The sequence below is a fragment of the Pinus tabuliformis genome, chromosome 1_1 (assembly GCF_031772625.1).
Source record: "Pinus tabuliformis cultivar Carrire ecotype Pingquan chromosome 1_1, CPIR1, whole genome shotgun sequence".
Lineage (NCBI taxonomy): Eukaryota > Viridiplantae > Streptophyta > Pinopsida > Pinales > Pinaceae > Pinus > Pinus tabuliformis.
Window position 1 is genome coordinate 230421784 of NC_142297.1, and position 72089 is coordinate 230493872.

Here is a 72089-nt window from a genome sequence, read left to right on the forward strand (position 1 = left end):
TAGCAGTTGTTCAGTCAAAATATAAATCATAGGGTTGCAATCCGAAATAACTGTAGTTTTACGGAGAAGAATGTAGTGACAAAAACGCTGGACAGCTTGAACGACTGCCAGGGCCAATTTCTCCACATGCGAATATTTTAGCTTAGTGGGGTTTAATGTCCTACTAAGATAATATATCACATGTTCCGTTCCGAATTCATCTTCTTGGACTAACACCATTCCAATAGTGGAATGCGAAGCTGCGAGGTATAAGAAGTAGTCCTGGTTGTAGTTGGGAGGATGCAACAGTGGTGCATGGGTCAACGCGTGCTTAAGTGCATCAAAAGATTGTTGGGCAATCTCGTCCCAAAAGAATTGAGCGTTCTGTTTCAACAACCGTGTAAAACCTTTAGTGACCTCGGCGTAGTTTGGAATGAATCGGCGTAAAAAGTTTGCTTTCCCTTGCAAACTTTGGAGTTGGCGCAAACTCGAAGGAGGAGGAAATTTGATGATAGCTTCGACCTTCGAGGGATCGACGCGAATGCTGGCTTTTGAAACAACAAATCCCAGCAATCGACCCGTTTCTATACAGAATAAACACTTGTGGGGATTCAACCGAATACGATAATGCCTACACCTCATAAAGATTGCTCGTAAGTGGACAAGGTGATCAGCTCGATGTAAAGAATGAGCAGGCAAATCATCGAGGTACGGTTGCACAATGTGCTTGATGTCATGAAATGCGTAAGACATCGCTCGTTGAAAAGTGGCTCCGACATTCTTAAGCCCAAAAGGTAATTTGCAGTAAGAAAATGTCCCCCATGGACAAATGAATGTCGTTTTTGGTTGATCAGCAGGTAGAATATTGATTTGATTATAGCCCGAAAAACCATCCATAAAGGAAAACATTTCACTTCCGGCACAATCATCAATTATTTGATCGATATAGGGCGTAGGATAGTTGTCTTTTGGACAAGCTCGGTTTATATCCCTATAGTCGATACAGATTCTTATTGTTCCTTGTTTCTTGTTAACCGGAACAATATTCGATACCCAATCCGTTAACGGGATTGGATAAATGAAACCTGCTTTCAACAGCTTCTCGACTTCTACTTTAATCGCAGCCACTTTTCTAGGGTGAATCTGACGCAACCGTTGCCGGATGGGTTTAGCGTCCAGGTAGGTCTTTATTTCATGAACAACAATGGCAGGATCGATTCTTGGCATTTCCTCGTAAGACCAGGTGAACACATCGCGGAATTCTTGGAATAGGGCCTTGTAAGTTTGAATTTCATCTTCTGTACATGAGGCACCTATATGAATGTTTTCCTCAATTCCGGACTTCACTGAAATGTCAATGGGGATAGTGCGAGAAATATTCCCTAAATTCAACTCTGAATCAGGATGTTTGGTTGGATTCTGAGCGTCTTTGACATATTCAGTGGTAAAAATAGATGAAAAATCGTTTTCAAAAGCATCATCCTCAGGTAAAAACGAAGATCTATGATGGAGATCTTCCCATGGTAGATCGTCTACACTTAGGATTTCGCGAAGTTGTTCGTCAGATGACACGACTTCAGGAAATGTTATCTGTTCTGAGGTTGATGTGAAAAGTGATTCCTCACTGACCACATTCATTTGGTCGATTTGGGTTGAACGCGAGTCGGTAAAAAACATGACGGCTTCATAAGCAATTTCATATGGACTCAAAGGCATAGCATCACCGAATGAGTCTATCTCAGATTCAGGTGGGACAATACAAGGATTGTCGTAAATAATGGTGTCTGATGTAATCATATGAATTGATGCAAATGAAGGGTCTGCGTTGATTGGAGGGAAAGGAAAAGTTCCCAGTAAACCGGAATCTTTAACTAAACCTACGCCAACGTCCCTGTAAGGGATTGTCGTCTTATCGACATGCTGGATACTCTCTGAAGAGGCTGGGTCGGATGAAAAGTATGTCAGCTGATCAATTGTCACGATCTTGCCGTTATGTGGAAACTTTATTACTCTGAAGACCGATGAAACAAGCGTTGTCATAGCATATGACCAACTTCGACCCAAAAGAAGGTTGTAGTCTAGAGGGGCATCAACCACCTCCACATCCAGACTAACGGTTTTCCCTTCTACCCCTATAGGCAATTCCTGTAGAATACCAAACGGACGGAACCCACGGCCATCAAAGGCCTTAAGGATGGTCGGAGATTGGTTCAGCGAAGGAGAACCAAGCGATCTCCAACACTGAATCGACATAATACACGTGGAAGCTCCCTCATCAATTACAGTCCGATGAATAGGCCTGTTTTTTACTATCACTGGAATCTGGAAAGCCATTTGACGGGGAAGGCGCGGTGTACTATTTTCTAGATCGAAGATTATCAGATTCGCGTCCTCAACATCAACAGCTTCGATAGCCGACAAAAGTAATTTTCATTGTGCTGGGCATGATTGCAGCACTTCTAAAGCCGACATTGCTGAGGGTGAAACAGCTAAGTCCTCAACAATGTTGTAATTCTAGGCCGCTCTCGCATGTGGATTGAAAGCAGACCTTCGAAGAACACCCTTGGCGGGCGGTTTGATTACTAAGTCCGGGTTAGGTTTTTCGATCTGTAGTGGATCGGAACCAGGAGCTGAGGTTGATGGATTAGAATGAGAAGATTTTGCTTCCTTACCATCAACAGGATTCTTACTACCATAATCTTGCGATCGAGTCGCAATCCTCACATGAGACATCATCAAAATGGGTTCTTCACTGGCAGTCGAGGAAGAACCTATCATCTTACTCTCCTGCTTTGGAAATGGATCTTTCAACACAGTAGGAGTGGGAGAACCTTTGACTATTTTCACAACCTCGGCCCGATGAGGGCAATCTCTTGTAAAATGATCCTCTTCACAAATAAGACAAGGATATCGAGGTTTGCGCTTTTCGTCATTGGTTTCCGACTTTTCTGTTTTCTCCTTCGGAGCCTTGTCTGCTTTAGCCTTCTTCTTTCCTTTCTTCTTTCCCCCGTTTTTTGATTTGGTTGTAGATGACTCTACAGCGTGAATATCGGCGGAAAGTTTAGGAGAAGACTCTCCTGTCGGGGAATCAGGCAAGGTGATTATAGGAGTAGTAGAATTCTTGGAAGATTTCTTCTTGCTCTTTGTGTTCACCGTACCAATCATACCATCAGCGGCATGAGATCCCGAAGGAGCAGCAACGATTTGATTCGATTTTGGAAGATTTGGGATCTTCTCGTGTAACGTACCCGACTGAGTATAAACTAAGTCAAGGTACTGCGCCTGAGCAATGACTTACTCCTCAGTAACTACTCCGGCCTTAGCTACATCTTCAGTAATCTTCGGTAATAATGATTTAATAAACCATTCAGCTAAGATTTGGTCCGGAATAAAAACTTTCACTAACCTTCTTCGACGCCTCCACTCATGAATGTGGTCAGAAATATACGTGGACGTCGATTGTTTTAGTGAAGTTAATAACTTCGTGCCGTTATCGTATCTAACCGGCAACTGAAAGTGAGTTAATAACGAGGTAGCTAACTGGCTAAAATTGTAAAAAGAGGCCCGTGGTAACTCAATGTACCACTTGGCCGCGAGACCAATGAGTGTACGCTGGAAAAGACGTAAGCGGATCGAATCATCCGAGATAGAATTTGAAGCACACCAGAGGTGGTAAGTCATCACGTGATTGGACGGATCCTCTCCAGACTTACCTTCGAACTTGGGTATATCACTGGGCAACTTATTTGGCATTGGCGGCCAGAACGGAAGATATTGAATTGGATCGTTCGTTAAGCGCGTCAAGTCTGGTAAATCCAAAGTTGCGATAAACGGTAATTGCCGGTTAGGATCTCTAAAACTCTGGGTCACAAGACCAGTCCCAGGAGGAGGATATCCAGGATAACTAGGAATAGGAATCGCATTAGGGATATTATATCCTCCTGGAAAACCAGGATTAACCAGACCGTACTGGGGTTGTTGAGGTTGTTGATAAGTGTACCTAGGATACGGTTGATACTGGTAAACCGGCTGCTGGACAGCTTGCCCATATTGGTACTGTCCCTGGTACGGTTGATGAACAAATTGTGGTTGAGTAGTGACAACCGTACTTATACCAGGCTGACCTACAGGCATCTGAACCATAGTTTGAATCGTAGATCCAGATAAGGGTAAATATGTCTGAGGAGTAGTTACAGAGACAGTAGAAATAGGAGCTGTCGATACTCCAAAAGTAAGTGCGGCGGATGTTGCGGTAGTTGCAGCAGCCGTTTGAGATGGAGTACTAGGTGCAATTGGCGGCTGAGTAACTACCGAAGTTACAGAAGTTTGAACATTTGACTGGACAGGTTGCGGTTGCTGGGGTGGACCATAAACTACGGATTTTCCAGCTTGAGGTACCAACTGCATACTTGGCTGCAACACCTGTTGACCTTGTGATGGATCCCACACTATCATTCCAGGGTATTGACCCGTAACAGGTTGAGGATACTGAGATCCATAACCGGATTGAGGATAGGATTGATAACTGAAAGGTACAGTTCCCATACCTTGAACATATGACTGACCTTGAGGTGGTTGATAACCTTGACTCGAGTATTGATCTTGGGGTTGATAACCTTGGGGTAAATACTGATACTGGGGTTGACCTTGACCTTGAGGTTGATACCCTTGAGGCTGATACCCTTGGGATTGATACCCTTGAGGTAAATATTGATACTGAGGTTGACCTTGGGGTACATATTGAGGCTGGGGTTGACTTTGAGGCATGTATTGTACCATAGGTACATACTGACCTTGAGGCTGCCCCCCAGACACAATTTGTGTACCGTGAGGTTGCCCCCCAGGCGTTAACTGAGGCTGCCCCCCAGGCGGTAATTGACCACCTTGAGGTTGAGAAACGGGAACTGAACCAACATCATGTAAATGTCTCCTACACCCAACGGTTTATTACCATTGTTTCCAGCTAATAACCCATGATCAATGGGTTGAGGAGATGCCCCCGCAAAAATACCAGAAAGTGACTGATACCCGGTGGGAACAGAAGGACCGCCGTGTAAGAAAGATTCAGGAGATTGAGTGAACACGGACGACTGACCAGACATATTTACCAGAGTATAAATACCTCCAGGTGGAAAAGGAGTACGAGGTGGAGAAAAACCTACCCCTGAGTTGTCTAAATAATTTGTTAACAAAAGGTACCAAGTAGTACTTCTAGGAGGACTGTAAAAGATAGATTCACGCTCCCTGATCTCAATAGTAGGTTGATCTTCAAGGGTAGATACGCCTAATTCTTCCTCTGGAGCAAGTTCTTCAATAACTGTCAAACCAGTAGGAAGATTTTCGGTGATGACTCTTTCTACCTTGGCAAAATGGCGACCATACTGGGGATCGAACCCAGCGGAGTCGCCATTTTGTCAGGCAGAAAGAGTCGATAGTGCAGACACAACCAACCTCCCTAGGAGCCTAAGACTCTCTAGTGACAAACAAGACAAACAAGAGCAATCCTTCTCTAAACATGCATTTACCATACAAGAAATCAAGTGTTTAGATCCTACCTGTAGTCCAACGCTGTTGTAGTAGTCCAGCCTCGCTGGTCCGGATGAGCTCCTCCTTCACTTCGAAACCTGCATTCACTAACAATCAAACGATTAAATAGCACTTGATAATCTCATAAAATAAAACATATTTAACATATAGACCAAGGAGTACATGAAACAACTCATAAATAACAAGTTATTGAGAAGAATGGACTCATTTGCATTAATAGGAAACAAAAGGAACAATTACAACCTGAGCCTTGGTGTTGTGCAAGTCCCTCCCAGGGTCCATCAAGAGTTCTCCTTTACTTTGAAAAAGCTCACCCACTTCCAAATAGAACAAGCAAAGATGGTAATCTCTCCTCACAAGCTTCTAAATGGGAGTCCTAATTCCAGCAGCATCTACCCTTAGAAATGTTTAGCTTTCAACCTCTCCTCCTTCTGGCCCAATGCCTGTATTTATAGTGCTCTAGAGGAAGTTATTCAGGTCCACCATCAATGGGATAAGTCCCTCTTTGGATGGGATAGCTCCCTTATTGATGGGATAAGTTCCTCTTTGGTAGGGATACATGAACTATCTGGAGGCGCTTCATACACATCAAACATACTTCTAGAAGCCTCTAGAAATGACCACAAGTAACTTTTTGAAGTGAAACTTGCGCCTTTTGACCTTTACAGGGGTACGCACCTGCCCCTTTACATACAGAGCATACAAGTACGCAGTTTTTGTGAACATTAGGTGCGTATATGCAGGTAAGGTCGAGAGAATCTGCGTACCCAGAGATAAACACATTTACAAAGACTTTCTCTCTTTTTTGGAGTTTGACATGGAGAGTAGAGGCATAAGACTTGCCCAGGAGGATAGCATGACTGTTGATAGAGCCATACTAACTGTAAATAGCCATGGTGACATTTTTTAGTGTAACATAGCCCCACACGCATTAGTATATAATCATAATTCTTTTCCTTTATGCTAATGATATTGTTCTTTTGGAAAGGAAACATTGTGATCTTGACAAACAACTAAGAATCCTCCATTATTATGTTCCAATAAGGGTGTGACTATTAATATTGACAAAACAAAAGTCATGATAATAAAATCCATAAAGATCACATATAATACGGCAAAAGAAAATGTGGTATATTTTCATATAAATATCTTGGAATCGATATCCATCACAAGCTCAACTAGAATTATAGAATTCAGAAAAGGATAAATGGAGGATGGAAAGTTTATATGAAATTGAAAACTATTGTGAGTCAACAAATTTTGAGATATGTGATAAAGAGAAACTCTTCTTTGAGACTCTTGTCACTCTTGTCATATTATATGGATGTGAGCTTTGGGGATATAGTAAATCCAGTGAGTTGTGGAGGAAGATAGAACAAATTCAAAAGTAGTTTATAACCAACAAGATAAAGATTAAAACAAATACACCCTATCCTATTCTTTCGATCAAAGCAAGAATTTCCCATATTTAAAGCACAACTATGATCTAGGTATCTTATGTATAAGAAGAGGTTAAAGAACATGGAAGACAAGAAGTTTCCTAAAATTGCTTCTAACTCTAGCCAAAAACACCACCTTTGCCTCAAGTGGGGATGGAATAAGGATTCACTAGCTAGAAAATTTCGGGATAAAGGAGGAAATCATTTTACAGAATAAGGATACAATTAAAAATAATATACAACAAATTTTAAGGAGAAATTGTGGGGTGATAAAGAGTTATATGGAAAAATAAAACTAAGATATTATAATGATGTGATCAACCCAAATCTTGAAAATCTAAAATATCTCTATGTCTTGGCTAGTGAAAGGGTTTGTCACTTTGTGACACTAGGAGTGTTGAAGATGGAAATAATTTCTCTTAGATTTTTCAACTTATACTCACATTAGTTCAAAATTCCAAAATATTTGTCACACCACCAACCTTCTTGACCTTCTAACTCAACAAAACCTATGGTGATGTTGGAACACTTTTTGTAATGTTTTTAGAGCATTGAAATAAAATTCTAAAGGATTTTAAGTAATATCTTACTTTCTAGGTCCAATAGACAATTTCGTCTTAGTGGGCATTATTAATCATATATATATATATATATATATATGGAAACAAGGGCTTATTAACGCAATGATTAATTCAAAAAAGGGTGCGATTGTATCTCTCATGTGAGAATTAAAGTTGATATAATAAAATTAATTTACATAGTAATATAATATTATGAATTAGATCCCAACATGTAATTGAATATCTAACCTAGTCCATTACTAACCTTAAATCTAGTTTTTCCTAGTCATTTCCTCTCAAGCCCTTCCAATCATTGATCTAGATTCAAGAGTGGGCAATTCCCCCCAACCCCTCTTCTTAATGTCAACAAAGTTTCTTTCCAAACTTACTTGATTTCCTTGTGGAAATCCACTCATAAGCCACAACCTTTTATACTTCAAATCAATAAAATCCTTTAAGTAAAGCTTCCCACTACTTCTTCTCATCGTACGACATTGTCTTCGATTGACAAAAGTCTCATTCAATGGTTCACTAGTCTTTTACTCTCCCTAAGAATAATGGATAACAAAATTTCAAGAAAAAATGATGCCCATGATCAAAAGAAATCTGACATATTACTTATGTGGACAACAATTCTATGCCTTTTTTATTGAAAAGGTAGAATATTGAGATCTCATATTTCAAAATGTATTGTCTTTTATGGGAACAGGGGTAACAGACATACTACAAAATTTGACCCAAAATTGTATGTGCCCTCAATTATTTTAGTATCGTTTAAATTGTATTGTTTTCCTTTACACTTCTAAAATAAAGATCCATTGTGTGTCATTGGAAATTATTTAGGGAAATATATAAATAAATCTAAGCCAAAAGCTAGTATGTTTGCATGTGTAAGAATTTATTTTTGGAAAATAGAGTATTGTTGTAGCAGTTGTAACACCCTCCAAAATTTTGGCCTACACTAAAATTTTGGATCCTACTTTGGATCATGTGATCGATATTTCCTTATTCACTTATTGGTAAGCTGATCATTTCAAGCTCTCTTCTTCACTATCAAGAGTCATTCCTGCTTTTATCTTTATATAGCAAGTGCCATCTTCGGGCATGGGAGTTATCGCTTGTCATGCAAAGGGAAGTTTTGGTTTGCATAAAGGGGAAATATTTGTGAAAATGAGTTTTTCCCATCATGTAGACATGTTTCACACTCATTTCCAAAGTTTCATACAATATTACACAAGTTTCATCATTATCCTCACAAAGCCTATCGTCGGAGCCGCACTTGTCATAAGATGCCACAAAGGTTGTTGCATTAAGAGAAGTATGTTTTCATATTTTCTGGATGGTCTATGTTATATCACTAAGTGTCCAAGTGTGTTGTCACATTCATGTTCTATCACTGTTCACATCAGTTCCATTGATCCCACACTTAGCCAAATTCTGAAGAATTCCTAGCAATCTAGCCTCATTGAACCTTCCTAAACTACGCACTTCACACATACAACCCTCAAGCTTTTTCCTTGCCTACTGAACTGCGAAATGTGCAGAAAGCCCATCATCCTTTTGCATCCAAAACTGCGTGGAGGCTACCTCTAGTGACCTTCCCTCAGCCGGATCTCACCACCCTCAAGAACTGCACAGATTTTTCCCCCAAGCCTCTCTACTGCTCAATCCCCCTTTGCCTCTGAAAACTACACAGATTTGTCCTCGAGGACCTCATCCAGCAGAAGCCACTGCTTGCTTGAACTGCGCAATTTTTTCCTTCAGTGGGCACTGAGCAGTCTTATCCCTCAGTCCAGCCCAATCACTAATCATTCTCCCCCCTGACCTTATACCAGTTCCAGCCCAGTCAGTGTATTATCATGCAACATCTTCGACTAGGGGTTTATCAGACTTATGTCGTCTTGTCACGAGTGGATTACAGATACATGAATTCTACTAGCCTATGGAAATATGGTTAAGAAGGATATGAAGAAGGAGAACATGCTAGATGATACTTAAGGAGCTGAGGAGAAAAGATAATTATTAGATAAGAATACCAAGGAACCCAGGGTATGATAGAAGAACTAGACCGAATGACAAATCCTTCTGATTCACAACCTTTTGGAGGGTAGATATGAAAAACAAAGCACATCTTTCATGAAGTTAAAATACACCTCTTAGCATAGGATGAATGGCAACATATCATTGTCATATCATTATGTCTTCAATGACATGCATGGTTGCAAACACTCAAATTCATTCCATGTGTTTCCTCAAAGTGTTTTGGTCCCTTTCGCTTGTTAGATCAATTGTCATCTTTGGAATGTTTGACTGTTATGTCATGTTTGCGAGTCTTTTTTGGAGGTTTGAAATGTCAATCTCTGTGTATATGATTTGTCCTAATCATGTAAACTTTCATCACACTCATGCACAAAGTCTTGAACACTATCGCACAAGTGTCATCACGGCCATCCTAAAGTCTATCTCAACTATTTCACTTTTCGCTTCTTGTTATGAGATAGTCACATATAGGGAAATGCTTTCTTTTTGCTCCAGTGGTCTATGTTGTCGTGTCGTCAAATTATGCTAAGTGTGTAATCACAAGTTCAAGTTCATCACAAGTCTATCTTCCTCCCATGCTTAGCCACTTTTTTGAAAGTCTTCCTGACCAAGAAACTCAGCTGCACTGGACCCTGAATGAATTGCGCAATCTCATCCCTCATTGTTATGACCTTTCTTCCTGAAACTACGTAGTGCATTGCCACTGTCCTCTAGGGTAGTTGCACTACGCAATTCCAGAGCTCAAAAACCTTCCTTGATCCTCAGAATCTTGTAACAGTTCCTCCGAGTTTGACTTGAACTGCACACTTTGCTCTGCTAGTCCTCAAGCTTCTCCCCTTTCCTACTGGAACCCCGTAATGTGAAAAGAAACCAGCCTCCCTTAGCCTCCATAACTGCGAAAAGGTGTCTCATAGTGTCGTGCCTCAGCTGGAGTTCATTGACCTCAAGACCTGCACATATTTGTCCTCTAGACCTCTCTGCTGCCCAATCCTCCTTTCCTTTGAAAATTATGTATAACTGACCCCTAATGGCCTCATCCTACATCAACCACTACTGGCTTGAACTACGCAATTCTGACTCCTAGTGGGCATTGCGCAATTTTTCTCCCCAGTGGGGACTGTGCTGAAAAGTTCCTCAAGCAAGCCTAAGTTGCGCTCTACGCAGTCTCAATGATCAAGCCCTCTCCCTATCACCTGGAGCTATGCAATGCGCAGTTACTGGGCCCTCTCTCCCAACCTGTCACTTGTCTCAGACTCAGTTCATGGATAATACTACATCATCTTAGACTAGGGAGTTTTCAGATTGATGTCATCCCGTCATGAGTGAATTACAGGAACATGTACACTATCAAGGCATGACAAGATGATGAAGAAGGAGAAGAAGGAGGGAGGCATTCCTAGAGACCAACTTGTAAGCAAACTGACAAGAGAACCTACCAAGAGCAAGCGAAGGAACACAAGTGTAATCACTTGCCAAGACTGAAGATCATTGAAGACCCCACATTATCAAGCTATGTAGAGGACAAAATAAAGCATATTTAAAACACATCTATCACTCAACAACAACAATGTCTTGAAATTTCCACATCATCAAGCCAGTCCATGTCAGCAGTGTCATGTGAAGTCGTGTCATGAGTTTTCATATGACACATCACTTCTTTGGGCGATGTATATTTTGGATCAAATGTGTTGTAAAGTGAAAGTCCAATGGACACACGAGAATATGAAGAGTCATGTAAGTTGAAAAGTCATAGGAAGTCGAACAATCCTGAGGGTAGTAAAAAATTCACAAGGGGAAGCATCACCCTTGGTTATATATACCCCCTCATTGTATGACCAAGGGAATTTCATTGTGGCTCCTCCCACAAAGAATTACAGAGACCAGCTAGTTCTTTGAGGAGCAAGGAGTAGCTCTAATGACCCACTAATGGGGCTAGTGATTTAAAATGTAAATATGTGTCTTAGAACTTTTGCTTAATAACAGAATCCTTTTAAGGCCAACATATTCTTCATGCATGAATTATGAATGTTTGTAAGACTATTCTGTGGACATTTGTATTTTGCGTTTTCTTTCACATGTACTAAGATAGTTGAACTATTTCGGTTATTTTAGTTCTTATCTTGTTGAGAATGTGCTATATTGGTTTTTTATTTGTCCCATCCCTATGGACTATTCCACGGGATACTAGACAAACCTTTCCTCACTTATTCATTATAATGATCGTCACGTCCATTGTCGACTATTCCGTTGGATGTTAGATAGTTCCTTTTGGTTCATGTGTGTCTCTTCTTGGGAGGTGCTATTACCTCTCATTTAGAGGCTCACTTTTCTCCCCCCCTTTGCAGTAAGAGAACCTAGACATAGTTGCACTGCACACTCACCAGGCACACTTACCTTGCTTTTCGAAGATACCATTGCATCACTCTCCTATGCTGACAACTAGAGCTAAGACAAATCTTTGAGGATTTGGAATTCAGTCCTTTATACCGGATGGGACTCCTACACCAAATAATGTGAGGTATGATTGGGACTTCATATCGGGGAGATCCCCTTGGTTGACAAATTTCCAACACAGTCAACAAAATAGTGTTAGAAGGAGGGCCATATGTCAACCTATGCCCATTGAGTCTGGTTTGAATCTCTTATTTAAAATGGCTCTTCCCCAAATCATAATCCCGAGATGTTTTTCTAAAGAGCTTAATTTTACCATCCCTGCAGAAGTTATTCATAACTTGTCCGAGTTTAAGTTCGATGGTGAGGGTTAATCAACTTTTTCGAACATTTGTTTCAAGTTGTCCATCTTTGTATTTCTCATAGAATATGTTTCGAAAAGGTCATGGCTAGATTACTCACCCTCACATTCGAAGGTCGTGTTAGTCAATGGTGTCATACATTACCCATTGCTTCTATCCATTCATTCAACCATCTTGCTAGGAAGCTTCACAAACCCTTCGATAAGTATAACTGCTAAGATGTTTGTGGAAGAATCAATCATTTAAGAATGGAGCCTGTTGAATCAGTTGAGGATTTTTCTTATTGGTTCCTTCACCTCTGTTGTGAAATTCCTGAAAATATTTGAAATGTTATTTCTTGAAACAAGAGTTTGCACACTTGGTTCATGTCTCTTCATATGTTGAGCCTGAACCTCCTGATTTTCCTTCTTCTCTAACTCTTGTGAATCACGAGGCACCTAAAATTTCATAGGAGGATGCGAATCAAATCTCCAGTACATATTCTCATTCTTCTTCCACTTCAATGGAGGAAATTACATAATGGCTCATGAAGTCTATATTGAAGACTCACTCCTCCATTCTGCAATATGTTGTCACCATTCACAACTCTAGTCACAAAGCTAATCCAGATTTTTGCTGCCCTCTATCATCTACATATTTTGACTCTGTGTAACATGAACCGCTTGACCAATCTGCTCCATCAATTGGTTCTTCACATTCTTTTGATTCTCAAGCTGCTGGCTCAAATTGCAATCATGTACAAGGAAGTCATAGTACACGGGTAGAGGAGAAGGAAGGTGAAGATGATTATAATCTTTCCTCTCTGTTTTAGAATCTCCCATGTCAAAATAACGAGTCCCCATTCTTGAATGATTCTCAATTTGCTAATCTCGACAAAATATACAATATGATTATTTCTTTCAATCAACCCCCAACCTTAGGCAGTGATCATTCCAATGATGATAAATATATTTCCTTATGTCGTGATGAATGCCCAAGCACACCATATGATCTTTTGGTTTCTCATGAAGATTTTAATTTATATCTAGAATCTGGTTCGGTCAAAGAAGATGTTCATATATAAACTTGCTCTTCACCTCACTATCCCTTGTTTCTTATCTTTCAAAATGCATCTACTTGTGACAAAGATACTCCACGCTCTCTAGTTTCTTCATCCAATGAGTTATCCCCTTGATTAATGCAAGGTAGTGAGGCTTTCCATGATGAAATTGCAAACAATCAAATCATAGAGTGCCCTTCCCATTCCCTGTCATCTCTTATCCTGCACGAAGAAAACTCTTCAAATCATCTTGCTCATGAGATCTCACCAATTCATTTATCTTTGAATTTGCAATTAGAAGAGCCTCTCCAGTTGAACAATCTAGTTGTTGAAATTGAAAAATATGGTAAAATCTATGACAAAGATGGCTTCTGTTAGGCCCCTATACTACTAGTGTAACCCCTTATTGTTATTAGTATAACCCACATATTATATTGATGTATCCATGTAGTGCCCATATTGTTACTATTGTGCCCCATAGAAGCCCACTATTGTTATTATTGTGCCCTTACATTATTATTTTTATGTCGGCTCTGATTATGTTATGACCCCTTAGAATCCTATATATAGAAAGGAGGTCTTTTCATTTGTATCATCCAAGAATTGTTCATTTATGTAATGTCAAGGAGGTTTCCCCCTCGAAGAGGCTAAATTCTAAGGCGTTGATCTATCTTTTCTATCTTTTCTTGAGCTGGTTTCATAACATTTGGTATCAGAGCTTTGGATTCTAGGGTTTCGCTGCTCCAAACAGGTCATCGTGGCATTTTCACGATAACTTTTTTTCGGCAATGTTTCAGAAGTCGCAAACAAAACCCATTTGAGAAGAAAGCATGCTGAACCTCGGATCCGAATTTTAGAGCTGTTCGCACTATATTTACGGAGATATGATCTGAGGAAGTTGGTATTTTTGTAGACTCCTAAATTACATTCCAAACAGGTGACCTGGGGAAAAGTGTCATAACTTTCTCTCTGAGGATCGGATTGAAATTTCATAAGAAGGTACAGAAATAGGACGAACTGTAGTTTCGTGTATGCATTTTTCAGATCCAAAGAGTGAAACAGTGACACGTGGCACTTCATACAATTTCGCTCTTCTGGAAAGGTCTATAATCAGGTCATCTTGGGAGATTGTGCATAATTCTTTCTTAGAGAATCCAATTTGGATCAGACTAGTGGCATTGGAAAGAGTACACAGAGGGATACTATAGTTCACAATTTCAGAACTTAAAGATATGAAAGTATAAAGTTACAGTCATTTCAAGGTCCAGCTCCTAAAATCAAGAAAAACCAAGATGAGGAAGTTTGATGGCAAGGATCCGGTAAATTGGATACTTCAGATGGAGCAATATTTTGATCTACATGGTGTACAACTGTTAGAAAAGGTATGTATTGCATCTTCATATTTAGAACCATATCAATTTTTATGGTACGAAGGGCTTTGTTCTCGTAAACAACTTGTTACATGGTCAATTTTCACGGAGGAAATGATAGCACATTATGAGGATACAAAGAGCAACACCTTCTTTAGAGCAACACCACAACAATTGGAAAGAGTAAAAGGGCTTTGTGACATAGTGGAAAGAAAAATTATGGAAACCAGGAAACGTACCCCTCACAACTATAAAGATGGAAGTGTTGTTTCTCCTAGCCTTCCACAACATACAAGGGTTACACCACAGCAATTGGAAGAAAAAAGTGAAAAAGGGCTTTGTTACAATTGTGATAGAAAATTCACTAAAGGTCATAAGTGTGCTGAGAAGAAATTATTTTACATAGAATATGAAGAGGAGGAAGAAAAGGATCAAGAAACATCAAAAGAAGAAGATATACGCCAGGACCCCACCCCAGAGAAAGAAGAAATGAATCAGACCATATCTTGTAAAGCATTGGCAAGAATTACCACTCCTCAAACTCTCAAGATAGAAGGACATATCAAGAAGAAAAAGGTGCAAGAAGTGAAAGATCACATCGAGAAAGAAGAAATGAATCCAACCATATCTTGTAATTCATTGTTCGAAATTACCACTCCTCAAACTATCAAGATAGAAGGACATATAAAGAAGAAAAATGTTCAAGAAGTGAAAGATCACATCGAGCATCAAGAAATGAATCCGACCATATCTTGTAAAGGATTGGAAGAAATTACCACTCCTCAAACTCTAGAGATAGAAGGACATATCAAGAAAAAAAAGGTTCAAGCAGTGGAAGATCACATCGAGCATCAACAACAAGTTCTCCAACTTTTAAAGGATAACGCCACTTCGGTGCAAAATCAAACGAAACAACAGGTAGATCAACATCGTAGTGAAAAATGTTTTGATGTAGGTGATTGGGTATTTTTACTGCTACATCTCAAGCAAACTATTTATGAGAAGGAAATGCTGGCAATACTACATGCACTTAAAAAATGGTGACCTTACCGAATGGGAATCTCTTCAAGGATGAGGATGTGGAAGCATTGTTTTGTGCTATTTATATTATCCAACCAGATTGGATAAACGAAGCAAGGGATGAATGGAAGAAGGATGAAGAAGTATGGCCACTTATTCAAAAGTTGCAAAAGATCCCCATTCAAACAATATTGCCAGAAATTGAAGAGGAAGGAAAAATCATATTGGAACCTGGAGTAGTCATAGAAACAAGAACCCGAAAGCTACAAAATTGATCAATTTCAGAGTATCTCATCAAGTGGAAGAACTTACCCGCTGAATATTCCACTTGGGAGGACAAGAATTTTATACAGAAGCATCAAGAACTACTCAAGCGTTGAGGACAACGCTTTTTGAAGGAGAGGGGCATGTTAGGCCCCTATACTACTAGTGTAACCCCTTATTGTTATTAGTATAACCCACATATTATATTGATGTACCCATGTAGTGCCCATATTGTTACTATTGTGCCCCATAGAAGCCCAGTATTGTTATTATTGTGCCCTTACATTATTATTGTTATGTCGGCTCTAATTATGTTATGACCCCTTAGACTCCTATATATAGAAATGAGGTCTTTTCATTTGTATCATCCAAGAATTGTTCATTTATGTAATGTAAAGGAGGTTGCCCCCTCGAAGAGGCTAAATTATAAGGCGTTGATCTATCTTTTCTATCTTTTCTTGAGCTGGTTTCATAACAACTTCTATCCAATGAGAAATGGTCTTACTGAAACCAATAATAACAACTATCATCAAGCCATGCATGATCTGGTTCAAGCTTCAAAATATGGTTCTACAATCTTGGGAAGTTCCGGGACTTGCCAAGGAGTTGAGGCACTTCAATTTCCATTGATGGTTATGTTAGGATCTCGCAACTATGGTAAGCCCCCCGAACTAAATCAAATCTGGTTTCTCTCACACAATTTGTCAATCTGGATGGTTTCACTCAATATGAATTCCCATGCGAAAAAGGTTTGGTATTCGAGGTGTGATCTTTCAAATTTTCAAGATTTTACTTATGATTGAATTCAAGAATCTATTGTAGTTCATTCGTCTTCATGCAAATCTATCACATCAAACTTAGGTTGGGAATGTGCATCTCTCATAGAGTCATGGATTTGTGAAGTTTATTATCTCAAGGACTATCTTTGCCCGAAGGAATCATACTTATCTAATTTATCGCTTAATGGTCAGTGTTAGGTCCCTATAATACTATTGATTCCCCCATTACTATTGTCATTGTAGCCCTTATTGTTATTATTGTGCCCCATAGAAGCCCACTATTGTTATTGTTGTTCCCTTATATTATTATTGTTATGTCGACTTTGATTATATTGTGACAACTTAGACTCCTATATATAGGAAGGAGGTTTTGTCATTTGTATCATCCAAGAATTGTTCATTCGTGTAATGTAAAGGAGGTTTCCCCCTCGAAGAGGTTGATTTTGAGGTCGTTGATCTATCTTTTCTATCTTTTTGTGAGCTAGTTTCATAACATTTGGTATCAGAGGTTTGGATTCTAGGGTTTCGCTGCTCCAAAATAGGTTATCATGGCATTTTCGCTATAATTTTTTTCTGCGAAATTTCAGAAGCTAAAAAAAACCATTTAAGCTTAAATCTCGATGATCCTCGGGTCCAAATTTAAGATCTTGTCTCGCTATATTTTTGGAGATACGATCCAAGGAAGTTAGGGATTTTGCAGGCTCCCGAATTACATCCCAAACAAGTGAGCTTGGGAAAATCTTCATAACTTTCTCTCTGAGTATCCGATTCAAATTTCATAAGAAGTTATAGAAAGAGGATGGACTGTAGTTTTCTGTGCATTATTTTCATGTCTGAAGGTTGAAACAATGACACGTGGTACTGCATACAAGTTCGCTTTACTGAAAAAGTGTATAATCAGGTCATCTTGGGAGATTGGGCATAACGCTTTCATAGAGAATCCAATTTTGATCAGACTGGGAGGGATACCACATTTCATAATTTAAGACCTTGGAGATCCGAAATTTCATAGATAAATCATATTCAATATCGAGCTCCTACAGAGCGAAAAAAGGTGTGTAGTTTTTTTAAAATTTTGCATAAGTTTGGTCTTAAAAATTAGTTTGTAGGAATTCAAAGGGCATAGTGAAGAATAATTATCATTAATTGATGCCCCGAAGAAATAAAATGGAAACACATAGTAAGCAAACTGAAAGCTCTTGCATGGATCATGAAGAAGAGGAAGAAATGAAGCATGATATATCAAAATTACGAGACCAAGTGCAACAAATTTCACTCTCACAAAAAATAACAGAAGGTAAGATGGATGGTTTAAAGAAAGGCGTGGAAGATAAGATGGACGGTTTAAATAAAGGCATGGAAGATAAGATGGATGGTTTAAAAAAAGGCGTGGAAGCTAAGATGGATGGTATGAAAGACAACATTGAATATTGGAAGAAGGACATGGAAGGTTGGAAGGAAGGTTTGACAAATTTGCTACAAGAAAGACTTCCTAATGGAAAAAGGTAGTAGAGAAAACTCAAAATGAGAAAAAAATAAATGTTAATCATGAGTCAAAGAATGAAAACATTGAAGATTTTAAGAAAGATGTGGAAGGTTTGAAGGAAGGTTTGACAAATTTTTATCCAAAATGGATCCTAAAAAACCCTTTAAGTCTTCTAAGATAAAAAACTATCGCAAAGGATGAGCTTTGAGAAATGGCAGATTACTCTATCGGGCCTGAAAAACATGAAGAAATAATGAAATAATAGAGCTATCGGAAACTTGAACAACGATGCATAGGAGTCGTCGGATCTGGCCGATCAATGGTCCAGATCCAATCGGCATATCACAATCAAAGATAGCAAGCGGAGGCTATCGAAGGCTACTATTAACACTCCAGGAAACTCTCCTAGGTTGCAGCTCGGAGATGCCTGGTAACATATAATCTTCAATATTGTTCTCAGAACTATTGGAATGGATGATGGTTTGGATCAAGTTGGATGACCATTTCAGCTCTGTTTTCACTCAATGCATGCATGAACGCTCTCACCAATACAAGGCTTTAGACCACTATTGCTCAATAAGTTATAAATTCAATGGATATATGGAGAATACTGACTATACTAGCGGATTGCATACATAAACATACATCAATGGCTAGCTACAAGTAGCAACAGAGAATATTGACTGTACTGGTAGATGCCATATATGACCACATATGGATGGCTAGCTACAGGCATCAAGGAAGCTTGCAAATCTAATATATCAAAGCAAAGATAAGATGACAGTTATCTGGCCTTAGACACAAAGAAAACATGAACAAATTATTCAAGTGAAAGCCTAGAACAGCAAAGAGAATGGACATGGAACATATAATGGCAAAAGAAGCTTATATTGATAGAATGAATATGAGAAGCTTGAATGAACAGAGGAGGAATAATCTCCAAAAGTTGAACTGATCATCCTCAAAGCTCCAGCTCATGAGATAAGAGGCCTTGACAAGTCTCCTTCTCCTTTCAATTTTCAATCAGAAATTCAGAAGCTAAGAATACCTATGCCTCTGATTGAACTAGTGAAGAATGAGTCCTTCAAGAAATCTCTCCTTGAGGCTCTTGAGCCTAATGCCATCCAAGCCTCCATTAACTATGTAAATCTGCAAAATGACCAACCAACTATTATTCTCAGCCCAATGATTGAAAATTATGAAGACAACTCCCCATCATTCTATATTTCTCTGTCTATTCATGATGAAATCCTTCATAATTTCCCTCTGGACACTGGAGCCAACCATAATTCAATGCCCAAGGCTATCATGGATAAGCTCGGTCTTGACATTAGCAAGCCTTATCAGTTGGCCTCTATGCAGCTTAAAAAAGCAGTTTGCCAGATCACAGAGGAAGGAGGTCCACATATTTGGGACATGTTCTCTGATGGGACTTGCTCTAAGGAAGCTACAGGAACAGGTGAAGTCCTTGTGTCCCCCACACAAGAATGCATTGATTCATCTTTTATATTAACTTTTTAGGTCACAAATGACACAACAGAGTATAAAGCAGACATTTTTATTCATTAAGTGTACAAAACCTTCCAAGCAAAACATCCAAGGCTGAATGCATACAGAGATGAGGTGAAATATAGATCATCTTTGCCTGATAATATCAAGTGCTATAAATTTTTTGAAGTAGGTGATCAAATCAATAGGCTTTTGCAAGTCTTTGATGAATTGGATGATATACACATTGACCAAGAGAAAGAATCCTTTCATAGAAAGGTAAAAAGGGTCAAGTTTCAGTTTGGTGACTATTTTCTCAAAAGGAATGCATCAAAGGAAGGAGGAGATTTTTTTGATGGCCCATTCAATGGGCTGTTCTTCGAACTTTATTTCATTTAAGGCTTTCAAGCCTTGGTATTGTAAATATGTTGTTTTCAAGTTTTTATTTCATGCTAAATAGACTCCATGCCCAATGCAACACTAGAAAGAAGATTTAATTTTTGTTTTACAGGAAAGGCATTGATCTGAGATCCTTGAAACCTCACAGAGAGGATTTCATACCCAGAAGGAGCCAATGTTAGCTTTGCTGACAAAAGGCCCAAAAATGGATCCATGCAGGCTCCTAGAGTCTCAAAAGTTGCTTAAAATCATGCCAATGGATCCATTAGTGCTCTTGAAATCTTCAATTTTCGTTCAAATATCATGCAATGATCAAAATCAGCACAAGAGGAAAGCCCTTGAAAGGGTGGAACTACACTATTGGAAGGAAAAAATGCTTGGAAAACCATGAAAAACCCATTATCGCAGGCTTAAAATGGGAATGCATAGCTGCCGTTAGATCTAGATGATCAACAACCCAGATCTAAGTGGAAAATCACAGTCGGCAGTTGTAATCGGTGGTTGCGGCCATTGGAAATCGGCGTTGGACACCACCGATCAGTGATCGCCAATGATTGCTATCGGTGGGTCACATCAACGGAAGTATTGGCGGAGGTATTGTGGAATGAGTGGTAGCGATTTTCGATTCAATGTGGGCCATCGACCGCGCACGCAGATCGATGGCCCATATCACATCGATGGATCTCTATCGGTGGAAGCCAAAGGGGCGGGGCCTTTTCATATACATAGGTGTGACCCGATGGCCAGACCTGATGGAATTATCTGCGACAGTTGATAAATTTTGAAGTCTACGTGAAGGTCTACTTTTAATGTATTTAAATATATTTCGCATATTTTTGTATTTCAAAGAAATACAAAGGGAACCAAGGAGCAGCGTCGATGCGATAAGGCCCGGACCCGAAAGGGTTCGGGAAGGGAAATATATAAAGTTTGAAGTCCGGAGGGAGCCATTTTTTAATATATTTCCCGTGTTTTTTACGTATTTCCAAATACAAAGGAAACACGGGACCAAGCCACTTTCGACTTACAACAGCGACCCTAAGGGTGGACCCGAAAGATAATTAAACCATTTTTTAGGACTTTTAAAGTCTAAAATACAAGGAGATGGCGAGATTTATCAATGATTGCAGTGTTTTCTTTGTAAAAACAAAAAACAGTCATTGGGGCTGTTTAAAGGAACTATAAAGGCCCGAAGACCCATTCCACCATATAACAGAGCCCGTGAGAGAGTTTGCCAGGATACAGGGGTCAGAAAGGGAAAGAGAGGGGTCACAACATGCTGCTCGCCCAAAATAGAAACATCATGGGCATCAACAACACAGCTCAGCCAAAGACAACAGAGATCATGGAGCAGACAGCGCAACTGTCCAAAACAAATAGAAATATCAAAGGCCACAATGCAGCTCATCAAAACAAGCATCATGGGGCGATTCTGACACGAGAGAGCTCCCAAACAGCATAGAAAATCACCCAAAATATCTGGAAGCGGTTACTCTGCTGTCAGAAGTAGAAAAATCCGATCCCATGCTTACCTAGAGGGCATCAAATAATTTAACAATGCAGATCAGATAGATTAAGATTCAGAGCCTTTTAGAGCTTAGGAGCATTGTAAACATGCTATAAATAGCTATTAGTAAGATGTAATAGAGGTTCAACTTTTGGAGATTATTCCTCCTTTGTTCATTCAAGTTTCTCATATTCATTCTAGCAATATAAGCTTCTTTCGTCATTATATGTTTAATGTCCATTCTCTTTGTTGTTCTAGGCTTGCACTTAAACAGTTTGTTCATGTTTTCTTTGTGTCAAAGGCCAGATAACTGTCATCTTATCTCTGCTTTGATATATTAGATTTGCAAGCTTCCTTGCTGCCTGTAGCTAGCCATCCATATGTGGTCATATATGCTTCTGCCAGTACAGTCAGTATTCTCTTTTGCTACATGTAGCTAGCCATTGAGAGGTGTACTTCAAAACATGTTCTTTACTTACCATACTTACCCTCAAGATGTCCATGCATCCGACGGAGTTTGCATGCAGTCCTGATCTTTCCCATTACTCGGTTCCTTTGTCCTTCTCCTCAACTCCTTGGGAGAGATTTCAGCATGTCACATTTTCCTGTAGTCACTGAGAGGTTGACTTGCATAATTTCAGCAGACAATGGCTGCTGCCGGAATGAGGCCCTGGGAGGCCCGTCTGTGCAGTTTCTGCATGCAAGACAGAAAAGACAACTTGGACAACATTGAGCAGTTTTTAGGCTCAGGGCACTGCTACAAGACAGGGGTCATAGGAAGACACCTCTATGCAATTTTTGAGTGCAGTACAGTTGGACTTCTCTACACATTTCTAGAGAGCAGTGTTGGTTGGGGTCTCTACAGGCTACAGGGTTTCAGTTGGCAAAGAAGGTTGGTGTCTCTGTGCACTGCGGAGTTTCAACAGGCAAAGGAGGAAGCTTGATGGTTGCAGAAGCAAAGCACACATTTTCGGGGAGCTGGATGAGGCTCGTTTGCTTGGAAAAATGGCTAAGTGTGAGATCAGTGAAACATATGTAAACATTGAGAGGACTTGATTGTGATCATAGACGAACACTTAGTGACACAACATAGACCATCCACAATGCATAAGACATACTTTTCTTGATGCAAAAACCTTCGTGACAAAAGTGCATGAGGTGAGTGTCAAACATGTCTATGTGATGACAACCACTCATACACACATAATTCCCTTGAAGCAAGACAACATTCCCTTTGCACGAAAAACAACAACCCCTATGCCCAAAGATGACACATGCTGCATAAAGATGAGAACGCAGACAACCCTTAAGATCAAGGAGGGGAGCTTGAAATCATCATCTTACCAACAAGTGACCAAGGGTGATCAATCACTGGATCCAAGGTAGGCTCCAAAATTTTCATGTGAGCCAAAATTTTGGAGGGTGTTGTAGCCGCTACAACACTTGGCGACACACTGGTAGGATTCCAACTCTCTGAATGGACCTTGTTTCATGAAAAGCAAGTCTAACCCTTCCAAAAGTGTTGTTCAATTCTTTGATCATCGTGGTTTCCACACTAGCTTGATTGAAAGATGTAGCACCTGTCATGCTCTTGATCGGTCAACACACATTCCAAACCACGTCAACTTAGTTGTTTCAATTGGGGATGAGGGGTATATTGGTGCACAAGTAATATAATTGTCATAGTTTAAGTTTCATCTCTGGTGTTGTTCCACTGCCAGTAAGCCTGGATAGTACCCTGATGGAGTCACGCAGGAACACAAGCATCGCTCCACTACCAATGAGCCTAGTCAGTACCCTAGCGGAGTTACTTTCATCACCTCTCTATGAAGGAATCCTTTCTCTTCTTTCGCCTTAGTCATTTTTCATTTTTTTTTTTTGAACTATGCATAGGCACTTATTTATTTTAGAGGTCGATGAGGTATCCCGACTTATTGAGAGCCAAAGAGGTTGTGCCTTCATAGAAGTATGTTATGTATACCTCTGACATACTTGTTAAGGTTTTCCCCCTCACTTTACTCTACTTGACTGAGCTGACAAGGGTTAACCCAAAACATCCAACTAGAGTAGGTGGTGATAGTTAGAGTGCAAGCGTTGTGGTTTCATTAAGACTCACTCTGAACAGAACGTATTTTACATCAAGGCATCATCGACTGAAGATAACAAGCTCTTCATAAAAAGAGATGACACCAGATAACCAAGTGTTGAGAGTTGTACAGGTCCTCATAGATTTTCCCAGTTTGTCGCGAGAGCCAAACACAGTTTCATGTGAGGCTAACCTATGGGTACAAGCAAGCAAAGAAAGAGAAAATAAAAAAGTAGAAGCAAAGAGAAAGAAAAACAGCTAAGAGAATCAAGCAAGTAAGCAAACCAAACCGAGTAAGCAAGCAAAAAAACATGTGAACAAAAAAAGAAAAGCAAAGCAAGAAATAAAGACTACTCCTACTCCTACACTAACCAGTGCACGGGCCTACTCCCGTGAAGTGATATTTCCAATGCAGCCACTGGCACATTGGATGCCCCATGTTGGTGAAGGCATGGTTCGCGAGAAGCACAATCAAGCGAACCAACAAGCATAAAAGATACAACAATGAAGACCAACACACTCCGAGTTTTAAAACATCCACAGAAAAGAAAAGAGTGAATACACAAGACAAACATTCTGCGGACTTAACATGGTGTTGTGACACACTACGTGTAGATGATAAACATGAACACTCTTTGTGCTGTGACATACGAGCGAACATGAGAAAGACCAACAACTTATGCTTTGCAAGCACGCTCGTTTTGTAAGATTCCTCTAAAGCTTGAGCGATGGGATCATGTGATTCGAGTGGAGGAAGCAAAATCTTGGTTTGGTTGATCTTCAATACGAAGCAAAGAGTGATGAGGAACCTTGGGTGTTTCAAAAATTTTCTGATCGGAAGTGGAACTAACCTTCGGACAGAGAGGGCCTAACATAACCATCAGCCTAGGCTGAAGTGCCTCAATAGCTTGCAGCGTTTCCACTCCTTCAATAGGTATATCATCGGAGACTAGTGTCCTAGACATATTAACAACGAGTGAATCAACATCGTGATCGAATGAAGAAGTACAAAGATCACGACAACCACGATTAGAAAATTTGGGATGTTCATCGGCATCCTCATGATTTGATAAATCTTGCAGAGGGGTAGATGAGAAGCAAGGATGTTCATCCTCTGTGTTTTCAGAGGTGATAGATGACATATGGGACGGATTTTCAGAGGAATATGTGTCCTCTCCGCAATGTAATGACAGACTGACATTCAGTGTGTCCTGTGAATGATCTAAAGTAGAAACATACAGAAATGAGTTTTCACGTGGGAAATCAACAGTGGAAGAATCACAAGGTATGCTAGGATAGAGAAGATGAGGCACAGATGGAAGGGAGTCATCCTTCACTACGGATTCTTCTTTAGATTCCCACACACACTCCTCATGAATGATAGGGCAAGTTAGCTGCACAACACCAACTCCTTCAACAACTTGATCCTCGTTCACAACAAGTGTGGAGTCTGAACGGAAGAACACAAAACAGTACAGTCCAGAGGATCAGCAAAACGCTTGGACAAAGGTTAAGGTAACAAGTCCACAAGACAACCAATAGGATTGCAAGCCAAATTTGCGTAGATATCAAGAGCAAGAGGGGTAGGAGGATGTGACAGTTCAATTGATGTGTGTGGATGTTCTCCCGCATTTGCAGTGGTGGAGTTGTTTGATGAGGGGAAGGCAGACAATCACTTGTGACAACAATTGTGTCCAATTGTGATTGCGCAACTCCATCGTCGAAGTATACTGAGCGGGGTTAGAAATATTCTGAGAATTGCGGATTTTCAGATATGTAAAGAAGATACTTAAATATTCCATCAAGAAATGCCAGATCAATTTCATCTTCAGGAAATCTCCATGTGAGATTACAAAAGTGTGTGTGAAACTATTCAATGGATTCATTAGGTGCTTTCCGTAATTTCATAATTTCTTTGTTGAGTGCTTAATGGTTAAAATGATTTAAAGCACGGTCTATCTCTGCGACCAGATGAGTGAGAGATTGAATAGACTTTTTGGGCAGAGTGGCACACCAATGCAATGGGTGCCCTCGAAGCGTGTATGCAAACAGTGCGTAAGTTATGCAAGCTTCAAAGATTTGATGCCTTTCACACAAGCCTACAATGCCAACCGCATGTCTAACTAAGGCTACTCGGCCTCGACCATCGTATGTGTTACTTGACAAGTTATTCTAGAACTCTTCCGATATTTCAAAGTCGTTTCCATAAGACATACACTCCAGAAGGGAAATTATGTGTTTAGTCATGATAAGTATGCAGAGATTCAAAACAGATTGTGAGGACTCAGCTTGTCATCTGGCCCTCCTTCTTGTTGGGTGTGGAGCATGATTATTTAGAGGTCTTTGTTTCAGCCAGATGTATACCCCAGGAATTTTGTACACCCCTCCTCGGGGGGGGGGGTGCGGGGGGGATTTGTCCCCCCCGCGAGGGTTCGAGGGGGCCAATCCCCCTCGGTTGGGGGGTTCGGGGCCAGCGGTCCCCCAACGAGGGTTTCAGGGGTAGCGCCCCCGAAGCTAAAAACAGATGTAAAATTGCCTTGTAAAAGTATAGTAATTTCTAGTCAATCTGGGCCATTCATTAGGCGGATGATCTGACAGTAGAACTTATGTTTAGTTTAGGGTTTTTTGCCCTAGAAGGAAACCCCTCTCTTTGTATGAGGGCATTGTATTGAGGATGTGTAACAGATGTGTCTTCTCCGTGCGAGAAACAGAGAGGCGAGACTGTGAGAGAAAACAGAGGATATTACAGCGGATCTGCTGTAGGTTGTGTCTCTTCATTTTGATGGATAATCAAAAGGAAGGACTGGCTGTTTCGGGTGGACGTAGCCCAAACTGGGTGAACCACGTATATTTGTGTCTCTCTGGCTTTATGTGTTTGTGTTTTTTCTCATATTATATGTCTTGCATTTATATGTCATATATAATATTTTTCTAACACTTCTAGCACCAGAAATGTTGAGGGTGCTAGACTCGCTAACATTCAGGGGATCTCCGCGGTATGAAGTCCTAACTAGACGTCACACCATTTAGTGTAGGAGTCCCATTCGGTACAATGTTCCGGTTGCCATTATCTTAAGGATATTCCTTAGCTCTTGCTTGTAAGCACGCGAGAGTGGTCTAGTTTGTCTTCAAACAACGAGGTTCGCGTGCCTGGTGAGTGCTAGTGTTACTTGTGTTAAGGTTCTTTCACTGCAGAGGGAGAGGGTGGAAGTGAGTCTCTAGTAGAAAGGGAAGAGTTCCAACTCTATCAGAGACACACAAAACAACAAGACATGCGTAGCTTCTGGCGGAGTAGTCGACACGGATGCAACGGTCACAAACACACAATGAATCGATAACACGTACAACACCCAACATAATAGTCCACGTGAGTGCGACAGTCGTTATAACAAGTTTATGGGAATGGTTTAGTGTTTGGCGAGGTAGCCCACACGGGCAAGACAATGACAACTTATACAACGCATTTTCATAAGCATATGTATTATAACAACTGAAATAGTTCAATTGTATTAACACAGGTTAAAGAAACATGCATTACAAGTGTTCAAAGAATAGTCTTACAAACAATTATAATACATGTGTGAAAATGTGTTGGCCTGTTAACATGCTTCTGAATTAAGAGAAAGTTGCAAGACACATCGGTACACCATACATCACTAACCCTGTAAGCTGGGCGTTGGAGCCACTACTCACTCCCAAAAGAAAATATTACAGACTCTCAAGGCTATGTGGGAGGAGCCAAGGTGAAAAGTATTTTGCATGTACAAATGAGGGGTATTTATAGCAAAGGGTAAAATTGGCCCTTGTGACTGCTCAACTTCCTTCATGACTATTTGACTTACATGACTCTTCAAATTTACATGTGGGTCTCTTGGACTTCCATGTTACATTACATTGATTACAATAGTAAGGCCCACAATAGTGATGTGGCTGAGATGACTCATGACATGACTCGACATGACAGATTTGGTATTTTCATGCTTGTGGTGGTGTCCATGTCGAGCTGCAGTGTTGCTGAGTGATGAATGTGCTATTGGTGTATCATAGCTTCATCTCCACGTGGAAAGGTGTGTGAAGTCTTTGATGGTCATGGTGTTCGCTTGATGTTTGCGTGTGCATGTTCCTCCTTCGCTTGTACTTTGACATGCTTCATTTGTTCGTCCGTTCACGAAAAAATCTCCTTGCATGGATTCCTCGTTCATTCGTTTGCAAAACAATCTCCTTGCATGCATTCCTTGTTCGTTTGTTCACGAACAAATATCCTTGCATGTGCTCTCCTTGTTCATCTTGTTCATCATCACATCATGTCTCATCCATGTACATGTATCTAAAATCATTCATGAAGAGACGACATCAAATCCAGAAATTTCCTAGTCTACCATGATGAATTATCCTTCACTTTTGTATGTATGTGATCGGAAGAGAGGACAAGGCTCTTAAAACTACACAAGGCAAATTTCAAACCGGGATGCGGGCTCCCGGTACTGCCGATGAAAATTGCGCAGATTTCACAGGGATACTGAGATGGGCAATCCGGATGACTGTGCGCGGGATCTAGCTCGGCTAGCGGGCAGATATGTGCAATATTTTGAAGGAAGTAGTGCAGGAAACAGAGGGGTTGGTAGCAAAAAATGTTGAATTTCTTCGGGGAGCTAGCAACGGGATGTAGGAGTCTTGCTTGGAAAAATTGTGCAATTTTTCTAGGGAGCTGGCAGCGGACTGCAAGAGTCTGCTAGAAAAAAAACTGTGCAATTGCTTGGAGGCTGGCCTGCTGAACATCCTTGTGTAGTTTCTAAGCTGAGTGGGATGCTAGGAAGCTGGGTGACTGCTCATGAAAACTCTACAGTTTTCTGGGTGAGCAGCAGGCCGACTGACTGGAAAAACTAAGCATTTTTTTGAGGGAGATAGTGACGGACACAGTGTGTCTGTTCGGCATATCTACGTAGATTCTTCAGTTAGTGGAGCGGAAAATCTTTGCAACTTTTGCAAAAAAATTTAGGTGAGTTAGTCCTGGGGTCACTGCCCGGTCAAACTCTTCAGTTGACTAGCTAGAGGCTTGGTTGATGTGCTTGTGGGAAGCGCAGATTGAAATGGCTTGCTAAGAAACTTCTACGTTGTTCTGGGTGACAGTCAGTTCTGTTGATTCCAGGATTGCACAATGCATGCTGCCTGGGAGACAAACTCAAGATCTGCGCAGTTATGGGCAGCAGTACATGATCACTAAGGGCCGAAACTACGCAATGCAGCTCAGCAAAGGTCCGACTGTTGGAGGGTGATCTGATCGTCAGAATTTCACCAAAATGACTAAGTGTGTGGGCGAGTGAACTTGTTCATACACGACCTTGTGAACACACACTCCACGTGACTCGACGACAAGACACCTCAAACAATCAAGCCAACATATAATTAGTGTGACTGACCGACGTGTGAGTGACAAGCATGACAATTGTGATAGATCGTTGAACGACCGCGACAACGCTTGTGCGACAGTGCATACAACATTGTGTGTGAGTGCGATAGATGTGTACATTGCGAACACAACTCAAACACAACCTTCAACATCACCAGAATGAGATCGCAAACATGACATAACAATCACCATGCGGAAGATGACAGTTGGTCGAACAAGTGAAAAAGATGTAAGACATGTAGAAGAAACACATAAGATGACTTTTCACGTTTGTGCACATGCATGTTACCGAGGACATGGTGATATGACAATGACAAGCAGTCCTGTAAACTCAACTAAGAGGTGTAGTTCGAAAGATGTTCTTTACTTACCATACTTACCCTCAAGATGATCATGCATCCGATGGAGTTTTCATGTGGTCCTGATCTTTTTAATTACTCAGTTCCTTGGTCCTTCTCCTCAACTCCTTGGGAGCGATTTCAACATGTCACCTTTTCCTATAGTCACTGAGAGATAGATTTACACAATTTCAGTGGACAGTAACTGCTACTAGAATGAAGCCCTGGAAGGCCCATTTGCGTAGTTTCTAAATGCAAAACAAACAGGACAACTTGGACAACACTGTGCAGTTTTGATGCTTAGGGCACTGTTGCGGGACATGTTTCCTGGGAGGACACCTTTGCGTAATTTCTGAGTGCAGTGCAGCTGGACTGCTCTTCGCATTTCTGGAGAATAGTGTTGGCTGGGGCCTCTGCAGGCTGCGGGGTTTAAGTAGGCAAGCGAGGTTGGTGTCTCTGCGCACTGCGGGGTTTCAGGAGGAAAGGGAGGAAGCTTGATGGTTGCAAAAGAAAAGCGCACATTTTCAGGAAGCTGGATGAGGCTAGGTTGCTTGGAAAAATGGCTAAGTGTGAGATCAGTGAAACATATGTAAACATTGATAGGAATTGATTGTGATCACACATGGACACTTAGTAACACAACGTAGACCATCCAGAATGCATAAGACATAATGTTCTTGATGCAAAAACCTTCGTGAAAAAAGTGCGTGAGGTGAGTGTGAAACATGTCTATGTGATGACAACCACTCATACACACATAATTCCCTTGAAGGAAGACAACATTCCCTTTGCACGACAAACAACAACCCCTATGCCCAAAGATGACACATGTTGCATAAAGATGAGAACGCAGACAACCCTTAAGATCAAGGAGGGGAGCTTGAAATCATCATCTTACCAACAAGTGACCAATGGTGATCAATCGCAGGATCCAAGGTAGGCTCCAAAATTTTCATGTGAGCCAAAATTTTGGAGGGTGTTGTAACCGCTACAACACTTGGCGACACACTGGTAGAACTCCAACTCTCTGAATGGACCTTGTTTCATGAAAAACAAGTCTAACCCTTCCGAAAGTATTGTTCGATTCTTTGATCATCGTGGTTTCCACACTAGCTTGATTGAAAGATGTAGTACCTATCATGCTCTTGATCGGTCAACACACATTCCAAGCCAAGTCAACTCAGTTGTTTCGATTGGGGATGAGGGGTATATTGGTGCACAAGTAATATAACTGTCATAGTTTAAGTTTCACCTCTGGTGTTGTTTTGTTGCCAGCAGTCCTGGACAGTACCCTGATGGAGTCACGTAGGAACACAAGCATCGCTCCACTGCCAACGAGCCTGGTCAGTACCCCAGCGGAATTACTTGCATCACCTCTCTATGCAGGAATCCTTTCTCTTCTTCCGCCTTATTCATTTTTCGTTTTATTTTTTTCAAGAATTGTGCATAGGCACTTATTTATTCCAGAGGTGGATGAGGTATCCCAACTTATTGAGAGTAGAAGAGGTTGTTCCTTCATAGAAGTATGTTATGTATACCTTTGACATACTTGTTAAGTTTTTCCCCCTCACTTTACTCTACTTGACTGAGCTGACAAGGGTTAACTCAAAACAACCGACTAGAGTAGGCGGTGATAGTTAGAGTGCAAGCATTGTGTTTTCATTAAGACTCACTCTGAACAGAACGTATTTTCCATCAAGGCATCATCGATTGAAGATAACAAGCTCTTCATAAAAAGAGATGACACCAGATAACCAAGTGTTGAGAGTTGTACAGGTCCTCTTAGATTTTCCCAGCTTGTCACGAGAGCCAAACACAGTTTCATGTGAGGCTAACCTATGGGTACAAGCAAGCAAAGAAGCAAACCAAACCGAGTAAGAAAGCAAATAAACATGCGAACAAAAAAAGAAAAGCAAAGCAAGAAACAAAGACTACTCCTACTCCTATGCTAACCAGTGCATGGGCCCACACACGTGAAGTGATATTTCTAATGCAGCCATTGGCGCATTGGATGCCCCATGTTGGTGAAGGCATGGTTCGCGAGAAGCAAAATCAAGCGAACCAGTAAACATAAAAGATACAACAATGAAGACCAACATGCTCCGAGTTTTAAAACATCCACATAAAAGAAAAGAGTGAATACACAAGACAGACATTCTGTGGACTTAACATGGTGTTGTGACACACTGCGTGTAGATGATAAACATGCACACTCTTTGTACTATGACATACAAGTGAACATGAGAAAGACCAAAAACTTATGCTTTGCAAGCGCGCTCGTTTTGTAAGATTCCTCCAAAGCTTGAGTGATGGGATCATGTGATTCGAGTGGAGGAAGTGAAATCTGGGTTTGGTTGATCTTCAATGCGAAGCAGAGAGTGATGAGGAGCCTTGGGTGTTTTGAAAATTTTCTAATCGGAAGTGGAACTAACCTCAGGATAGTGAGGGCTTGACATAACCATTAGCCCAGGCTGAAGTGCCTTAATAGCTTGCAGGGTTTCCACTCTGTCAATAGGTAGATCATCGGAGACCAGTGTCCTAGACATATTAACAATGAGTGAATCAACATCGTGATCAAATGAAGAAGTACAAAGATCACGACAGCCATGATTAGAAAATTTGGGATGTTCATTGGCATCCTCATGATTTGAAAAATCTTGCAGAGGGGTAGATGAGAAGCAAGGATGTTCACCCTCTCTGTCTTCAGAAGTGATAGATGACAGATGGGACAGATTTTCAGAGGAATATGTGTCCTCTCCGCAATGTAATGATAGACTGACATTCGGTGTGTCCTGTGAACGATCTAAAGTAGAAACATACAGAAATGAGTTTTCACATGGGAAATCAACAGTGGAAGAATCGCAAGGGATGCTAGGATAGAGAAGATGAGGCACGGATGGAAGGGATTCATCCTTCACTGCGGATTCTTCTTTAGATTCCCGCACACACTCATCATGAATGATAGGGCAGGTTGGCTACACAACACCAACTTTTTCAACAACTTGATCCTCGTTCATAGCAAGTGTGGAGTTTGAATAGAAGAACCCAAGACAACACAGTCCAGAGGATCAGCAAAACGTGGGGACAAAGGTTAAGGTAACAAGTCCACAAGACAACCAACAGGATTGCAAGCCAAATCTACGTAGATATCAAGAGAAAGAGGGGTAGGAAGATGTGACAGTTCAATTGATGTGTGTGCATGTTCTCCCGCATCACTTTGCAGTGGTGGAGTTGTTTGATGAGGGGAAGGCAAACAAACACTTGTGACAAAAAATGTGTCCAATTGTGATTGCGCATCTCCATCACCAAGTATACTGAGTGGGGTTCGAATGATTCTGAGAATTGCAGATTTTCAGATATGTAAAGAAGATACTTAAATATTCCATCGAGAAATTCCAAATCAATTTCATCTTCAGGAAATCTCCATGAGAGATTACAAAAGTGTGTGTGAAAATATTCAATGGATTCATTAGGTGCTTTCCCTAATTTCAGAATTTCTTTGTTGAGTGCTTTATGGTTAAAATTATTGAAAGCACGGTTTATCTCTGTGACCAGATGAGGGAGATATTGAATAGACTTTTTAGGCAGAGTGGCACACCAATTGTGCCCTCGAAGCGTGTATGCAAATAATGTGCAAGTTATGCAACCTTCAAATGTTTGATTCCTTTCACATGATCCTACAACGCCAACCGCGTGTCTATCTAAGGCTACCTGGCCTCCACCATTGTATGTTTTACTTGACAAGTTATTCTAGAACTCTTCCGATATTTCAAAGTCGTTTCTATAAGACATACACTCTGGAAGAGAAATTATGTGTTTAGTCATGATAAGTATGCAGAGATTCAAAATAGATTGTGAGGAAACATCTTGTCATCTGGCCCTCCTTCTAGCGCCAGAAATGTTGAGGGTGCTAGACCCGCTAACATTCAGGGGATCTCCATGGTATGAAGTCCCAACTAGATGTCACACCATTTGGCATAGGAGTCCCATCCGGTACAATGTTCTGGTTGCCATTATCTTAAGGATATTCCTTAGCTCTTGCTTATAAACACATGAGAGTGGTCTGGTTTGTCTTTAAACAACGAGGTTCGCATGCCCGGTGAGTGCTAGTGTTACTTGTGTTAAGGGTCTTTCACCGCAGAGGGAGAGGGTGGAAGTGAGTCTCTAGTCGAAAGGGAAGAGTCCCAACTCTATCAGAGACACACAAAATGGCAGGACATGCGCAGCTTCTGGCGGAGTAGTGGACACGGATGCGGCAGTCACAAACACACAATGAATCGATAACACGTACAACACCGAACATAATAGTCCACGTGAGTGCGACGGTCATTATAACAAGTTTATGGGAATGGTTCTGTCTAGTGTCCAGCAAGGTAGCCCACACGGGCAAGACAATGTTAAAAAATTATACAACACATTTTCATAAGCATATGTATTATAACAACCGAAATAGTTCAATTTAATTAACACAGGTTAAAGCAACATGCATTACAAGTGTTCAAAGAATAGTCTTACAAACAATTACAATACATGTGTGAAAATATGTTGGCCTGTTAACATGCTTCTGAATTAAGAGAAAGTTCTAGGACACAGCGGTACACCATACATCACTAACCCGATAAGCTTGACCTTTGGAGCCACTTCTTGCTCCCAAAAGAAAATATTACAGACTCTCAAGGCTATGTGGGAGGAGCCAAGGTGAAAAGTATTTTGCATGTGCAAATGAGGGGTATTTATAGCAAAGGGTAAAATTGGCCCTTGTGACTGCTCGACTTCCTTCATGACTGTTTGACTTACATAACTCTTCAACTTTACATGACTCTTCAGATTTACATCTGGGTCTCTTGGACTTCCACGTTACATTACATTGATTACAATAGTATGGCCCACAATAGTGATGTGGCCGAGATGACTCATGACATGACTCGACACGACAGAGCTGGTATGTTCATGCTTATGGTGGTGTTCATGTCGAGCTATAGTGCTGCTGAGTGATGAATGTGCTCTTGGTGTATCATAGGTTCATCTCCACATGGCAAGGTGTGTGAAGTCTTCGATGGTCATGGTGTTCGCTTGATGTTTGCATGTGCATGTTCCTCCTTCGCTTGTACTTTGACATGTTTCATGTGTTCGTCCGTTCGCGAAAAAATCTTCTTGCATGGATTCCTCGTTCATCCGTTCGCGAAACAATCTCCTTGCATGCATTCCTTGTTCATCTGTTCGTGAACAAATATCCTCACATTTGCTCTCCTTGTTCATCTTGTTCGTCATCACATCATGTATCATCCATGTACATGTATCTAAAATCACTCATGAGGAGACGACATCAAATCCAGAAATTTCCTAGTCTACCATGATGAATTATCCTTCGCTTTCGGATGTAGCTGACTGAAAGAGAGGACAAGGATCTTAAAACTGTACAAGGTAGATTTCAAGCCAGGGTGTGGGCTCCAGGTACTGCCGGTGAAAATTGCGCAGATTTCACTGGGAGACTGAGATGGGCAATCCAGATGACTGTGCGCGGGATCTAGCTTGGCTAGAGGGCAGATCTGCGCAATATTTTGAGGGAAGTAGTGCAGGAAACAGAGGGGTTGGTAGCAAAAACTGTCGAATTTCTTCGGGGAGCTGGCAACGGGATGTAGGAGGCTTGCTTGGAAAAATTGTGCAATTTTTTTAGGGAGCTGGCAGCGGGTTGTGGGAGTCAGCTGGAAAAAAAACTGTGCAATTACTTGGAGGCTGGCCTGATGAACATCCTTGTGTAGTTTCTGAGCTGAGTGGGATGTTAGGAAGCTGGGTGATTGCTCATGAAAACTCTGCAGTTTTCTGGGTGAGTAGCAGGCCGACTGACTGGGTGACTGGTTGGAAAAACTGAGCAATGTTTTGAGGGAGACAGTGACAGACACAATGTGTCTGTCCGTCATATCTGCGCAGATTCTTCAGTCAGTGGAGTGGGAAATATTTGCAACTTTTGCACAATTTTTTGGGTGAGTGAGTCTTGGGGTCACTGCCTAGTAAAACTCTTCAGTTGACTAGCTAGAGGCTTGGTTGATGTGCTTGCGGGCAACACTGATTGAAATGGCTTGCTGAGAAACTTATGCGTTGTTCTGGGTGACAGTCAATTCGGTCGATTCCATGATTGCGCAATACAGGTTGCCTAGGAGACAACCTCACAATTTTCGCAATTCTGGGTAGCAGTACATGATCATTGAGGGCCGAAACTGCACAATGCAGCTCAACGAAGGTCTGACTGTTGGAGGGTGATCTGGTCGTCAGAATTTCAGTAAAATGACTAAGTGTGTGGGCGAGTGAACTTGTGCATGCACGACCTTGTGAACACACACTCAACATGACTCGACGACAAGACACCTCAAACCGTCACGCCAACATATACTTAGTGTGACTAACCGACGGTGTGAGCGACAAGCGCGACACTTGTGATAGATCGTTGAATGACCGTGACGACGCTTGTGCGATAGTGTAGACAACATCGTGTGTGAGTGCAATATATGTGTACATGTCGAACACAACTAAAACACAACCTTCAACATCACCAGAATGAGATCGCAAACATGACATAGCAATCAACATGCGAAAGATGACCGTTGGTTGAACAAGTGAAAAATAACTAAGACATGTAGAAGAAACACTTAAGATGGTTTTTCACGTTTGCGCACATGCATGTTACTGAGGACAGGGTGATATGACAATGACAGGGTGATAGATTCCTAGTCTAACATGGAAGACTCGTAGAGTTTTAGATTTTTCACACACTACTGAGTGGGAGAACCTTACCCATGATGCCTTAGGTCCTAACCTTATTGAGCTATCCATAAGACCAAGATACGATTTTATTCCCTCAATCGAGCTAGCTCAAAAGAAACTTAAAATATAATTACAATATATGGAGGTACATAGAATGTGTAACCATTATCACCTACCTTCTCCAACACTTAAACACGACCATAACGTAGAACCTTAATATTTCACAAGGACCCAGTAGTTTTTCTTTATTTAGATGTAACCAATCCATGTCTCCTACAGGGAAAATTTCAAGAATGGAAATTCATCTTAAAGTTTATTATCCTTGACGAATCTCACTAGTCCATGATATGAAATTTGTAAAATGTTTGGTGATATTTATGTAAAAATATTCAAATTTCTAATAATTTAATTTAGTCTCTACATAAAATTTTGACAAATTTTAAGGTAAACTAATTTTATATTATAAAATTTGGGCTAAACAATTTTAGAAAAAATGGAAATTAACAAATATTTTTTACAAAAAAACATGGAAAATTAGCCCACCTGCGAATATTAACCACTAAAATTTTCCATGGTCTCCAACTTCAAATGTCTTCTCAAAGTTTTAGTGGCTATGTTATGCCTTATCTTTTTCTTGTGACTTTCTTGATGTCTCGTGGACTTTCAAATGGATTTGTTCAATCTTATCAATGAATTTTTCATCCTAGGTCTTCCCCAATCCTCCATATTGTCCATATAGTATCTTGCTGTGAAAGGGAGAGGATTCATTAATAAAAATATTGACTACTTCATTAAAAATAAATTAAATTTTCATCATAAATAAATTCTTAAATGCTTTTGATTATAATCTCTAAAAAATTCAACCAATATCTTATTCAACGGTTAATTTTAAACATTTATTTAAATAAATGAAAAGCTTTGTGTAAATTAAAAATTATAAATATATTCAACTAAAAAAATTCTTAAATTTCTATTTAAAACAATATCTCAAGTATCATTAAATGCATAAAAACTCTTTTAATGTAATTATTAATTAATTAAATACACATAAATGCGTGTACAAACATTCCCTTTCAACAACTCGACAAAGTATTTAATCTCAATCACTAACTTGCTAAAATTCTATAAATTCTTTAATTAACATTGGTTTTTTTCATATAAATCCGACATGATATTGAATTTGTATTAGTTTATTATATATATATTTTTTGTTATTGTATAATAAATGAGTTCTTTTTAGTGAGATTTTTAAAAGTTTTTTTGGTGGGTTTTTTCAGTTTAATTTTTCTAAAATTAGGTAGGAATTTATTGATATCATAAGTTTGATGAGTAACCTTTGCACAATCAAAGTGTCCCAAAGATTTTTCAGAGTGCTAAATCTATATAGTCAAAAAACCAATTTGAATATCACAATCAAAATTTCACTTCAAATTTTTCCACCAAATTCTAGTACCCAAAAATCTAAAAATTTACACTAAAAATAACTCTCAGTATAAATATGAACTTATAAATTGATATTTAAAACCATCCCATCTATATTCTACTTGTGTCAACCCTTTCCATGTACTTTCGGTAAGCATTATATTTAGAAGCTTGAGTCAGCCTGAAAAGTTAGTCAATCCCAATGTTCCATTAAAAAAAATAATTTAATTATCCCAAAAATAACTCTCATAAATGGACCATCATCCGCGTCCTGAGATATGTAGCAGTAAACCCTATGCGCACTTAGGGCAATCAACCCTTTCAGTCAGTCATGTTTGGAAACCGACCAATAAAATAAAACAATTTCCTGTTGCTCTCAGTGATGTCTGAACCATATATCTCTTGGCGCGCAGAGCCGGACCATCAACCGCGTCTGTGTGGTGAGATATTCTCTCGGATCACAAAGGCGAACCATCAATCGCGTCCGCGTACGGAGACATGTACCATTAAACCCTATTTGCACTGTATTTCTCAATAAAATAAACTCACCCTTTTGACTCTGGATTCATCTTTGTTGAAATTCCACAAAAAATAAATAAAATTTAAATGCCATGCGCTAAATTAATAATTAATTTATTAGTTTTTCATCGTGCCCATTAATAAAAATAAAATTATATCCATCAAACAAATTATAAAATTATAATGAGCCAATGATAGAGACAAAAGGAACCAAAGGGAATTTTAACCGACCTGATAGCTCCATCCAAATCTGATATGAAATAGGCTTTAAGAAATAAATGAAGATTGTCTTCCACCTCCTCCCTGCACAAAACAAATATACTAGGTCCCTACTAATTCATCTTTTGTAAATTGTCCCAAGTTAAATTTTTGTTTTTCCAAATGAGCCAGACAAATAATATGATTTTGATTGGAATCTTAATTTTCCAAAACTTTATGAACCAGCATACTTCATTTCTATTGTGATAGCAGTCACATATGGCTTTGTAGGTGTTAGTAACCAATATATCCCCTCGCTTCATCTCCCCATTCCATCCCATTTGATCTCCATCCTCCCCCCTATATATACTAGACAGGCGCATGTCTCTTCTGATTTGTTCCCATTCCAATGTTTCAGTACCCCTAAGGCCCATCTCCCCCGCCTCCTTCCTGATTGGGATATTCCTATTCCAAGTTCTACTGGCCCGGATCCAAAAAACGTATCCCGAGTTATTTATACAATGAATGAGCCTGTCCGAAATGTGAAATTCCAGTATCACTCCCAATATGCGATTCGAACCAATGAGTATCTCATTTCCAAGTTCAAAAGACCAGCATGACCCTCGCAGGAATGAGTGTTTTATTTTGTTCACGCTGAGCCAAATGGCCGATCCCATTTGAACACCAACTAGCTCCCTGCGCATCCAATGTTAAATTTTTTTTCCCTAGAGATATTTTGTTCTAATAATGTCTGCCCAAATACCATTTCTGAAAATTTCGTGCCATAATGTTTTTGATCAACAGAGCCCATCCGAAATGTCGCAAATCCAGAATGCCCTATCCCCCCATGCATTTAGGAAAAGTGATAGAATCTAGTCTAGTTAAATGATATTTTTTCCCAACCCCCGTTCCAGACCATATGAAATTGGTCATGATTCTGCTTAGCTTCATGATGATAATGCTTGACAGACAATAGAGATGCGCCTAGTAAACCACCAACTAGATGATGATAGACTATGTGAGAGTGTTGCTACCACCCAAAGATAGACATCTATGCTCCCACCCCGTGATCTTGTTATAGAAACGATCCACCAGCCACATCCAATCATTAACCCTGTAATTGTTGGGTTTGATATGAAAACCCTTATATTTCATTCCCTCCTTAATTCTTTTTTATTCCACTCCAAATCAAGATTTAATGTTTAGAATGTCCTCCTCGTCACCCTGGCCATAAATAAAAATATATTTCTGTTGGTTCATATGAAGTCCCGTAGCATTCCCAAACTTGAAGAAAATATTGTAAAAAACGAGCCACACGCACCTTGTAATCATGCCCATGATTAGAACATGGTCCACGAAAAAACTGTGTGATATCTTAATTCCCCTCTCCAGATTGAGGGCCAGAAATTCTCTCATCCCAACAATTTGTTTAATGTGTAGACTGAGACCATCCATGGCCAAGATAAATAACAGAGATAGAGAACACCCTTGTCTCAAACCTTGGCCCACCCCAAAATACCGAGTGGGATAACGATTAATGATAACAAAAAATCTTGCATTGGAAACACAAAACATGTTCCATTCTGTGTTCCTGGGATGGAGCGAAATTTTATGCAAGACCATCCGCAGGTAGCCCCAGTCGAGACAGTCATATGCCTTCTTCAAGGCAAGTCAACCTTCATGAATGCTGCCTCTAATTTTTTGGAATGGATGTGTAGAATTTCCTGCAAATTCTCTACAAATCTACCTCTGAGATCTATGTAGAAAATTTGATTGTAGATTAACTCGATAATACAATATACCAAAGCAAAATACCATAATCTACTTCTACTATCAAACTTGTGGAAGCTTAATAGATTTTAGTAAGATCAATCAGAACACATAACAGAGAAGAAGAATCAATACACATGAAACACAGAAGAATACTCAGGGGAAAGCCTCAGCTAAAAACCCCACTATCTGTATTATCATACAGGGTGGAAATACATCAAGATTACACAAAGCATTAGCTCCCACAGCTACCTAGCTCTCAGTACAATCCTCTTGGATGCTCACAGGCAAACAAGGCTTCTCACAAACCTTCTCCTCTGCCCTCCAAGCCTCCTATTTCCTTGCGTTGTTTCTCCTGGGTGATCAACTGTTACCAAGTGTAACACTAATCACTCACAGTGATCTCACACCCTGTAAAACTGCGCAATCCTCAAGGAAACTTGTTCCTTCTGCATGGATGAGTTTCCTTTATAGGAAAATTCCTCCAACTAATAGTACAGTGTCCCTGTCTTTAATCTCAACTAGGTCTTTGTCTGAACTGACATGCATGAGCTATTTATGAGAGAATCTTTAGTTATCTGGAGTACACTAGTTTCATGCATGCATGCATTAACTGATTGAACTCACAATTAGTTCCTCAAACTGTTTGGAACTAATTTAACTGGACTTAACTCAGTTAACTGAGCTAACTAATTACAACTCAAATACAACTCATCCTTATCTCCTTAATTAAGGGATAATCTCCTTAATTTAAGGGATAACTGTTGCATGGCTTCACAAAGACTTCTAGCTTGAATTTCTCCAACTAATTCATCCAAGATGAATTAATTAATTATTTTTCAAGAAACTGGTGAGATTAAATTCGAATTTTAATTCTCAATTTTCATTCAAGGACAAATTAAAATTGGAATATTCTGAATGCTATTTTTAGCATTTCTTGTTGCTATTTTCAACACTTCCTCTCAACAAGAAAGGAATTCAACTCGATCCCGATCCTAAACCTTTGGAATGTTCTGCATGCAACACTTCTTTCTAGTGTTGTTGCTCCAGCAACTCCAAAAAAAAGAAAAAAACATCTAACCTGAATCAGAATGATGCCTCTGTCATCAAAGTCTTTGACTGCTATTGCCTCTGTTGACTGAAAACTTTGTGCTTCTATTGAGTCTGCCTTTCTGAATTGTTGTCAATCCTTCTTTGCGCTCTTTAGTATCTGACTGCTCTAGCCTCTGTCCCTTTGATCTCTGACTACATCAATCCCTTTGATTCCTCCTGCTACATCTGTGCTGCTTCTGGTCCTTTCTCATAGAACTGCATCCGCACTGCACCTCCTCTCATCATGTTGCATCGTGCTGCCCACTTTTGCACTACAACTCAGTTACTGAGAAGTAAGTAACTGATCTCCAAACTGACCTCCTTGTTGGGCTAGAAACACCCTCTGATGCTGAAGCTCCCTCTGCCGCTTCATCCACATCTGTCTCTACCCACTCAGCCAGTCCTACTACTCCTCGTCGGGGCTCCCGTAGTAAGGTCTAATCAAAGAGGCTGGGTACCTCAAGGATCTTGCCCCTATTTCAGCCTTCATGGGACTATCATTTCACATCGCCCCACATCACACTTGGAGGTGTGGCTGCATTTTCTCCCTCTGCCCACTTGGCTCGAAATTTCCCCCTACTGGAGGTCTCTGCATTGGTGAATGCCTCCACTTGGTCTCCTATCAGCATCTCCAATTGTGGCTCCTCCACAATTGTCTGAGACTTCTTCTGGGATGACATGTTGAGAGGTAATTTACTCTCCCTCTCAACCACCAAGTATCTAACCTTTGCCTTGCTCCTCAAGGCTTTACATGCATCTTGAACCTCAAGAGCATATAGATTTTGTACCCGTGAACCGATCTGTTTCACCTTTCCCTTACAAAAGACAACATCGTAGCATTTTTCCTCCAACATCGCAATCGATACCAAGTTCTTCTTTAATCTAGGCACATACTTCACATCTGTCAAGGTGATAGGAGCTCCATGCTCCCTCTGAAAAGCAACTGTGACCACTCCTAAAACACTAAACCTTTCGTCGTCACCCATCTCTATGTGCATCTTGAGGTTTTTCTCCTCCAAGGTATTGAATAAAATTTTATCGCCGGTCATGTGGAATGAGGCTCCACAGTCAAGATACCAACCACAACCCATAATAGATGACACCATGCATGCGATGAGGGTGAAGTCCATTTCGAACTGAGAGGCTAATGCCTCACCTTCCGATCCTTCCGAGGATCCCTTCTTGGACTTCTTCGATAGGCAATTAGTCGCATAATGTCCCATCTCAATATATATATATATTTTTAAATTATGATATGAATTCGATTTGCACCTGCAACCCCGAACTTCAAGCTTCGAATTCTCTTCTCCGTATACTGTTCACAGCTCTGATACCATTTGCTCTGATACCATGTAGAATTTCTTGCAAATTCTCTACAAATCTACCTCTGAGATCTATGTAGAAAATTTGACTGTAGATTAACTCGATAATGCAATATACCAAAGCAAAATACTATAATATACTTCTACTATCAAACTTGCGAAAGCTTAATAGATTTGAGCAAGATCAAGTGGAACACATATAACAGAGAAGAAGAATCAATACATATGAAACATAGAAGAATACTCAGGGGAAAGCCTCGGCTAAAAACCCCACTATCTGTATTATCATACAAGGTGGAAATACATCAAGATTACACAAAGCATTAGCTCCCACAGCTACCCAGCTCTCAGTACAATCCTCCTGGATGCTCACAAGCAAACAAGGGTTCTCACAAACTTTCTCCTTTGCCATCCAAGCTTCCTATTTCCTTGCGCTGTTTCTCCTGGGTGATCCTACTGTTACCAAGTGTAACACTGATCACTCACACTGATCTCACACCTTGTAAAACTGTGCAATCCTCAAGGAACCTTGTTCCTTCTGCATGTATGAGTTTCCTTTATAGGAAAATTCCTCCAACTGATAATATAATGTCCTTGTCTTTAATCTCAACTGGGTCTTTGTCTAAACTGACGTGCATGAGTTATTTATGAGAGAATCTTCAGTTATCTGGAGTACACTAGTTTCATACATGCATGCATTAACTGGCTGAACTCACAATTAGTTCCTCAAACTGTTTGGAACTAATTTAACTGGACTTAACTCAGTTATCTGATCTAACTAATTACAACTCCAACTAATTAATCCAAGATGAATTAATTAATTATTTTTCAAGTAGCTAGTGAGACTAAATTCAAATTTTACTTCTCAATTTTAATTCAAGGACAAACCAAAATTGGAATATTCTGAATGCTATTTTTAACATTTCTATTTTTAGCATTTCTTGTTGCTATTTTCAACAGGATGGAGTGGAGGCACTCTTGTGCAGTAGCCACTGCATCATGTATTTGCCTATCCCGTCGAAAAGCAAATTTCTCGAGTGATATATACTTTGAAAAAATATTATTGACCTGGAGAGCAATGATGTTGGAAATTAACTTATATATTAGATTGCACAATGATATGGGCCTATAGTCAAGAAAATACCTAGTGAGCTTCCGCTTAGGAATGAGAGAGATATAGGTGGAATTGATGTGGGGGTGTATGAATCCATTGAATCGAGATTCATCAACCATCTTCAACAAATCACCATACATGACATCCTAGAATTGTATAAATAGCTCCACATTCCACCCATCCAGGCCTAGGCATTTGTCCCTTTTAAATGATTTTAGTACCTCTTGTATTTCCTCCTTAGTGACACACTTGTATAGTGCATCATTTGAGGCCTCATCAAACATAGTAGGATATAACTCAACCCCCAGATCTGATCCTCTATGAAATATACCTCCCTGCTCTTGTATGCCTTTTCAAAGAATGAGACTGCCTCCTGTTGAATGTCTGGGAGAGTCTGAACCAGGTTTCCACTTGAGTCCTTCATTTCCCAAATGGTGTTAATCTTCCTTCTATGGCTTGCATATTAATGCAAAAATTTTGTGTTCTTGCCCCCCTCCTGAATCCACAACGCCCTGCTTTTTAAGAGCCATGTGACCTCTTGGATGTTCAACAATTTTTGTTTTTTTTCTTCCAGCATCCTGATGGAAGACAGCGGGTCCCGAGTTGGGTTCCCCTTTTGTAGTTGTAAACCCAATTTGTCCAATTCATCTGAGATATCCTTGAGGTCTTTGTGAATTAAGTTTTTCTTCTTTCTCTCCCATCTTTTCACCATTGATTTTAGAACATGAAGCTTCTTAATGGTCGCCCCAATGGGAGATGCCTCCTTGGCCAAATATTGTGACCAAAAATACTTGACAAGTGTGTTAAATTTTAGGTCCTCTAGCCACACCTAATTGAATTTAAATGACATGCACATTCTGAGGTCATCCATATTCCATTTTAAGTAAATGGGTTGGTGGTCAGATATAAAAGAATTGATGATCTCCGAGTGAATCAAACCCAACCTGTCAATTAAATTCTTATGTAATAGAAATATATCCAGTCTCTTTGCAACATGTTGGTCTCCCGACCTACTATTATGCCAGGTAGGTGCCAGTTTGGGAGGGAGGATATCTACAAGATTATAGTTACTGATGATATCTTTCAGCCGATCTGCTATAGGATCCAGCCTACAAGTCTGCCCCCAAATTTCATCCAGCCCAATAGTGAAGTTCAGATCCCCTACCATCAAGAGAGAGTCGAGGCCAAAAATTCCCGTATCCACTAATTTATCCCAGAAACAAGACTTGTCTTGATATGGTGCATAAATGTTGAGAATTTGGATATGCCCCGGGAGTCGTCTAATCTTTCCTACTAATAAAATACTAGCAAAACAAGAGTAAGCCTTAAAATTCACCCATCTTGGATTCCATAGTGCAGCTAAACCCCTAGATAGGCCACTGGAGTCCGTAGCCGTAATGCGCCATTTGGGAAAAATTTTCCTAAAGTATGCCACCACCTGCTGAGCAGGATGCATAGATTCTTGAAGAAGAATAGTATAAGGTTTTAACAAAAAGAAGATCTCTTTGAGGGAACGAAATTTGTGTGTGGCTCCCAATCCTCGAATATTCAGAGATAGGACAAGATTCATGATGCCCCCAGAAAGAGCTCATTTTCTCTAAGTGCCCTCGGTTTGGAAGAAGACGCAATCGGAATGTCAATAAGTGAATCGGAGTCGGAAGGGGAGAAAGGGAGAGTTCTAGGTCTACCTCGGAAGTGCTTGCTATCTTGATCATGTGTTCGACGAACCGTGATATTACCAGCCAAGGTAGGACTGATATGGGGTGACAAAAATGGACAAGGTTTGTGAATAATAAGGGTATGGAGATCCAAAGTCTTTTTATGGAGCAAGTAGTCAATATCGCTATCAACAGAGTTTCTAGGAGAGGAGACAGGTGAATTCGATGATTGTAAGGGAGCACCCGTAGCAGGAGATGCATAGGGATGTAGTGAGGGGGGAGGGGGTGGATGATATGTAGTATTAACATGAGTATTATCATCAAATTGCGTCAGTGTCGAGAACAGGGTCGACCCAGAATGGAGAGGGTCATTGCATGGAGAAAGATTGCCCATATTAGAGGATGTGAGGGTCATATCACCATCAATTGGAGAAACATCCTCATTGGATGTCAATGGGGAAGAAAGAACCTCAACAAAGGAATTAATAATCAGATTGTCATGGTTATTATCAAAAGAAAGGTAAGTGAAATGAAAAGAAGGAATACTTGTAGTATTATTCTTCACACCTACTTCCAAACCAACTGCCTTTTCGTAGCCGACCAAATCATCATGTCCCGCCACAATACCCATCGACCAATGAAGTGCCTTCCCATGTGAGTGTCTATGCCGCCCCAGTCTGCGCGGACACTGGGCCATGAGATGGTTAGGGTGATGACAAATAAGGTATCTGAAAGGAATTCCCCAAAAATCCAATCTCTATAGTAAATGCGTAGTATCCCAGTTCCATTCAATGTGGTCCGGGAAACCCCCCATATACTCTTTCTCGATCAGAATCCAGGCTATTCTCTTATCCCTCAGTGCCAAACATTGAGGATCAACATAGACAAATTTACCAACAACATTCCCATTATCAATAAAGACTTGCCTCGTCCATAATTCAATCAGTAGTCCATGAATATTAACCTAGAACAGTCTACTTCAGGGCATTTCCTTTAGCGGGTTGAAGCCGATATACCATGTGTGTAAAGGCAGAAAACCCTGACCCCGAATCCATGGTAAGCACCTGATCTTTTCCAAATCTTCCTAACACAGGAAATGAAAGCTATACCAAGTGTTCATCAGTCTGACCACTGTGGGCATGTATCCCAGAAGAGCTTTCCACTTAGTTTCTACCCAGGAACGCATCTCATCCTCCTTAAGTTCAACAAAGCACCATCTATCAACTAGAGCCCATTTCTGTGAACTATTAACATGGTCAATTAGAACATCGTGACCAAAACTTAGAAATGGCATCTGGGTGGTGATATCAACTGATTGTCTACTATGCTCATGTCTTGAGCCTCTGGGAATACCACGTTGAGCATCAAGTGATCGAGGTATTGCATGTGTGCCACATGGAAGAATGATAGTCAAGCCAATCATGTTCTTTGTGTCCCACCTGGATGGCCCACCGCTAATACCATCCACTCGTCCACCAGAGTGATTCTATTCAGCCTCCATCATGGCTCTGATATATGCTTCACGGGTCGACATTTCTGATACAAAGGGGTCCAAGTAGGCCATGATAAGGTAGGTGATAGAGGTAGTAATATTTATAGCTTGGTCCACATACCAATCCATGGTAGGAAGGTAGTGTGATCCTCCAATAATTACAGCTAATAAATATAGTAGGTCTGCAGCTAGAGTAGAAGTCTCGGTCCGTGCGATTCAGCCAAATGGATGTTTTGGTTTTATCTTCCTTGTACCTGTCAATAATTACGTTTTGCTCAATAATTTAAATTTCAAAGTTTTTTTTGTTAATGTATTTAATTTTTTAAAATTTAAGAAAAGTTATTTAAATTGTTCTATATTTGTGTTTTTTTTGGTATATTTATAAAATAATTTTGTTTAAATTAGGGAACATTTTAGGGGTTAACCTTCATAAGTGCACTAATTTTCCATGTTTTTTCCATAAAAAAAGATTAGCAAACTTCCATTTTTTCTAAAAATGATTTTCCCAAATTTTATGGTTTAAAATTATTTTATCTTGAAAATCCCCAAAATTTTATAGAACCTATATAAAACCATTATAAATTTGAATATTCTTACAAGAATATCGTCAAACATTTTATAGGTTGCATATTAGGGACTATTAAGATTCACCAAGGTTTATAAACTTTTAGAGAACTTTCCATCCCTAAAATTTTCCCTGGTTCAAATTTTTGCAAAGATTTGTTGGAATTGCAAGTTTGAGCTATATAGTGTATACACTTTAACTACTCCAACAACTTTCCAAAGCTTTAAATCCATTTATACATTCCAACATTAAATCCATTTATACATTCAAAACTACAAATTAAACATTAAAAAATTAAAGGGGCATTGAATCCATTTATGCATTCAAAAACATAATTTAAACAACAAAAAATTACAATGTCATAAAAAACTTATTGTATGCAAGTTAGAAAGACAAAAACATAGAACAATTAGACTAAATATTATAAATGGTTTCCATATCATGGATTATGCCCTTCATAATAACTAAAATGAAGACGATTACATTCGTACATAATAGATAAGGCTCATAACTAAAATGAAAATGACTACATACATACATGGCACATATAGTTTGACAAAGGGCATAGCTGAAATGAAGATGACCACATTGTACCTCTTTAAAAGTGGGGATAAACACATCCCCTCTAATTATAAGACCATATTATTAACCCATTTTAGCCAAGGGGTTATTTCAGAAAAGAGGATTAGGCTATGGCTAGAAAGTCATGATAAAAGTGGTAAAGGCCAAGATGGATTTAGGAGATATCAATCAACTACGAATCACCTTGTTACTCTTGACATCATTGTGGAGGAGTGTTGATATAATACAATTGATCACTTATGTTGTTTCATTGACTTTAGAAAATATCTTGACACTATTCCCATGACAAACCTATGAAAGAGGCTCAAAGAGATAATGGTTCTTCTTGAGTTGAGGGGTTATATGAGAACATTATTGCTAATCTCAGGACCATTGGGGGTTCATTAAAAGAAATTAATTGTAATATCAGAGTCGAGCAAGGGTGTCCCTTGTCCCCTACCCTTTTCGGCATACATGTTATTAAAGCTAGAAGAGTGTTTGGAAGATATAGTTTGTGGTAGCCCCACACGCATTAGTATATAATCATAATTCTTTTCCTTTATGCTAATGATATTGTTCTTTTGGAAAGGAAACATTATGATCTTGACAAACAATTAAGAATCCTCCAATATTTTGTTCCAATAAGGGTGTGACTATTAATATTGACAAAACAAAAGTCATGATAATAAAATCCATAAAGATCACATATAATATGGCAAAAGAAAATGTGGTATAAGTTCATATAAATATCTTGGAATCGATATCCATCACAAGCTCAACTAGAATTATAGAATTCAGAAAAGGATAAATGGAGGATGGAAAGTTTATTATGAAATTGAAAACTATTGTGAGTCAACAAATTTTGAGATATGTGTTAAAGAGAAACTCTTCTTTGAGACTCTTGTCACTCCTGTTATATTATATGGATGTGAGCCTTGGGGATATAGTAAATCTAGTGAGTTGTGGAGGAAGATAGAACAAATTCAAAAGTAGTTTATAACCAACAAGATAAAGATTAAAACAAATACACCCTATCCTATTCTTCCGATAAAAGCAAGAATTCATTTTCTCTTAGATTTTTCAACTTATACTCACATTAGTTCCAAATTCCAAAATTTTGTCACACCACCAACCTTCTTGACCTTCTAACTCAACAAAAACTATGGTGATGTTGGAACAATTTTTCTAATGTTTTTTGATCATTGAAATAAAATTCTAAAGGATTTTAAGTAATATCTTACTTTCTAGGTCCAATAGACAATTTCATCTTAGTGGAAATTATTAATCATATCTCTCTCTCTCTCTCTCTATATATATATATATATATATATATATATATATATGGAAACAAGGGCTTATTAACGCAATGATTAATTCAAAAAAGGGCGCGATTGTATCTCTCATGTGAGAATTAAAGTTGATATAATACAATTAATTTACATAATAATATAATATTATGAATTAGATCCCAACATGTAATTGAATATCTAACCTAGTCCATTACTAACCTTAACTCTAGTTTTTCCTAGTCATTGCCTCTCAAGCCCTTCCAATCGTTGATCTAGATTCAAGAGTGGGCAATTCCCCCCAACCCCTCTTCTTAATGTCAACAAAGTTGCTTTCCAAACGTACTTGATTTCCTTGTGGAAATCCACTCATAAGTCACAGCCTTTTATACTTCAAATCAATAAAATCCTTTAAGTAAAGCTTCCCACTACTTCTTCTCATCATATGGCATTGTCTTCGATTGACAAAAGTCTCATTCAATGGTTTACTAGTCTTTCACTCTCACTAAGAATAATGGATAACAAAGTTTAAAAAAAAATGATGCCCATGATCAAAAGAAATCTCACATATTACTTATGTGGACAACAATTCTATGCCTTTTTTATTGAAAAGGAAGAATATTGAGATCTCATATTTCAAAATGTATTGTCTTTTATGGGAACAGGGGTAACAGACATACTACAAAATTTGACCCAAAATTGTATGTGCCCTTAATTATTTTAGTATCGTTTAAATTGTATTGTTTTCCTTTACACTTCTAAAATAAAGATCCATTGTGTGTCATTGGCAATTATTTAGGGAAATATATAAATAAATCTAAGCCAAAAGCTAGTATGTTTGCATGTGCAAGAATTTGTTTTTGGAAAATAGAGTATTATTGTAGCGGTTGTAACACCCACCAAAATTTTGGCCTACACTAAAATTTTGGAGCCTACTGTGGATCATGTGATCGATATTTCCTTATTCACTTATTGGTAAGCTAATCATTTCAAGCTCTCTTATTCAATATCAAGAGTCGTTCACGCTTCTATCTTTATATAGCAAGTGCCATCTTCGGGCGTGGGAGTTATCGCTTGTCATGCAAAGGGAAGTTTTGGTTTGCATAAAGGGGAAATATTGTGAAAATGAGTTGTTCCCATCATCTAGACATGTTTCACACTCATTTCCAAAGTTTCATACATTATTACACAAGTTTCGTCATTATCCTCACAAAGCCTATCGTTGGAGCTGCACTTGTCGTAAGATGCCATAAAGGTTGTTGCATTAAGAGAAGTATGTTTTCATATTTTCTGGATGGTCTATGTTATATCACTAAGTGTCCAAGTGTGTTGTCACATTCAAGTTCTATCACTGTTCACATCGGTTCCATTGATCCCACACTTAGCCAAAGTCTGAAGGATTCCTAGCAACCTAGCCTCATTGAACCTTCCTAAACTACGCACTTCGCATATACAACCCTCAAGCTTTTTCCTTGCCTACTGAACTGCACAATGTGCAGAAAGTCCAACATCCTTTGGCATCCAAAACTTCATGGAGGCTACCTCTAGTGACCTTCCCTCAGCCGGATCTCACCACCCTTAAGAACTGCGCAGATTTTTCCCCCAAGCCTCTCTACTGCCCAATCCCCCTTTGCCTCCAAAAACTACATAGGTTTGTCCTCCAGGGCCTCATCCTGCAGAAGCCACTGCCTACTTGAACTGCGCAATTTTTTCCTTCAGTGGACACTGAGCGGTCTTATCCCTCAGTCCAGCCCAATCACTAATCCTTCTCCCCCCTGACCTTATACCAGTTCCAGCTCAGTCAATGTATTATCATGCAACATCTTCGACTAGGGGTTTATCAGACTTATGTCGTCTTGTCACGAGTGGATTATAGATACATGAATTCTACCAACCTATGGAAATATGGTTAAGAAGGATATGAAGAAGGATAACATGCTAGATGATACTTAAGGAGTTGAGGAGAAAAGATAATTATTAGATAAGAATACCAAGGAACCCAGGGTATGACAGAAGAACTAGACCAAATGACGAATCCATCTGATTCACAACCTTTTGGAGGGTAGATATGAAAAAAAAATCACATATTTCATTAAGTTAAAATACACCTCTTAGCGTAGGATGAATAGCAACTTATCATTGTCATATCATTATGTCTTCAATGACATGTATAGTTTCAAACACTCAAAGTCATTCCATTTGTTTCCTCAAAGTGTTTTGGTCCCTTTTGCTTGTTAGATCAATTGTCGTCTTTGGAATGTTTGACTGTTATGTCATGTTTGCGAGTCTTTTCTGGTGGCTTCAAATGTCAATCTGTGTATATGATTTTTCCTAATCATGTAAACATTCATCACACTCATGCACAAAGTCTTGAACACTATCGCACAAGTGTCTTCACGACCATCCTAAAGTCTATCTCAACTGTCTCACTTGTCGCTTCTTGTTATGAGACATTCACATAGAGGGAAATACTTTCTTTTTGCTCCAGTGGTCTATGTTGTCGTGTCATTGAATTATGCTAAGTATGTAATCACAAGTTCAAGTTCATCACAAGTCTATCTTCCTCCCACGCTTAGCCATTTTTTTGAAAATCTTCCCGACCAAGAAGCTCAGCTACACCGGACCTTGAATGAATTGCGCAATCTCATCCCTCATTGTTGTGACCTTTCTTCCTGAAACTACGTAGTGCACTGCCACTGTCCTCTAGGGTAGTTGCACTATGCAATTCCAGAGCTCAACAACCTTCCTTGATCCTCAGAATCTCGTAACAGTTCCTCCCAGTCTGACTTGAACTACATACTTTGCACTATCAGTCCTCAAGCTTCTACCCTTTCCTACCGAAACCCCTTAATGTGAAAAGAAACCAGCCTCCCTTAGCCTCCATAACTGTGCAAAGGTGTCTCATAGTGTCGTGCCTCAACCGGAGTTCACTGCCCTCAAGAACTGCGCATATTTGTCCTCCAGGTCTCTTTGCTGCCCAATCCTTATTTCCTTTGAAAACTGTGCAGAATTGACCCCTAATGGCCTCATCCTACATCAACCACTACTGGCTTCTACGTAATTCTGACTCCTAGTGGGCACTGCGCAATTTTTCTCCCCAGTGGGGATTGTGCTGAAAAGTTCCTCAAGCAAGCCTAAGTCGTGCTCTACGCAGTCTCAGTGATCAAGCCCTCTCCTTGTCACTTGGAGCTGCATAATGTGTAGTTACTGGGCCCTCTCTCCCAACCTATCACTTGTCTCAGACTGAGTTCATGGATAGTACTACATCATCTTAGACTAGGGAGTTTTCAGATTGATGTCATCCCGTCATGAGTGGATTACAAGAACATGTACACTATCAAGGCATAGCAAGATGATGAAGAAGGAGAAGAAGGAGGGAGGCATTCCTAGAGACCCACTTGTAGCCAAACTGACAAGAGAACCTACCAAGAGCAAGTGAAGGAACACAAGTGTAACCACTTGACAAGACTGAGATCATTAAAGACCCCACATTATCAAGCTATGTAGAGGAGAAAATAAAGCATATTTAAGAACACATCTATCACTCAACAACAACAACGTCTTGAAATTTCCACATCATCAAGCCAGCCCATGTCAGCAGTGTCATGTGAAGTCGTGTCATGAGTTTTCATATGCCACATCACTACTTTGGGCCATGTATATTTTGAATCAAATGTGTTGTAAAGTGAAAGTCCAATGGACACACGAGAATATGAAGAGTCGTGTAAGTTGAAAAGTCATAGGAAGTCAAACAATCCTGAGGGTAGTAAAAAATTCACAAGGAGAAGCATCACCCTTGGTTATATATACCCCCTCATTGTATGAGCAAGGGACTTTCACCTTGGCTCCTCCTGCAAAGAATTACAGAGACCAGCTAGTTCTTTGAGGAGCAAGGAGTAGCTCTAATGTCCCACTAATGGGGCTAGTGATGTACAATGTAAATATGTGTCTTAGAACTTTTGCTTAATAACAGAAGCCTTTTAAGGCCAACACATTCTTCATGCATGAATTATGAATGTTTGTAAGAATATTCTGTGGACATTTGTATTTCATGTTTTCTTTCACATGTACTAAGATAGTTGAACTATTTCGGTTATTTTAGTTCTTATCTTGTTGAGAATGCGCTATAAAGGTTTTTTATTTGTCCCATCCCTATGGACTATTCCATGGGATACTAGACAGACCTTTCCTCACTTATTCATTATAATGATCGTCACGTCCGTTGTCGACTATTCCGTTGGATGTTAGATAGTTCCTTTTGGTTCATGTGTGTCTCTTCCTGGGTAGTACTATTACCTCTCTTTTAGAGGCTCACTTTTCTCCCCCCTTTTGCAGTAAGAGAACCTAGACATAGTTGCATTGCACACTCACCAGGCACACTTACCTTTCTTTTCGAAGATACCATTGCATCACTCTCCTATGCTGACAACTAGAGCTAAGACAGATCTTTGAGGATTTGGAAATTAGTCCTTTATACTGGATGGGACTCCTACACCAAACAATGTGAGGTATGATTGGGACTTCATATCAGGGAGATCTCCTTGGTTGACAAATTTCCAGCACAGTCAACAAAATAGTGTTAGAAGGAGGGCCATATGACAACCTATGCCCGTTGAGTCTGGTTTGAATCTCTTATTTAAAATGGCTCTTCCCCAAATCATAATCCCGAGATGTTTTTCTAAAGAGCTTAATTTTACCATCCCTGCAGAAGTTATTCATAACTTGTCCGAGTTTAAGTTCGATGGTGAGGGTTGATCAACTTTTTCGAACATTTGTTTCAAGTTGTCCATCTTTGTATTTCTCATAGAATATGTTCCAAACATGTCATGGCTAGATTAATCACCCTCACATTTGAAGGTCGTGTTAGTCAATGTTGTCATACATTACCAATTGCTTCTATCCATTCATTCAACCAGCTTGCTAGGAAGCTTCACAAACCCTTCGATAAGTATAACTACTAAGATGTTTATGGAAAAATCAATCATTTAAGAATGGAGCCTGTTGAATCAGTTGAGGATTTTTATTATTGATTCCTTCACTTCTATTGTGAAATTCCTGAAAACATTTGAATTGGTATTTCTTGAAACAAGAGTTTGCACACTTGGTTCATGTCTCCTCATACATTGAGCCTGAACCTCCTGATTTTCCTTCTTCTCTAACTCTTGTGAATCATGAGGCACCTCAAATTTCATAGGAGGAGCTTACTAACCCTTTTGTTCTTTGTCCTCCTCCTTGTCTGGTCTCGATGAGGGTGCCTCCTAACGTTGATTATAAAATTGGGAAATCTACGAATCCAATCTCCAGACCATCTTCTCATTCTTCTTCCGCCTCAATGGAGGAAATTACATAATGGCTCATGAAGCCTATATTAAAGACTCACTCCTCCATTCTGCAATATGTTGTCACCATTCACAACTCTGGTCCCAAAGCTAATCCAGATTTTTGTTGCCCTCTATCATCTACATATTCTGACTCTGTGTACCATGAACCGCTTGACCAATCTGCTCCATCAACTGGTTCTTCACATTCTCTTGATTCTCAAGTTGCTGGCTCAAATTGCAATCAGGTACAAGGAAGTCATAGTACATGGGTAGAGGAGAAGGAAGGTGAAGATGATTATAATCTTTCCTCTCTATTTTAGAATCTCCCATTTCAAAATAACAAGTCCCCATTCTTGAATGATTCTCAATGTGCTAATCTCGACAAAAAATCCAATATGATTATTTCTTTCAATCAACCCCCAACCTTGGGCAGTGATCATTCCAATGATGATAAATCTATTTCCTTATGTCGTGATGAATTCCCAAGCGCACCATATGATCTTTTGGTTTCTCATGAAGATTTTAATTTATATCTAGAATCTGGTTCGGTCAAAGAAGATGTTCATATATAAACTTCCTCTTCACCTCACTATCCCTTGTGTCCTATCATTCAAAATGCATCTACTTGTGACAAAGATACTCCACGCTCTCTAGTTTCTTCATCCAATGAGTTATCCCCTTGATTGATGCAAGGTAGTGAGGCTGTCGATGATGAAATTTCAAACAATCAAATCATAGAGTACCCTTCCCGTTCCCCGTCATCTCTTCTCCTGCATGAAGAAAACTCTTCAAATCATCTTGCTCATGAGATCTCACCAATTCATTTATGTTTGAATTTTCAATTAGAAGAGCCTCCTCAATTGAGCAATCTAGTTGTTGAAATTGAAAAATATGGTAAAATCTATGACAAAGATGGCTTCTATCCAATGAGAAATGGTCTTACTGAAACCAATAATAACAACTATACTCAAGCCATGCATGATCTGGTTCAAGCTTCAAAATATGATTCTACAATCCTGGGAAGTTTCGGGACTTGCCAGGGAGTTGAGGCACTTCAATTTCCATTGATGGTTATGTTAGGATCTCACAACTATGGTAAGCCCCCCGAACTAAATCAAATCTGGTTTCTCTCACAGAATCTGTCAATCTGGATGGTTTCACTCAATATGAATTCCCATGTGAAAAATGTTTGGTATTCTAGGTGTGACCTTTCAAATTTTCAAGATTTTACTTATGATCAAATTCAAGAATCTATTGCAGTTCATTCGTTTTCATGCAAATCTATCACATCAAACTCAGGTTGGGAATGTGCATCTCTCATAGAGTCATGGATTTGTGAAGTTGATTATCTCAAGGACTATCTTTGCCCGAAGGAATCATACTTATCTAATTTATCACTTAATGGTCAGTGTTAGGTCCCTGTAATACTATTGATTCCCCCATTACTATTGTCATTGTAGCCCTTATTGTTATTATTGTGCCCCATAGAAGCCCACTATTATTATTGTTGTTCTCTTATATTATTATTGTTATGTCGACTTTGATTATATTGTGACCCCTTAGACTCCTATATATAGAAAGGAGGTTTTGTCATTTGTATCATCCAAGAATTGTTCATTTGTGTAATGTAAAGGAGGTTTCCCCCTCAAAGAGGCTGATTTTGAAGTCGTTGATCTATCTTTTCTATCTTTTTGTGAGCTAGTTTCATAACATTTGGTATTAGAGGTTTGGATTCTAGGGTTTCGCTGCTCCAAAACAGGTCATCGTGGCATTTTCGCTATAAATTTTTTCAGTGACATTTCAGAATCTAAACAAAAAAACCACTTAAGCTTAAATCTCAATGATCCTCGGGTCCAAATTTCAGATCTTGTCTCGCTATATTTTTGGAGATACGATCCAAGGAAGTTAGGGATTTTGCAGGCTCCCGAATTACATCCCAAACAAGTAAGCTTGGGAAAATCGTCATAACTTTCTCTCTGAGTATTAGATTCAAATTTCGTAAGACATTATAGAAGGAGGACGGACTGTAGTTTTCTATGCAGTATTTGCATGTCCGAAGGTTGAAACAGTGACACGTGGTACTACATACAAGTTCACTTTAGTGAAAAAGTGTATAATCAGGTCATCTTGGGAGATTGGGCATAATGCTTTCTTGGAGAATCCAATTTTGATCAGACTGGGAGGGATACCACATTTCGTAATTTCAGACCTTGGAGATCCGAAATTTCAGAGATGAATCAGATTCAATATCGGTATCCTACATAGCGAAAAAAGGTGTGTAGTTTTTTTAAAATTTTGCATAAGTTTGGTCTTAAAAATTAGTTTGAAGGAATTCAAAGGGCATAGTGAAGAATAATTATCATTAATTGACGCCCCGAAGAAATAAAATGGAAACACATAGTAAGCAAACTGAAAGCTCTAGCATAGCTCATGAAGGAGAGGAAGAAATGCAGCATGCTATATCAAAATTACGAGACCAAGTGCAACAAATTTCACTCTAACAAAAAGTAACAGAAGGTAAGATGCATGGTTTAAAGAAAGGCGTGGAAGATAAGATGGACAGTTTAAATACAAGCATGGAAGATAAGATGGATGGTTTAAAGAAAGGCATGGAAGCTAAGATGGATGGTATGAAAGACAACATTGAATATTGGAAGAAGGACATGGGAGGTTGGAAGGAAGGTTTGACAAATTTGCTACAAGAAAGACTTCCTAATGGAAAAAAGGTAGTAGAGAAAACTCAAAATGAGAAAAAAATAAATGTTAATCATGAGTCACAGAATGAAAACATTGAAGATTTGAAGAAATACGTGGAAGCTTTGAAGGAAGGTTTGACAAAGTTTGATCCAAAATGGATCCTAAAAACCCTCTAAGTCTTCTAAGATAAAAAACTATTGCAAAGGATGAGCTTTGAGAAATGGCAGATTACACTATTGGGCCTGAAAAACATGAAGAAATAGTGAAATAACAGAGGTATCAGAGGCTTGAACAACGATGCACAGGAGTCGTCGGATCTGACCGATTAATGGTCCAGATCCGATCGGCATATCACAATCAAAGATAGCAAGTGGAGGCTATCGAGGGCTATTGTTAGCACTCCAAGAAACTCTCCTCGGTTGTAGCTCGGAGATTCCTGGTAACATATAATCTTCAATATTTTTCTCAGAACTATTGGAATGGATGATGGTTTGGATCAAGTTAGATAACCATTTCATCTCTGTTTTCACTCAATGCATGCATGAACACTCTCACCAATACAAGGCTTTAGACCACTATTGCTCAATAAGTTATAAATTCAATGGATAGATGGAGAATACTGACTATACTAGCGGATTTCATACATAAACATACATCAATGGCTAGCTACAGGCAACAAAAGAGAATATTGATTGTACTGGCAGATGCATATATGACCACATATGAATGGCTAGCTACAGGCAGCAAGGAAGATTGAAAATATAATATATCAAATCAAAGATTAGACGACAATTATCTGGCCATAGACACAAAGAAAACATGAACAAATTGTTCAAGTGAAAGCCTAGAACAACTGGACATTGAACATATAATGGAAAAAGAAGCTTATCTTGCTAGAATGAATTAATAGAGGAGGAATAATCTCCAAAAGATGAACCTATCACCCTCAAAGCTCTAGCTCATGAGGTAAGAGGCCTTAACAAGTCTCCTTCTCCTTTCAATTTTCAATCAGAAATTCAGAAGCTAAGAATACCTATGCCTCTGATTGAACTAGTGAAGAATGAGTCCTTCAAGGAATCTATCCTTGAGGCTCTCTAATGCCATCCAAGCCTCCATTGACTATGTAAATCTGCAAAATGACCAACCAGCTATTATTCTCAGCCCAATGATTGAAAATTATGAAGACAACTCCCCATCATTCTATGTTTCTTTGTCTATTCATGATGAAATCCTTCATAATTGCCTTCTGGACACTAGAGCCAGCCATAATTCAATGCCCAAGGCTATCATGGATAAGCTCGGTCTTGACATTACCAAGCCTTATCAATTGGCCTCTATGCAGCTTAAAAAACTAGTCTGCCAGATCACAGAGGAAGGAGGTCCACATATTTGGGACATGTTCTCTGATGGGACTTGCTCTAAGGGAGCTGCAGGAACAGGTGAAGTCCTTGTGTCCCCCACACAAGAATGCATTGATTCATCTTTTATATTAACTTTTTAGGTTACAAATGACATAGAAGAGCATAAAGTAGACCTTATTATTCAGCAGGTGTACAAAACCTTCCAAGCAAATCATCCAAGGTTGAATGCATACAGAGATGAGGTGAAATATAGATCATCTTTGCCTGATAATATCAAGTGCTGTAAATTTTTTGAAGTAGGTGATCAAATCAATAGGCTTTTGCAAGTCTTTAATGAATTGGCTGATATACACATAGACCAAGAGAAAGAATCCTTTCATAGAAAGGTAAAAAGGGTCAAGTTTCAGTTTAGTGACTATTTTCTCAAAAGGAATGCATCAAAGGAAGGAGGAGATATTTTTGATGGCCCATTCAATGGGCTGTTCTTCAAACTTTATTTCGTTTAAGGCTTTCAATCCTTGGTATTGTAAATATGTTGTTTTCAAGTTTTTATTTCATGCTAAATAGACTCCATGCCCAATGCAACACTAGAAAGAAGATTTATTTTTTGTTTTACAGGAAAGGCATTGATCTCAGATCCTTGAAACCTCACAGAGATGATTTCATCCCCAGAAGGAGCCAATGTTAGTTTCACTGACAAAAGGCCCAAAAATGGATCCATGTAGGCTCCTAGAGTTTCCAAAGTTGCTTAAAATCATGCCAATGGATCCATTAGTGCTCTTGAAAGCGAGAGGGAGATTCTGTGTAATCAGAGAGACTTGAGGGATTCAAGTTGACCTTGTTGTTTTTTATCTGTTGTGTTGAGACTCAAATTGAGCTCACTATTGTAAAAAATCTGATCTTAAAGACATAATAGAGAGGTCACCACTGAAGGTTGGACCAGGAGACGTAGCCGAGGAGTTTTGGGTGAACTCCTTAATTATCTTGCTGTGTTATATGTGTGTGTCTATTATGTTTATCTAACTGCTCATTGTCTATATGATTCACAATCTTATCGATCCGTTGCACTAAATGATATAGGAAAATCTTGCACATGAGTATATAATACCTTAATACTAATCTAAGAACACATTTTTAGATCAAGTGGTATCAGAGCTTTTGGTTTGTTAAGGTTAGACAAGCTTGTGCTGGATTTTTTTTATGCTAACTAGGTGAAAGCTCAAACTGGGAGAAGGAGAACTTGTTGAGGCCAATCCAAAGATTGGAAGAGTCCTTCCTCAGAGAAGAATGGTGGAAGAAGCTCCACTGGTATTAGAAACTCAGTTCATGAACAATTTTATGGCAATTCCAGCCATAGTGGAGGAAATGTATCAAGAATTCAAGAAGGGTCGAGGTGAAAATATTTTGACACCTAAACTAGACAAAGAGGTAGAGGAACCTTTTCTATTTTCCCATCCAGAAGGTAAAGGAAAAGAAGAGAGGCCTTCTCCACCATCTACTCCATCATCACCTTCATCATCCTCATCATCTTCTTCACATAAAACTAGCCCTGATAAGAAAAAGAAGAAGGCTTCTTTGATAAATTAGATGTAAAGTTTGATTTGCCAATTTATGATGGAGAATTAAATGTAGAAAAGCTAGATAACTGGATTAGATAGATTGATGTATATTACAGGGTGCAGAACATTGATTTAGAAAGGAGAAAGATTCAGCTGGTTAGCCTTCGCCTTGGAGGAACTGCCCTAGTGTGGTGGGGAGGCAAGACAAGCTGATTTGAAGAAGCATGGTAAATTTCTTTGTACCTGGAATTAATTTGTTTTTGCCATTAAAAACCAGTTCTATCCTCTAGCTTATATGCAGCAAGAAATGATGAGTTGGCAAACTCATCGCCAAATAAAGGGCCAAAGTGTACAAAGTTATACCTAGGAATTTAGGAAAAGAGCTTTAACGCTAGGCATTTCTCTAGACTCACCTGAAACTTTGTTGAAGTATATAGGTGGTCTTCATAGCTATTTGAGGCACACCATTCTCATGTTTAACCCCACTAGCCTAGATGATGTATCAGTTCAGGCTACACATCTAGAGGCTATAGGCAAGAATGTGAACCCAGAGATTGGGGGATCATCAAAACCCTCTACAAGCAAGAACAAGCAAAAGAGGAAGCTGAAATGGAAGGAGAGGAAGACAAACGTTGTACAGAAAGACAAACGTTGTACAGAAAGACAAACCTTCATGCACTCACTGTAAGAAGGATGGGCACGATGATGCACACTATTGGTCATTGCATCCGGAGCTAAAACCCAAGAAATTTGGGGGTAGGAAGAAGAAGATTGCTGCTGATGTTCAGAAAGACTTGGGGTCAGAATCAGGTGATGAAACAAGAGTCACAGCCACAAGTATAAAAGGTAAAAATTCTGAAGCATCTACAAGTAATTCTACACAATCTATTGATAATGAAGAAAATGAGAGGAAAAGACATGAGCTTTTTCATATTAGAGTTATTTCCAAGCACCAGAAGATTGATACTTTATTTGATAGTGGATCACAAGTAAACTTGATTTCTGAAACAATTTTAAAGAAGTTGGGATTACTAACAACACCTCACAAGAAGCCATATCCACTAGGTTGGGTATGTGATAAAGCAAAGCTATAAGTGACAGGACAATGCAAACTTAGGTTTGCTATTGGGTCAACATTTGTAGATGAGGTTGAGTTAGATATAGTTCCCTTGGATATATGTGCTATTGTTTTAGGAATTCCTTACTTGTATGATAGAAAAGCCATTTTATATAGAACTAAAAATAAGTATCAACTCACTAAAGATGGAATAGAATTTATTGTAAGAGCTCATAAACTCAAAAATAACTATTCTCTCATAAACTCAGGGCAGATGAAGAGAATTGTAAATTCATGCAAGCAATTTTTAATAATGGTTGTAAAGGAAAAGAACCTTGATAAAACCAATATATTTGAAGGCTGTGATGCTAAACAGAAAACTGGTTTAGATAAAGTTGTTTCAGAATATGATATCCTATTTCAAGAACCTAAAGGTCTACCACCCAAAAGGGAAATAGTACATGATATTCATTTGCAGCAAGATGCTCCATTACCTAAGATCAGAATGTACAGGTTATCCGCTTTAGAGAATGCAGAGATCAAGAAGTAGGTATAGGAGCTGCTCGATAAAGGGTTCATAAGACCAATCACATCACCATGTGGATATCCAATCATGTTGGTGAGAAAGAAACATGGTTCGTGGAGGATGTGCATTGATTATTGAGCACCGAATAAAATAACGATCAAGAATCGTTATCCTTTTCCTCACATTGATGATATATTAGATCAGCTGAAAGAAGCAGTTTACTTTTCCAAGTTGGACTTGCATAGTGGCTATCATCAGGTCAGAGTAGCAGAACAAGATGCATGGAAGACTGCTTTCAAAACAAAGCAAGGGTTGTATGAATGGCTGGTTATGCCTTTTGGCTTAACTAATGCTCCTGCCACTTTCACGAGAGTTATGAATGATGTACTCAGACCTTTTATTGATGATTTTGTAGTTGTATATTTAGATGACATTCTTGTTTTCAGTAAAACACGGGAAGAACATTTGAAGCATGTAAAGTAGATTTTAGATGTTTCGAAAAGAGAAAATCTCTATGTGAAGTTATCAAAATGTGAATTTGGAAAAACATCTTTAAATTATTTGGGTAATATTGTAGGGGGTGGTAAATTGAAGATAGATCCCTCTAAGGTTGAAGTCATTGTGAACTGGCCTAAACCCAAATTTGCTATAGAAGTTAGGAGTTTCCTAGGAGTAGCACAATATTGGAGAAAGTTTATTGCTAACTTTTCCTTGATTACAGCTCCCTTACATGCTTTAACAGGATTGAACAAGGTGTTTCAATGGGGAGGCAAACAACAGAAAGCCTTCGACACCTTAAAAGAAAAAAATAGTACAGCACCAATACTAGCACTGCCAAATCTTCAACGACCACTTGAGATTGAAACAGATGCTAGTGACTATGCCATGGGAGTAGTGTTGATGCAACACAGTAAACCCATATGCTATCATTTTGAGACATTTAATTTTGCAGTAGTTAATTATCCCACATATGATAAAGAATTGTATGAATTAATATAGAGTGTGAAAAAGTGGAAACATTACCTAATGGGCAAAGAAACAATCATCTGTACAGATCATCAACCACTTCAATATTTGCACTCACAAACTAAATTGCAGCAATCAAGACACTATAGGTGGATGGGTTTTCTACAACAATTTCATCTTGTCATCAGATATAAGAAGGGCATACACAATAAGGTTGCAGATATGTTATCTAGACCAATCATAAATGCATCTACTATACTTAAGCATAACTCAGTAATGCATGAAAGCTACATTGAACAATATGCTCAAGATGTAGATTTTAAAGATGTATATGCAACTTTAAGTCATCGCAAACAAGTAGAAGAACTGGATTATTAATTTAAGGACCAACTCTTGTATCATTTGGGAAAGTTATGCATTCTAAAAACTGAAAGAGTTAACATAATCCGAGAAGCACACACTTCTCTTATACCAGGTCATTTTGGTGTAAGTAAAACAGTTGCACAACTGCAAAGGTTCTGCTATTGACCAAAAATGCATGAAACAATTTCTAGATATATAAAAGGGTGTACCATGTGTGCTAAAATCAAGCCCAGCAATAGAAAATTAGGCTTGCACACTCCACTACCAGTTCCTTCTCGTCCTTGGGAAAGTGTTTCCATGGAATTTGTTGGGGGATTGCCAAAATCTAGAAGGGGTCATGATTATTTATATGTTATTTTGGATAGGTTCAGCAAAATGTGTATTTTCGTACCTTGTAATAAGTAGATTACAACTGAACAAACAGTGAAGTTTTTCTTTCATCATGTACGGGTTCATTTTGGGTTACCCACTTCCATTGTATCTAATCGAGATTCCCGATTTGTTGGGAAGTTTTGGTCAAATCTGTGGGAATTTATGGACACCAGATTAAAGAAGAGCACAACATTTCATCCACAAATAGATGGCCAAATAGAGGTGGTCAATAGGACAGTGATCCAATTGCTTAGGGGCTATTGCAGCAAGCATCCCAAGCTTAGGGATGAACATTTGCGTTATGTGCAACATGATTACATCCATGCCAAGCACTCTTCTACACAAAGATCTCCTTTTGAGACTTGTTTTGGTTTTACACCAAAGTCTCCCTTGGATTTTGTCTTTGGAAAAGACATAGCAGTTGATGGACACGGTGATTTGGACAAAGCAACCAAGTTCATTGAACAGATCCAAGAAATTCACTAGGTAGTGTAGAACAGCTGGAAAGAAGCCAGGCCAAGTACAAGGTGAGGCATGACAAGCATCGAATTAAGCATAGCTTCGAAGTTGGTGATCAAGTCTGGTTGTACATCAGCAAATATAGAATGTAAGGTGAAGGCAAGAAGTTGAAGCCAATAAGGTATGGGCCTTTCAAGATACTTGAGAAAATTGGTGAAAATGCTTTTCACCTTGATTTGCCAGCTTACATGCACATCTATTTAGTAGTTAATGTAGAAAACTTGAGACTGTTTGAACCTTCATTGATTGAAGATCCCGAAGAGCAAAGTCAGTTGCCTTCTATTGATGATCTGTTGCCTGAATATCTCAATGAGTTGCAGGAAGATACAATTCTGGACAGGAAGGCGAGAACTATGTGCAGAGGGGATGTAGAGTACCTTAGAATTGGACTCAAGGGTTCAAAACCAAGCAGTGCATGATGGATAGAAATTGGACAAGTGATGAAGCTGTTAGCGCTTGAAATTTCACCTCAGGCTGAGAAAGGAAAACTCCAAGGCAACATCAAACCACTTAGCCTCGTAGCTAGCCCTACGGGGCAGGAGAGGGCTCTCTCTGGTATATCTCAGCAAAGATCTTCAAAGGGCAGAGATAACCAATAAAGAACACTGATTTTAGGCTAGTAAAATGATAAAAGGTTTGATTTGAGATTTTTAGGATTTTGGTGGAAAATCGGGGAAAGGCAATTTTGGGTGCGGGGATTGGACACAGTTTTTGCAGGGGGTTCTTTGGGGGCAAGGTAGGAGACTGTATTGATGCCTTTGAAAGAGTCAGATGGGCAAGAATTACTGGTGAGGAGCTAAGGAGAGCAAGTAAACACCTTGAGTTCTCCTTAAACAGATGAAAACATTGATATTAAGCAAACTTAAAAGCAAAGCATGACAATCATGAATTCTACTTTAACACTTCATTTGCCTAATTTGCAGAAGGAAAAGTAAGAAGATGATTCACATAACAAACTTACAAGTACAAAGAGAAACACACCATCAATACATGTAACCACAGGAATCCCAAAAAGGACTGCAAAACCCTGGTCTTTCTTCCTTTGCCAAAATTGCAGAGATACAATGAGTAATACAATAGAAACTTTCTCCCTCAAGAGTCCAACCATGAAAATGACTAAGAAAATACATAATATAGGCAAGCTAACACCTTTCCTTGCCTCTAGGGGTCGAGCTCACTATCCTAGGAGCTGTTTCAACCAATTCTAAACTGAGCACTGAAAACTAGGCAGTCAAAACAACTTGCCTCTATAAGCTAGGAAACCAATTCATTCATTAAATTTTTGCCTATCTCATGAATGAATCTTCTAGAAGAGATAAATGAGTGTCAAAATATCATAAAATTACATCATTTACAACAAGGAGGATCAAAATCCACTCCAAAAAGTCAAATCCAGTCAAAATTGCGTTTTGCTGAGCTGTAGGTGCATTTCTGTGAAAATTGCCCAACGCGTAGCGTCCTGATTCGGAACGCGTAGCGCGCCTTTGGAGCAACTTTTGAGGCACTTCCAGGTGTCCAAATGAGGAACACATAGGCTTGTTGGAAAGGTCTGGATGTCTACTTTCCATACCAAGTGGAATTTCTGAGTTTGGTTTCCATTTACCCCTCCAAAATTGCAATCTCCCAAGACTGCTTCCTGTGTGTCAAAAAAGTGGCAGAAAGTCATTTTTTGCTTGTTTTTTGACCTTCTGGAGGCTCAAAACTTGATGAAATCTCTTGGTAATTGCTGAGTAAGTGTATTTTTGCATGAAAAATCCAAAAATGCTGAGTTTTCCTGAAATGGAGTTTCCCATATTAAGGGTCGCGCGCGGCGCGCTACGCGTTGAGGGCAAAAACCTGTGTTTGGCACAAAAAATTCACAATTGACAAAATTTTCTCCAAATTTCTTGAAATTTGGGCTGGGAGTCCCCAATAAAGTACCATTCTCAGTCAAAGAGGCTTTGGCCAAAATTTGGAGTGGATCGGGCCTTTTCCGTCGTTTTAGTGCCTTGGCCAACCTCCTTGGATCTGGCGATTGTAGTTTTGACATTTCTCTAAAACCATGACACCTGTGAAAAAAGTGAAGGAGGTTTCTCTTCTTTGGAATGTTGTGGACAAAAACCTCTCTCAGTTTTCCAAAATCCATCTTTGATTGCTCTGAAACATCTTTTGAGTGAAACTTATCCCGATGTGTGAAACAAGGAATTTTGTGGAAATGAAGCGAAATGAAGGGGATAGGGGGCTTCTAAATTCTTGGGGAAATTTTTGGGAGTGGGGAGGGATGTTAGGAAGCAGGGGAAAGTATAATCTCAGAGATTGAGCGAGGGGAAGGGGTCCAAAAGGGCAAAACACAGGCCAAACCTAGAAAATTGCCAGGTTGTAGCTAGAAACTAGGGTTTGTGAAAAAATGAGGAATTTGGGGGATCTCAGTGATGGAAAGTGTTTGATAAGGTACATGAAGGATAGGGGAAGGTGTATGAACATTTGGATACAAGTTTTTCTAATGAGTTGACCATTCAAGATAAATTAGCTTTCAAAACCCTAGGAGAGGCAAATGACCTTACCTAGTCTCAACTGAAGCATGAACACGGTGTAAAATGACCAAATGGAACTTGACATGATGATGACAACCCTATGAATGATGATAGACTCAGCTGAATAGTGACATAGATTGGGCATTTGGGCAATTTTGAAAGGAGTGAAAACAAACCCTAGACCTAATGCCTAGTGACCAAATTTTGCTTAAAGACTCACTGAAATGAAAAAAATTGACCTTGACACTCTGAGACCACTTTGTAAGAGCATATTTGATCAGTGGAGGAAGGCTGGAAAGACTGACACTAACATTGGCTCTATTGGGGATGGTAGCTCCTTGGAGGTGCCAAGAACCGCAGATCTCTGTAAGAGCTAGACAGTGCCTTCATCCATTGGGCAATGGAGTCAAAAACTCAAACTAAAATGCATGACTAAAAACCGACACAAACTAACTTAACAACAAGACTGAAAATTGACTCACAAAGGACTCATGACTCAACTAAAAGCTGACTCGATACTTAAACACAATCGACCAACTGAAAATGATGCTCAAAGTGGAGCTTATTTATCAAAACCTACTCTAACAGTTTCATTCATCACCTGATCAAGTGAAATGAAACAACCAATGCAACCAAGTAAGTATTCCATCTGTTGTTCGAATTTTCTGCAAGTGCTCACTTATGAACAACAAGAGAGAACTAATGAACGGCAACTCCCATGATAACTTAGAAACAGATCCGTAGAATGATATGAATTCTCTATCTACCTCCAAAAACACTGCATAAGGATCTTGAAATTCAAGCACACTGGAACTTAGCTCATCTAATGGATTACTTCTCTTTTCCTCATACCATGAATGCAAACTTTGATCTGAGCCTTGTGACGAGACCTCTGCTGAAAATGAGAAAGAAACCAGTTGCCGGATCAAATTCATATCAGCACATATTTCAAGCTCACATGTAGTCAATGGAGAAAGACTTTGACTGCAAACCGCATCCAAAACATCAGCTATTGGATCATGAAAAACTTGAAAAGACTGCTGTAATGTATCCATTGGAAATGTATGACATCCTTCTAGCTGTTCATCTTTTTCTTGAGAGATTTTACGAAGATTCTGCCTTATAAACTGAAATGCTTCGAAACAAAAGGGTATAGAATCTTCCTGCATCGTCAAATCATGTATTTCGTCTTCCACAGCTTCATCTGTAACCTGCCCTTCAATTTCATTTGGTGGCTGCAAATCTGATGCTACAGGCTGCTCAAGAATTTTGTTATCTGTCTCATCCTCAACATTAACACTGAGAGATTGCTGATTTGTTATAGGCTATTCATTTGAAGATTTACTATGCAATCTACCCTTCAAAAACTGAAATGATTCAAAACAGAATGGTACGAAGTCACCTTGAATCATTAAATCATGCGTGTCCATTTCCAAGTCTTCGGCTGCAACTTGAAAATCAATGGCTTTTGGGGGTTGCAAATCTGAATATGAGAAGTCTTGAACAAAATTTTCATTGCTCTCAAGATGCTTCAAATCAAGACTTGTTGACATTTGATTTCTGATTGCATGGTAGTTATCTCTAATGAACTGAAACGAATCAAAACAAAAAGGAAAAGATCCTTCACTTACTTCAAACTTTGATGCACTTTCCTCATCATTGTCATAACTGCTATGCATCATTTGATCATTGTACTCGAGCTGCTCTAAGTGAACTTCTTCCTCCCACAAACCAGCTGCTGATTCGTCTGCAAGATTAGCTTTTGTTTGAAGAACATAATCATCATCATACTGATCAAACTGAGGCAAATCATCGATATAAAACATATCATCAAGCATGCAGGTCATATCAATAGTTCTTTCTTCGCCAAGGTGATCTACAAAACAATCATTATCAGATCTATGACAAAAATGTTTTGGATCAGCAACTTGTTCTTCTTCAATTAGCAAGCCATGATCTTGAACATCATAATCATTCCTCGTGTTGATCTTGTCCATCATCTTTTCCACTGCACTTACCAAAATGTCAAGTTTCACCTCTAGAGATGTTGATTCTTTCGGTTCTATGTTTTTCATCTCTTCTTCCTTCAACCTTGCCCGTCGGATCAGCAGATGCGCCTCTACATTTACTGCATTGTTTTGCATCTCATGGAGTGTTGCAATATCCCTTTCTCTCAGCTGAAAATCCATCTCCGGATCAAAGGCACCCGGATAGTGCAAGAGAGCAGATCTAGGAGTAGGCCTTATATCAACTGGCATTGAATAATAAAATTGATTAAATCTGGCCGAAAACTGTTGTACTGTCTCCCCTGGCAATCTTTTCAGCTGGTTATACTCTTCTACAATCAAGAAAAGGTTCTGCCCGATCATCCACCTATCGATAAAAACTTTGACGAACTGCTGGAAATCTGAGATGCTCGCATCAGGCAGGGCTTTGAACCAACTCTTCACTTTGGCTTGCAAAGAAAGAGCAAAAAGCCTTATACTAACATCTTCGCTATCAACTTCAAAAAGGTCTAGAAAAGACTCAAAATTATGCACATGTTGCTCGGCATTGACATTCTTACATTCACCATCAAACCTCGGCAAGTATAGATCATAGTATTTTGGGAAAGCATGAAGAACAGAAGGTAAAACAAGAGGTTTATACCGATCTGGAATATTACAAGGTGTAGGGGTATGTACAACAGGTATAGAATTAGTCTTGGTCTCTTGAGGTTCATCACAAAATTCGGAAAAAGGATCTTGATCAAGCTCAAAAGCATGCAAATCTTTGGTATTCACAATCTTCAAAGGGAAAGAATCAAATGCAGGCCGAGGATATCTTCTCAAATATAATATACTTTGCAAAGCCTTCTTGACATTCTTGGGAAAAGAGAAGAAATAATTTATGACAAAGAACAAAATGTCTTGGATGAAATTCCAACTTGAATACCTGATCTGTCCATGTTGTCTTTTCATGTTTTTGCTGGTCAGGATCATCCTCCAGTGGAGTCTTTGGATCTGATCTCGAAAATGATTTAGAGTCGCCAGGTGAATGATTTCAGCCTTTCAAGTGTCTGATCATTGTCCACCATCAACAATCAGATCTGAACTTGATACATGTACTAGGGTAATTAACAAGTTAGATGTCACGATTACAAGCTAGACCGGAGATTGACTGAAGTAGCGTTTATCTACTTCTGCTAATGCAAAGGAAAAGCGTTTCGAAGGCTACCTGGCATAACTTCAGGCTCTGTCTGTAGCTTATAAAAAAAATGACATCAACTAGCAAACCATTTGTTCTTCCCCAGTATGGTCGCCAATATGTTAGCGCTTGAAATTTCACCTCAGGCTGAGAAAGGCAAACTCCAAGGCAACATCAAACCACTTAGCCTCGTAGCTAGCCCTACGGGGCAGGAGAGGGCTCTCTCCGGTATATCTCAGCAAATATCTTCAAAGGGCGGAGATAACCAATAAAGAACACTGATTTTAGGCTAGTAAAATGATAAAAGGTTTGATTTGAGATTTTTAGGATTTTGGTGGAAAATCGGGGAAAGGCAATTTTGGGTGCGGGGATTGGACACAGTTTTTGTAGGGGGTTCTTTGGGGCAAGGTAGGAGACTGTATTGATGCCTTTGAAAGAGTCAGATGGGCAAGAATTACTGGTGAGGAGCTAAGGAGAGCAAGTAAACACCTTGAGTTCTCCTTAAACAGATGAAAACATTGATATTAAGCAAACGTAAAAGCAGAGCATGGCAATCATGAATTCTACTTTAACACTTCATTTGCCTAATTTTCAGAAGGAAAAGTAAGAAGATGATTCACATAACAAACTTACAAATACAAAGAGAAACACACCATCAATACATGTAACCACAGGAATCCCAAAAAGGACTGCAAAACCCTGGTCTTTCTTCCTTTGCCAAAATTGTAGAGATACAATGAGTAATACAATAGAAGATTTCTCCCTCAAGAGTCCAACCATGAAAATGACTAAGAAAATACATAATATAGGCAAGCTAACACCTTTCCTTGCCTCTAAGGGTCGAGCTCACTATCCTAGGAGCTGTTTCAACCAATTCTAAACTAAGCACTGAAAACTAGGCAGTCAAAACAACTTGCCTCTATAAGCTAGGAAACCAATTCATTCATTAAATTTTTGCCTATCTCATGAATGAATCTTCTAGAAGAGATAAATGAGTGTCAAAATATCATAAAATTACATAATTTACAACAAGGAGGATCAAAATCCACTCCAAAAAGTCAAATCCAGTCTAAACTGCGTTTTGCTGAGCTGTAAGTGCGTTTCTGTGAAAATTGCCCAACGCGTAGCGCACCTTTGGAGCAACTTTTATGGCACTTCCAGGTGTCCAAATGAGGCAAACGTGGGCTTGTTGGAAAGGTCTGGATGTCTACTTTCCCGAACAAGTTGAATTTCTGAATTTGGTGTCCATTTGCCCCTCCAAAATTGCAATCTCCCAAGACTGCTTCCTGTGTGTCAAAAAAGTGGCAGAAAGTCATTTTTTGCTTTTTTTTGACCTTCTGGAGGCTCAAAACTTGATGAAATCTCTTGGTAATTGCTGAGTAAGTGTATTTTTGCATGAAAAATCCAAAAATGCTGAGTTTTCCTGAAATGGAGTTTCCCATCTTAAGGGTCGCGTGCGGCGCGCTACGCGTTGAGGGCAAAAACCTGTGTTTGGCACAAAAAATTCACAATTGACAACATTTTCTCCAAATTTCTTGAAATTTGGACTGGGAGTCCCCAATCAAGTACCATGCTTAGTCAAAGAGGCTTTGGCCAAAATTTGGAGTGGATCGGGCCTTTTCCGTCATTTTAGTGCCTTGGCCAACCTCCTTGGATCTGGCGATTGTATTTTTGACATTTCTCTAAAACCATGACACATGTGAAAAAAGTGAAGGAGGTTTTTATTCTTTGGCATGTTGTGGACAAAAACCTCTCTCAGTTTTCCAAAATTCATCTTTGATTGCTCTGAAACATCTTTTGAGTGAAACTTATCCCGATGTGTGAAACAAGGAATTTTGTGGAAATGAAGCGAAATGAAGGGGATAGGGGGCTTCTAAATTCTTGGGGAAATTTTTGGGAGTGGGGAGGGATGTTAGGAAGTAGGGGAAAGTAGAATCGCAGAGATTGAGCGAGGGGAAGGGGTCCAAAAGGGCAAAACACAGGCCAAACCTAGAAAATTGCCAGGTTGTAGCTAGAAACTAGGGTTTGTGCAAAAATGAGGAATTTGGGGGATCTCAGTGATGGAAAGTGTTTGATGTATGAACATATGGATACAAGTTTTGCTAATAATTAGACCATTCAAGATAAATTAGCTTTCAAAACCCTAGGAGAGGCAAATGACCTTACCTAGGCTCAACTGAAGCATGAACACGGTGTAAAATGACCAAATGGAACTTGACATGATGATGACAACCCTATGAATGATGATAGACTCAGCTGAATAGTGACATAGATTGGGCATTTGGGCAATTTTGAAAGGAGTGAAAATAAACCCTAGACCTAATGCCTAGTGACCAAATTTTGCTTAAAGACTCACTGAAATGACAAAATTTAACCTTGACACT